At 39.9% G+C, this 72,089-nt stretch overlaps 1 protein-coding gene across 1 annotated transcript; it reads left to right on the top strand.

Moving 5' to 3' along the window:
- The first annotated feature begins 33,010 nt into the window (after positions 1-33,010).
- MYLK4 (myosin light chain kinase family member 4) lies at positions 33,011-62,121 on the top strand. Its single transcript, XM_008637098.2, has 14 exons — positions 33,011-33,655; positions 44,472-44,538; positions 44,991-45,459; positions 46,293-46,312; positions 49,066-49,171; positions 50,019-50,112; positions 51,134-51,243; positions 52,367-52,508; positions 54,778-54,848; positions 55,585-55,713; positions 56,235-56,387; positions 56,733-56,805; positions 58,365-58,440; positions 60,715-62,121. The coding sequence occupies exons 1-13, from the start codon at positions 33,011-33,013 to the stop codon at positions 58,410-58,412; spliced, it is 2,127 nt and encodes a 708-aa protein (XP_008635320.1). The 3' UTR covers positions 58,413-58,440; positions 60,715-62,121.
- The last annotated feature ends 9,968 nt before the right edge of the window (positions 62,122-72,089 follow it).

The following is a 72,089-nucleotide window of genomic DNA, read 5'->3' as shown; positions in this document are numbered from 1 at the left end:
AATAGCAAATTTCCTTGTATTCTGGGTTTTTCTATGCGAGAATCTAGAGGAAAAAGTATTTTTATTGACACATCATTTAGATAAGAACTGAGAAAATCCACTTGCAGTAGGAGACTAAGAGATTAATTCTACATACCAGTTTTTGAAAAGACTTGAAGAATTTGTGCTGTGGCTGTTTATTTGCTGCTTGTGCTGATATGGTAGAGCAGTTTTTCAAGTATTCTGAGTATTTTTGTGTTCAGATGATACCCTGGAGCATTGGTGTAAAGGAAATTTCATGGTGTTTCCGTTTGTATTATCAACTCAAGAAACTGAATTTTTAATACTCCTTCATCTGTTGAGTCACTTCTGTTCAAAATTATTCCAGTCTTCAGTAAGGTACTACAATTTTTACTTTGTAGACATAGAAAGAGAACTTCATATTGAAACAAACAGATCATATTTCATATAAGTAGGACATGTTTATTTTGGAGAGTTTCATTTAGTGTTACAGTGAAAGTGAAAATTAAAAAAACACCCCCACAATTGGGTGGTTGGAGTTTGGGAGATGTTATTGGCTCTTTTAAGAGAGTATACTTCCAGTGTGAAAATAACAAGTTGCACAAGTGATACAGCAAAAACTTCTGTTTCTTCCATGTAGCTCTTCCTGTGGGCCTAATGGTCAGCAAAAGGACTGAGAGCTGCTTTGCCTGTGTTAATGTATCTGAGCTTGATGCTGAATTGCAGATAGTCACTAAAGGTGCTGGGATTTTTCACCACTTTGCGCTTCAGAGTCTCTTGACTCATGGTCTTGATGTTTGCTTCTTTAGTCTGATGGTTGGAACTGGCCCTTTCTTAAGAGCGCTGTAAGAAAGGGTAGGGAGTTTTTGGTGGTGCAGTAGAGGAGAAAGGAATACATTTAGAAAATGAACAGCTGGTGGCTAATTGCAAGCTGGAGAAATAGCTCTGTATTCCCATTTTAGCTCATCAGTCTCCTGGGAGCAAGCCTTCAAAGGTGAAAGACAATCTAACTGAACTCTGGTAATATACCTCACTAGAGTGAGGCTTCCAGATACATAAACATTGGTTATATTTCTCCTAAGCTTTTAAAACTTGACTTTCACACAGCATTTTGGTTTGTTTTTTTATTTTTTTTTCAGGAATTTCTCAGTGGGATAAAAAATTGGGCCCTAACTGTCTGTTAATATTGATAAAAGGAAAACTAAGACCTTCCCTTAAAAGTTCTTAGCTTGGTCTCCTGGCCTGATGAGCAGTTTTATTTTATTGATCAGGAAAGGAAGGAAAGAAGAGGGTGTTGGCAGGAAATATAGTAAACCTTGCCCAGGTGTATGCACTTATGTGTGTACTTTCTGTTGATGAAGGTGAAAGCAATGACAAAACATCCACTCACTTAAATGGAAATGTGTTGGAGCTCAAGAGACCATCTAGGGGAGAGTGGTCAAAGTCTGTATTTGCTGGAGGAAATAGTTCTGTCTGAAACGAGCTGATTATAATTAAAGAAGAAAATGATCCACTTCCTCAAAACAACTATTTTTCTAGACTTCGTTTTTTGATATATATAAAAGCAAACATATTTTTCATCTTTTGGTACCGTATATTTTTATAAAAAACACCCAATCCCAAACACAATGTTGTAGCAGTAGTAGTAATAACAGTAATAATCATCATCATCGTCACCATAATTTCATAGCTATTAGAAGGCTACTATGGAAAGCAAACTCCTCAATCGTTGACCATCAATTATGAGTGATTGGTGCTGTCGAGAAGTTGTGCCGTCGGTGCCCTCTAGATGGCACCCTTTGCCACTCCAGCTCTCAATTGACCGTTTCCCTCTTGGACAGGATGGCGAAACAACTCATGACAAAACTTCTCCTTACACGTTTTGCGTGTGCTTTGTTCAGATTGCTCTCTCGTCCCCCAGTTGTACTGTTGGCAGCACGTGTCTTTGTATCTTGGCTGAGATATATCTTTAATGAACATGAAGTTTTGCTTCAGGTTATACATTAGCAAGTAAGAGACTTTTTGTTTTGACGTTTGAGAACCAAATTAAAGGAAGACTAAAAATCCAGACCTGTCCTTGACCCATTGCACTTAATAGACACACGAAGGTGTCTGAACGTGCCGGTCCAAGGGAGGGGGTGGCACAGGTTAGGAACAAGCAGGTATGAGAAGGTGAAATAATTGCTTTTAACAAGAGCACCAGCTTGTGCAAATGTAAATTGATTGTGAAACTGCCACACAATTGGCCCAGCTGCATCAGGTCCCAATGAGCTCCAGTTTAACACCTGGACTGCTTTTGATGGCCCAGTGAATGCTGCTCACTGTTGGTCATCACATCTTCTGGCTCTTACCTCTGGCTCTTTCCTGGTTAGTATTTGGTGTCAGAATGCAATTCAAATTGTTTGATCTTGAATTGCTATCTGCAAAAAGTGGTCATGAAATTATTACCCAGTGTGGGTGGGTTAACTGGGTAAAGAGGAGCCTGGGAGCTTCTATAGTTCTGAACATCACTACTATAAAACAATCAAGTTGCACATGTGAATTGTGGAGCCGAGGTTTAAACACAAGTCACTAATCCCAAAGAAGATAATTTTACAGCATTTTCTATGAAAAACTATCCTTTTTCTGATATTCTGAAAACAGTTTAAGGACTAATTTATAAATATTTAGTTCATCTAGAACTATTGGATACCCTCAGTATTTGGTGTTCAGTTAAGCTAGGGCTGGGGGTGGCTAATTGTCCTCTAATTCCCTGTTTCCAGTCAGAAGATGAGTATTGTCTCCTTTGAGCCTTTTTTCACCTCCTTCACCACCACCACCCTTTCTCTAGCAGTTACTTTCCTTGCAGGTTCTGTGCTGGAAATGACTGTGGTGGTAACAATACTTTAACAAGTTCCTTTTTCCGGGGGAGGCCAGAGTCATGGCAATATTTTGTACAGAGAAAATATGATCACTGATTAACTTCAAATAAATTTCCTCTGCTCCCTAAAACAGTTCAAGATCTTGAGCTATATATTTTGACAGAAACCTGTTTCTGGTTTTCCAGTTTTAGTCAAGAATGGCTTTTTAACAAAACCCTGGAAGGGACTCAGTACATTTATAGTAAAACTTCTTAACTAATGAAGAAGAGATCAAAACCATCATAGCTTTCTTCAGCCTTGAAATTGAAGCACCGTGTCTAAAGCTTGCCTTGGTATGGTCAGGAAATTGGAAGTGGACTTCAGCCAAGTTTGGGCCCATTTTGTTTTACTAAGCGCCTTTTCAGCTTGCTTGGAATGCTGTCATGGGATACTGCGCTGCCAACTTCAGCCTGGCACAGCTTACAGAATATCCTTTTTGTGGTGCCCTCTTCACGTCCCAAGTTCATGGCACTCTCTTGTCATGTGCCAATGTGTGTGATTCCGTGATTCCAGGTAGCTTCGTTTTACCTAATGCTCCTGGCTCCCATGCTTGTGAGAATATTTGTCTGTCGTTCTTAGTAAGAAAGAAGGGAATATCAATGTTTCCCGGCTGAAAAAACCTATCACTAAACTGACCCTTCCCAACATAACAGCTACATACAAACTCAAAGGTGGCTTGAGAGTGCTCTGGAGTCACAGAAGTCAGAAGCAGACTGAGGAAAGGACAACAGTCATTAAAATTTTTTAATCTCATGACTTTCTTTTCCAAGCGATATCATGATTTTTGTAGGCTGATTTGCGAATTTTAAGCACTTGAGATTTCTGGTACTCATGTTCTTTGCTTATTCACCTCTGATCAGGTAAATACCCAAGCAGAGAAGAAATGGTGCTGTTTCTTCTTACTGCTTCATCTTCTACAATGACTCTTAGTGCGCTGTAATTAATGGCACCTGTTGCATTGAAGATGTATAATCCTTACATATAGGAATTCCTTCCATAGGTATAGACCTGAGACCTTATGTAATGGTTCTTCACAATCCTTACATATATCCTTATGTGTTAGACAATAAACCCCACCAAGCTATGTTCCTCAGATTTTTATTTTGTGATCTCTAGAAATAAATCTCCCTGGGCTTACAATGGAGCTGGCAGCAGGATTTTTTTTTTTTTTTTTGTTAAAGTTACTTACCATTTCCAGTTTTAATACCTTGTTTTTAGTTGTTTAGAAATTTCCCAGGTTTTGTCTGCTCAAGCAAATATTTTCCATGCAGAATTTGCATCACATTGAATTGCTTGGGAAAATTCAACTAAAGCATTCTATCTGCTTCTGGGAATTTTAGGGGAAAGAAGACACTTTTATGATAATACTGAGTGTTTCATATCCATTTGGTTGAAATAATCGGGCACCTTCTATCCTTTGAATCAAGGAATTGATGGCTGGCAGGTGAGCAGATGCTGGATATGACAAGGGGAGGCAGCTAGGACTTCCTTTCTGCATGGTGTGGGTTTGGATATAGGAGCAATGTAGATAGACTGCAAGCACAGGAACAGAAGGGACTGAAGACAGTAAAACTACAGCATTTCAAACTGACCTTTCTATACATATGCACCATGACACACTTTAGGTTATTGCCTTGAATTTTTTTTTCCATTTCTTGCCTAATAAAAGGGAAAACAAAGATTATCAGTGGCCTGAAATGCTAACTGCAAAGGGATTATGCTAACAGTTTGCTTTCATTGGAGAAGTTCTGGAATGTCAGAGTAATTGCCTTCAAGTGCATGCCATACACATCCCGTGTAGATCCCTCCACCTGTTTCATGCTTGTCAGTGATCCATCACTTCTTTTCCTTATAGGTTCAGGGAATGCATTGAAGTGTGAGATGGGATCCTGCTGTGTGTCCAAGCCTTGTCTAGCTAGGTGGTACTTGCAGAGCTGGGGAGGGTTTTGAGGGTGCTTGTCAAATTGCATCTGCTACAGCAGGAGAGCTAAGTTAATCAGATGATTAAAATTAAAGGAATGGATGTAATCCTGCAAAGAAATGCTTCCTGGATTGTAGATAATTTCTGCCTTTTGGCTTCATATCTCTGGCAAACCTTGTGGACTGTGTTAAGCTGTGGAAGAAAGAAAGGGATCCCTGCATCTGGAAATGCACAGGTAGTAGATATACTTTTAATAAATGAGATATATTTCACTGCTCAGTATCAGTATTGTTTAACTGGATGAATGCTGCTTGTGTTTGGATGTAGCCAGTTAAACCTATTTGTTTTTTCCTGGAGCAGCATTTATTTCTCTCTTTCACACTGGCAGTATCTAGGTCTACCTGGCAGTAAATCCTAGGCAGATGATGTGCTTTTCCGGAAGGTGCATCACTTCAGTTGGAAGGCTTTGTCTTGCCATTAAAACATCCTCTAGTGACCTCTGCTGGGTGCAGTACAAGGGAGTGCTCAAGGTTACCGTCCGTGGGCATGGTGGTAACAAGGTTGTCAGCCCTTGCTGTGGGACTCAGAGATCCCTAGTAAGCCCCTGATTTTCCTGCTGTTGTCAAGTGAATGTAGAGTTATCTCCCCAAAGAATTAGCATCACTAGTTATTACATCATGTTGCAAAGATAGTATACCTGTTTGCTGTGATTTCCTAGAAAGTAATGCAGGGATCACCCATCGTGTAGTAGCTCAAGAGCTTTTAGAAGAATTCCTAACAGGAAACATTATTTAAACAAAAGAAATAGATGAGTTTAGAAAGACAAAAAGGAAGACACTTTTTTTTGAAGTATCTCCAAGGATGTAGATTGCCAAAATGCTTAGGATTTTATTTAGTTTGCTACAAATGACATTTTTCTTTCTTTCTGGGAAGAGATCCGCCTACAGAATCTCAAAAGTGTTTTCATGTCAAAGGTTTAAGGTCTGAAAAGTCTGCAACCTCACACTTGTATATTCTTCCAGTATTATCAGCCAAAAAGAGTCATGACCTATTGTGTGAATTTATAGAAGAATTTTTTGTGCATAGTGTAAGGACCTCACAGTATAGTGATAAGGAGAATAATTGAAATATTGCTACACATATCAGCACTCAAGATGAATAAGATTCACGAAGAAATCACCTGGCAAATAAAAAAAAGGTCAAATCTGTTGTTGGTAGTTGGCATTTTGTCTGAAACTGTTCCTGCACTTGCACATGAACTTGAAAAAAGATCCACTCTTTTCTTTATGCCTAGCTCATTAAGATTTTGCATTTTCTCTTGAGTGAATTGTAATTTGAAATGAAAAAGAAATTAATTTCATTCCACTGCCCTTCCTGTTAATTTCCTTCCATTTGTATTGCATTTCTACTGTTCTGCCATGGTCAATTTATTTTTCAGTTTTTTAAGACTTAAGGCCAACATAATACGTGATATTTGGTAGCAAGAGAATTATATCCATTGTACTGTGAAGAAAACACATTTTAAAATACCCTGTACTAAGACTACCAGAGATTGTTTTCTAGTTCTTATCAGAACTAAAGTATTTTTTCCTGAATTTAGCATGTCAGTGACTGTCAGAGCTCTTTGCCAGTTTTGTTGCACATCATCATGAGCCCATTTTTGAAATTCAGAGTGGTAATATCTGTCAGACCTTTTTTTTCCTTTTTGTTTTTTTTTATTTCTCTGCATATGCTACACTTGTTCTTTTGAGTTAAAAGGTCCTTCATGAAGTGCAAGTTTCCCAGGCTCTCTCCTAAGTCCTCACAGATAGAAAGGTGGCACGGACTCACAAGTATTCCAAGGGCAGGGCAAGTGTCCTTTCCAGGAACTGTCAGTAGGGCTGTGCTCATGCAGTAGTACTCCTGGGTAATTGGAATCCTTAGCTTTGGGAGGAAATGAGTCAACAGCTGCCTGAAACCAAGATTATTGTGTCATCTCAGGACCCCATGGCATGTCCATTCCAGACTCATCCTTCCCTCTCCCTTTCTAGAGACGCATTGTTGTCACCCGCAAGGAAACAGTTCCTAGAGCTCCCTTGTCCCTCTGCATGCTGATATGTGTCCCATGGCTCTCAGACTTGTGGAGGTTTGGACTGCTGTGATGAGAAAGGCTGGTGATCTTCACCAGCATTCATATTTGAGAATGGTTCTTCCTTGAACTCCCAAAGTGAGCAAAACTGGGGATCGCATCAAAAGAGCTCTGTGGGTCTTGCTCATTTTTCTGTGGTTCTGGTGAAAATATGAGTTTGGCTTCCTAAGAGAGTTTAAGGGAACAGTGCTACCCTTTGATCATGATGCTCCTTCCCCAAAGAAGTGCTAATTGAGGAAGAAGATTTAGAGCTATAAAACGTAACTAGCAGTAAATCCATTTTGTTTCTGTGTGTGATACTACAGCAGAACACTACTGCCAGCAGGAGGTAACTGTACTGTTGGTAAGCCTGTGTCTGTTCAGCGGGTTGTAAAGGGCCTTTGGTAATAATTATATGTGTTATTATGAGCAAACAGTGTCCCTAACACTGGGATTGTGTAAGGCTTAGTACAGGTCGGATCCACTCCACAGAATTCGTTGTCTAAACAGCTGGGTGAGGGAGAAGTGAAATGAAAAACAGGTACGGAGATGGATGAAGATGATGCTAAGGTTATGCTCTCAGTCATCTGTGACATCTGTGCAGAGACATCTGCAATATGCAAATGAAATTGCTGACTCTCTGTCTAGTGTTCTCTTTACATGGCTGTATGCTGAGATCTGAGGGGAGGCATACCTCTGAACCCTCCGCCTGCTGGATCCCAGTCATTTCACGAGTGCTGATTACTTCGCAAAGCTCTTGCACACCATTTGGTCCAGGATCTAAAATTTAAAAAATCTGTAACATCTTCCAGATATCTTCTTTATTTTTCTGGGGTTCATTTACATACAATTCACTTTTTCCTCACCCTGTTAATTTTCCTTGGTTTTTATTTAGATCCTATGAATACCATGGTTAGAGGCTTATTGTAACCTTTGGAATATATTACTGTTAAAACATCAGAAAATTAGATCAGTTTCAATACAGCAAAGGCATATATATTTATCTCTCTGTAAAAGATGTTGCATTTTGTCTATCTTCCCTTAAAAACATCTTTTTGACCTTAGGTGCACGGCTTAGCAAAGAATTCTTTTGGCCATGATCATTCAGAAGTGTCTTGTTACAGACTACCTACCCAACCAATTTGTAAAATACACAGAGGTCCAGGGAGAGACATTCAGACTGTCCCTGTGACCTTTCTCTTCTGGCACCCTTGTGCGATGTCTTGTGGACACATTTAGCAGAAGTCACGGTGCAGTAAAAGTGACTTTCCAGCACTGAGTGTGGCATGAGAATTCCAAACAAGGGCACTTGCATGGGAGAGGTCACATTTCTGTTACCTTGAACTGAAACCTCACATGTAAGGAGCATTTTGAGAGGTTCAGTATCTTCATTTTTTCCCTTATGTGGACAACCTGATGTAATTCCTGGTGTTTGGTCCAGCTGTGTTTGCTGAAAATTTTTTTTTTTTACTCTCCCGAGTTAAAGAAATTGCTTGATTGCTTATATTGAAAACATAAGTTTGACATGGATTGTATCATAGGTAAGGGAGGATTTTTTTAAGTACTGTGTAGGCAGGTGCATTAAAGTGCTTATTTGACATTTACAAATGAAATTCTTGAGAGAAATTAAAATGGGGCTCTATAAATGACCTTGTGCTAAAGAAAATGCACATGGTGTGGTTATAGTACACAGAAATTAATTTGTTATTGACAATAAAAAAGAAGAGAGTATTTTTCCATAGTTCCCTGTCTTCAAGGCTAACTAAGCAGACATGCTGGTACATGAGATCTCCCTAACACCATGCCTGGACTAAGTGATAGAGCAGGTATGTGGGCAGATAGGTTTAATTTCAGTTATGACCCTACCTAGTTACGAGTCTGTCTAGTTTACCTCATATCTTAAATAGTGAGTGTAGTTGAAGATGATAGAGAAAATCTCAGTCTTTAAACAACTATTTTGCAGGGAGACAACAAGGTGTGGGATGATTTTCTCTTGACCTTTGATGGTGCCATAGCGCTTATTATCATCACAACATTTTAAAGGACATATTCACTAAGGGAATTATTGCTTTTATCAAATCAAACATGTTCTGCTGCCTTTCTGAAACTTGTGGTAGACCCATGTTTGGTAATTCTAAATCTGGAGCAATTACCTAAAGCCTCTTGGTCTTGCATGTTTTAGACCATAATAGAGGCATCCTACATTCTCCTATTTATACCTACCCTATGTATTTCTTCCAACTCGTATCTTCGCAGGGTTTTATAATGGTTTCATAAGAAACCTATTCTATAAGAATAGAAATGTACAGTATGGAAATGTAACTTGATGATGAGAGCGTCTAAAGAGTTTTGGGGGTCTAAACATAACTTCATATAGTATTACTAAAATGGAAGAATGAACAAAATTCAGAAGATTAGGACAAATGAATAGGACAAATTTACTAAAATGATAAATTTATGTTTCTATTTTAGTCACTTTTAATCCTTTAAGCTGTCCTTTTTTCAAGACAATATTCTAGCCCCTAAAATGCATCTTTCCAGCACTACATCCAAGACCTGTAACTTTAATTTCCCTTGTGTGTGCACTTCATTTTTAATTATAGAACAGTTCAGTGCCTGTTAAAATAGAGAAACATGGAAAGGCAGGAATTTTTCCAAAACCTTAAATTGGGCAGGTTTTTGAAAGCATTTTCTTTTCCGTGGGCTGATTCCACATGCAACTACTGCCTCTCCTGTCATTGTTAGTTACTTGGCTTGTTAAACACAGTATTTACACCACTTTTCTTACTTAAGGAGAATGCCTTGTGCACTTAATGCTGCATAAAAATTGCACTACAATTTTTTGGTCAGCTACTCCAGAGAATAGGCATGAAAATCTTTAGCTTGGTGTTCTAGCTGCCAATGACTGCCAACAGATTGATTCAAAATGTTTGAGGGCCAGCATGGGACTTGTAAAGAAAGCTTGTGCGATGCACTCTTCCTGGCTCACACTGTGCTTTACAAGGTCCCCCTGCTTCATTAGCAGTAATTTCATGGATGGTTAGATATTTCAGGAGCCAGCTCAGAACGACAATTTGCTCCTTATATCCCCAGACAATTCAAAGTTTTGAAGTATCAGAGATTATATATGGACACTGTGAGTGACAGTTGTCACATCAGAGACACAACAGTCTAAGTAGACAGGCTGTTATGAAACTGAATGGAGAAGCAGGGGCTTAGAAGGATGGAAATAAGCATCCAAGGTGACCCAACAGATCTGTTACAGAAACAGGGCTGGGAGTCAGACTTTCTAACTTCCAGACTGGGGCCTGAGTCATGCTGCTACTGCAGCAGGACCCCCTTGCAGTGAAAGAAATGTCTTGGTTATCACACCTGTTTCTTATATCTGGGACTGTATTCTCTGAGGCACACTGTATGAAAGCCTTCGTGTTATCAGCTGGCATTTGCCAAGTATGTGGGATATACTTTCCCCCCCCAGGAATTCTTCAGTCATCTCCATTTCAGCATCATGTGACTGCAGTAGAGAATACTGGCTGCTTAGCTATCTTTGGGTTCCAAAAATCATTGGAATGCATAATTGAAAGAATATGGGATGGCAATAATGATTTAAGCTCCATTTCCATGTCTGCCAATCCTCCTATAGTTTCCAGGATCATCCTGCATGTGGGATCACACTCTTAATGTATGCAGTGTCTGGAATTATGAATTTTCCAAAATGTTCAGCAGACACCATAGAAAAAATTAGACTCTTAAAAATAACCTCCCCCTGGCATAATCTTTCAATAACATTTGACTTTAGAAACTGCATTTTGTCTTTGAAATTATCATAATTTATAAAGACCCATCAATGCAAGGGAAGTCAAGAAGAAGAGTAGTGCAAGTCTGTAGTGTTACAAACAACTTTTATCAGCATGAATTTTGAGTGAGAATTAATTTGTCAAGGGAAACACTGAAGTTTATGCCAAATAAATGTTTTCTGGAATAAAAACCCAAATGAAAAACTACTGCTTTGGAGCATCTGTTTATCCATTGTTCAATATCTGTCCTGGTTAATTTTTTCTCTCAGCTTGTAAAAGCATGCTTTGTTTGGTCTTTGTGGTACTCCATGTAGCTCAAAAGGTTCATTCAGTATTAGAAAGAACTAACTGAAACTAAAGCATAGCTTTCTGAGCTATGTAAGACATTTCATGTCCTGCTCTCTGTTTGTTAACTATGATTGCAAACAAGCAAGTATGGTTTGTTCCAGGGGAAAGATGGGATTTTCTACCTTCCAGTAAGTCCAAATGACATGCTAAAGGATATGGCCAGAGATATCTCACCATGTGGGTGGTCTCAGGTTACACATTATTTACAGTGAGTCTCTTCACATACTTCAAGTTAAGCATGTGCTGAAATGCTTTGTTAAATCAGGGTTGTTGGGTTTCATGCATTCATTTACATTGAGGTTGTCTGAGCATACATCCAGTGGAAAGACAATAGCATTTTCAAGGAGCTCATATTCTATGTGTAAATGTAAACGAGAGGAGAGTGACACTACAAAGCAATAACATTACTGTTCAGTGAATTTGTTTTTGTAGTTAGCCTTTGCTTGACAGGGGCAATGCTTTAATCGCATCAGAGGATTTTTTTCAAGCTTCATTCTGCAGGGTTTGGTCTTTGTTAGGATTTTGCTGTACCATGGATTGTGTGATAAGCCTTCAGGTACTGACTCCTTGGAATAGGTTAAAGTGCATAAGAATAAAGAGAAAACGAAAAGATAAATCAGAGGAGTGAAGAAAAGCTGGTCCCTTTTTAATTTCTTCCAATTTTTCAGACACTTAGATTATTTGTCTTTTACAGAAGTTCTCAATTTAGATCAAACCAGGCCAAACTCCTTTGGTGTTATTGTGGTTGACACAAGCCTAGAATTGGTGTGCTGTGTTTCATTGAGCTGAAAATACAGAAACCTGCATTGGGATGGTTCCCCTTCCATCTCAAAAATCATAACTTAGTGTGTAAAATGGTGTATTTCAGATAAAACTTGCCCAGCTGTCACTGATGCGTTGTCAGAATTGCGGTCAAGTGGGAGTTTCAGATATGTACGCGAAATGTAAATTCTTTGTTTATGAAGCTGCTTGTTTTTTTAAATTCATTGGGAATTAGCCGAGATCATTTATCTTTATTCTGTTCCAGTGCTTTCATACTTGTTTCCCCTGAAAGTGGCCCACCACCTCTGTTTTGTGAGCATTGGCTCTTCCTTCTGATATTCATATCAGTAGGACTCCTACAGTACGGGAGACAGAAACTCCGACTAACCTCCCTCCACTGTCTGAGCATCAGTTTGAAATCAGCAGTGTATACAGTATGTATGCACTGCTATCTGATTGAATGTGGTGGGCTAGAAAATGTTTGGAAGATTTTTCCCAGTAATGGTTATCTGAATGCAATGAAATGAGGGAAGAAAATTGCATTCAGATGAACTGTGATCTATGGATTATATAGGCTATAAACCTTCAAACCTAGAGGCTTTTGTTTTTATTAGGAACTGTTGCCAAACATTTGTCTTTTTTAGAGATCCTAATCCTAATGCAGGTAATCCCACTCTTGCTTTCTAAAAAAAAACCCCCAGGATTATGAGCAGTTGCAATGATAGGTCCCCATCACCACTGTGTCCCCATCACCATAGCTGTTGTTAGCTTGCCGGTGTTCAGGGAGAGTGTCTGCAAGACCAGTAAGAGAGGCAAGCTGACATGCAAAACGAGGCTCTTGTGTATAGGCAGGCACATGTCTCAACTCTCAGCAGTCTGCCAGTTGCTCTGCTTGGAATGAGTTGGAACAAGTCTAAGTTTGTCTCCAGCAGAGACAAGTCCTCACCAATTAGCTACGGGTGTTTTTCAAATTATCTACAATTTGAATTTTAGTTCTGGCTCATCTCAGATCCTGCATCCTGGAAAACTTGCCTGCAGTGTTTTTTTTCTTTTCTTTTGGGAGGCTGATAAAGAGCAGCTACAGTTTACAGTGACCTCCAGTGGTGAAAACCCTCTTTTGGAAGAAGGACAGAGCTAATAACCAATTTTATCTGAAAGTCATTCTTCAGAGGGCTTAGGTGATGCAGCTTCACTTCTATAAAGAATAACACATAACACATTCCAATTTATCATGTTTTGTTCTGTGTTTCTGTTGCTGCTTTTTAAAAAATAACCTTGGATTTTTCTTCTTTCTCCTCTTTCTCCTCTTTCTCCTCTCAGAATCTTCTTACTTTTTGGACTGACAATAGTTGACAATAGTCCTACTGGAGCCATATTGTATATGAGCTGTATGAAGCTTTGCTTGGTTAGGTGTCTCCTGGTATAATGGCATGAGATCAATTCTGCTCTTCTTTCCCTCAGAAATCTTGATTTTTTAATAGTCTGCTCAATGATCATAATTTCTTTTAAGCTTCTTCTACATCTTTCTTTCTGTTTTTCCCATATATTTACATATGTTGTTCATTGAGGACTTTTTGCATTTTGCTTAAGCTGGTTTCTTTTGTGGTCTGTGTTGAGAGTTGATTCTGCAAGGGTTTAGCCATTTAGCTAGCCTAGACCCCACAAATAGTATGAAAGAATAGATTTTTGGAATTGATGCTGGAATGTGCCATTGGGGGTGAAGGGAAAATATTTCCATATTCTTCAAGGCAGACTATACCTTTATGCTTTAGAGTCCCTCACAGCAATTTTAATAGAGGAATATTTGTCCTTGCCTACACTGACTTGTGTGCTATGGGCAGCACAGAGTAACTCTTTACTTCCATTTCTCAGCATTACTGACCTTTCCCGGTAGAAAATAGACAGCTCTCTTCAGGAAGGAAAATGGAGCCGGATTCTACAAAGAGAAGTCAAGATGTCAGGTCATTTGTGGTTTTATAAGGGTGGGGAGGAAATTTTTGTGGGTTAATATGACACAGGAATCACTTGCCTTTCCCAGATGATTTATTTCTATTCTTTTGTACTTCATATACCAAGTAACTGTGCTCTGTGGTAGACATGCAAGGGATCAGAAATCAGCAGACTTAAGACAGCTGCTGTGAATGTGAATTCACATGTGCATTACTTGAGTGGACATATTCCGAGTTGCCAATGTGGTTATACTGGGAGTTGCCTTTTCCTGGGAATATCTAGATAAACAGAATAAAATCCAAACAGGAATGAAGATCAGGTTTCAGAATTTGCACAAAATCTTGTTTGCTGATTTTCTGAACTAAGTTTGGCTGATTATAATGGATCTTTAATTCTCATTGACTTTCTTTGGACCTCTGAGATGGTATTTGAGAGGTTGTTGGAGTGCCTTGTCCTCCTTGGGATAGGCTAGAATTTGGAAAACAAACGAAACAATTAAATAACACATCACTGAAAGATAAAACACAAAATATTCTACTACAGATTGTGCTTGGGCCGTCTCTTCTCTAAGTCCTTCTCCAAAAAATCAGTTGGGTGCTGTTGTATTTCCTTTACAGAGGTTTTCTGTACCTTTGCCACAACCCCAGTGACTGACAATGAAAGATCCTGCTGTCATTGTAAAAGAGTGTGTTGACCATATTCCTGCATTCCTTAATCTGGGCTGCAAGGGGGTAACAATCCTTGTAAATGGGAATATTCAAATCCTATAGGAAGGGAAGTTGGGTGCCATGCTGGCAAGGTGCCAGCTAGCTTCCTGGGAATCTCCTTGTGAACCCTGTAAATGCCTAGAATTTGAATGCATGTTTCTCATGGCTGTGGAGTAAACGTGTATAAAAATAGTCCATTCATCTGATTATCCAGGCTGGCAAAAAAGCAAGGCTCAGATTGGAGTTGAGATGAAGAACTGGTGATAGACATAACCATGGATGGTTCTGCTGTGGCAGGCATGTGCTGGTTTCACCGGTAATCTCTGGGCAGTGGAACACAGACATCAGGTTTCATGCCTTTCTGAGACACCATGGACTTCTGAAGAGATGCTGATGGTGTCAGAGCAGCTTGAACAGTTAGAAGACTGTAGTTGTCAGCAGAACAGCAGGTGTTGTAGTGACAAAGGTTCAGACCTATGACGTGAAATGTAGGGGTGCAATGGCTGTAGCTGTCTCTGCTCTTCTGGCTTATAAATAATTTACATCAAAGCTAACTGGGAACTGAAGTACCTGCAGATGATGATGAATCCTGTGGGCTTATGAGACTTTCTAATTGTGCTGTTCAGTGATATGAATGTTAACTCTAATGAGTCCACCTCTCCCCAATTGTTTCTGCTCCTTAAATGGCTCCAGTCATATTTCTTTATCCCTGCTAATAATAGATAGGATTTACAGATGGCTCATATGCCAAGGACTTAATACCGAGCACTATCAAAATGTGTCATAGCTTCAAACTATAGTTTTGGATATTCTCCATGAACCTACTTGTGCCAGTACTTTCCACAAGTGCTTCCTGAGGACAGTGGTGTTTCTTTTTTGATTCAGCAGTGGTACACATCTTGACAATTAATTGCTTTCTGAGTGATTCTTGAGAATTGCAAGATAATCTTTAGGAAGTAATGCAAGCTAATTGGAATACATGATTATAAGGTGCCCATCCTATCCTAAAATCTACAGATCTGTGGCTTTGTGTATTAGATTAAGAAAAAAGGTAAAGCTGCTTGCATCCACCAACCTTATTTCCCAGCTCAAGATGAAGCAGGGCAAAAACAAGATTCGTGCTTCCAGATGATCATTGTCTAGATAAGGAGTGAATGATATCACTGTAAACAGAGCTTCTGATGCCTTCCTTGGAAACCTGTATGTATCCCACCTTGGATGAAGGAAAGCTGGGATGCAAGCCACTGGAGCTCTTTGCAATTTAAAGGCATTTGTAGGGTTTCTTGTTCCAAATGACAATTATATTTACCTATAGTTTGGAGAGGCAAGGTGGGGAGAGAGGAATGAGGGAATAGATGGATTTCTTTTTTTATTTTTTTTCATTCTGTCTTTCTTCTTTGTATGTTGTTGCCTCAGATTCTTCTCTTAAGTATTTGAAAAGACAAACTAAATTTTAAAACAATTGTATTCAAATAATCTGTCCTGAGCTTCAGCAGACTAACTTACAGTGCCATGAGAGGGAATGCAGCACTAATGAAGCATCCGAAACTTTTACTTTGCTATAAGGTTTAACTCTGTCTCTGCAATTTCTAATGAGTCCTGAAACCCTGAGAAGAAATTGCATTGTTTATTCATATTAAAGCCTATTCACATTAATATCTCAATCTCTATTTGGGACATATAAATTATTGTACCTCACAGTGGAGTAGGGTATTCAAAGTTCATGTAAATTGTTTGTTGTGTGTAATGCTCCCTCAGTGCCCTTGCCTGGTGAAATTTTTCCTTGATTTGGATTAGTCCATTCAAGTGGGTGAACATGTGTTTGAGCACTGAAATGGTGTGGATTTAGAGCCTACCAGGTTCTCCCTACTTAACCTTCACTTATTCAGTATTACCACATGGATTAAGTCAATGATTCTTTGAATGTTTCTTCATTCTTTGAGAGCCTAAGGGCTGCTCTGCGTGGAGTTAGTGTGAGGCAGGGAGCATGCTGCCGCTGGGTGTTCTGTCAGGTCCAAACACCCAGGTTACAAGATTCAACAGATTTGCACAGCATGCTTCTCAACAGGGATATGAGCACAGTGATAATGTGTTTGAGAGGTGCAGATGGCTGACTGGTCCTTGATATTCAAGTTAAAATCACGTTTTGAGATTTCAAAGAATCACGTCTCTTTGGCTGTTACTCATGACTTTGTGTTCATAGCAATAAGCAATCATATGAGCACTTCTTCAGAATAGTGGAAAGGTTAAAATAGATTGCTTACTTTAACTATCATTACTCAAGAGAGGCATAATTGTTCTTTCTCTTAGTGTGATGCATATCCACTCCACTCCAGCTCTGATTATGTCCATGACAGTTAAAGTTGCTCCTGTGGAGAGCTTTCAGAATAACAGTCTTTGCATTTTCGTGGCCTGATGCTTCCTTCCAATCACAAAGCTTCTCTGAATGATAGTTCTGTATTATTATCCCTGTTTGAAAAAAAGGAGAAACTGAATCAGAAAGGTATTACACAACTTCCTCAGGGGACGCACAGCTGACTGACTTTAGCTCCCTGTTATTTTCCCTTGATGTCAAAAATCTGAACTGAAACAAGATACAAATGAGAGAAAATATTTCAATTTTTTTTTTTTTTACTATTAAAAAAATATCCTAGGATTTTTTCTTCCTATTTTTCTTCTTCATGTTCTACTACAGTTTCAACTAAGTTTTAAAGCACTGGGCATTCTGATAATATGTTCAAGAGGAGTAGAGGGCACTGGCAGGTCCTTGAGATACAAATTGAACATTTTCAAGAAATTATGACACTTTAGCTCCGTTCAGGAGCCATTTAAGTTTGGGATGTTCCCTTGCCATTACATGCATTCAGGATGTATTCCTTAAGAAAACATACAAGTACTTACATATTGAGCAGCAAGCCAAAGGCATGACTAGCAGTGTCTGGAAAGATTAACTGCACACACAGAATTGCAGCTGCTGCCTGCCCAGAGACACACCTGCATGAACAAATCAGTGTTTGGCAAAGAAGCACTGGGTTCCCCCAGGAAGACAAACATTTAGCCTCCTTTGCCTTTGCTGTGTTAGTCCTCGACGCCCAGTGGTGAATCTGTGGAGACACAGCCTCCTCACTGAGCTCTGGGGTGGGATCCTCTCCCTGCTCTGCCACACGTGACCCTTCATTCCTGGCAGTTACAATCCCGATCCCTGACACTTGATTCTGGACGGTGGCAATGCAGACATCTGAGCCTTCATGCTTGATCTCTGACACTGGATCTCTATTAGGAAAATTACTGCTACCTGATCTGCCTGATTACAGCTACTTGATATATGGTGATGTTCCCCATTGTGGCATGTTTACCACTGAAAGTAAACTTGAAACAGCTAGTACAGCAGAACCAAAGAATTGAAGAATTTTGCTGTGCTCTGCAGATACTGTGAATGAAACTTGATGTTAAGAAACGCCATCTTTTAAGGAAAATAGCAGGAAGTAGAGATGCAGGGTTAAAAGGAGAAAAGAAAGAGGAAATATTGAAAAAATCAGTGCAGATCCCAGCACTTCTACCTGTTGTCAGAGCTTCCTGCTCTGACATTCCCGCTCTTAACTCTGTATGCTGTGTTCAACACAGACTGGCATCTAAAACCAAAATTAGCTTCCTTCAGCTTCATGTAAAATTGTCTTTTTATGTCAAGTTTGGTTGATTCTATTTCACAGTAAATACATTCCAGTTCAGTCAGTGGGTTTACAGAAGATAGAAAATGCCTTTGACTAAACAAGCTGGTTGAAATTAGTTTGCAAAGAAATTTATAATCTGGTTCATTTCAGAAAGTTTTGAATTTCATTGTAATAATTCCATGCCCTTGAAGAGAGGGCTCCAATAGAAAAAGTGCACTGCAATGAAAAATAGACATGCTTTGTTCAGGGTTGCAAGTATTGCTCTGCCTTCTTCCCTAGTTAATTTTACTTGGAAGAGCACATAATGTGTTGGTCAGTCTTCTGTTTTCATGAGCCATAATTTTCCAACACATTCCAGTGTTTTGTTTCAAAAGTCTTTGGTTAGCTCCAGTGACAATTATTTTTAATTCTCATGTTGGATCATATGAATTGGTCAGGGAATAGAGGCTTGCACTCTGGGTAATCACAGTTCATTTTCCATAGTGTCAGATGAAAAATTTAGGTAAAAAAAAAATTGCAGCAGTCATGAAATTGAATCCCAGAGGCAGTAAGGTGAGTGAGGTCGTGGCAAGGCTTCCAAATGTTTCCAGGTGCAAGCACTATGTTCTGGTGGCAGAAAGAAAGGCTTACAAGCAATAAAGCAGGGGTTTTCATGTGAATATTTTTGAATTAGAGGTTGGCCAGCATCCCAGCTGCAGGTGACTAGTAGCAGTATCTAAAATTGGGGAACATAAGATGAGATTCTTACCCAGGGAGACCTTCTGAGCTTCAATCAGACAGAAGCCCATGGCCAGAAGATCTTTGCTATTGCTTCTAATGCAACTGTCCTTCATAATTTTGTCCAATGCCTTTTTATCTGCCCTTACTCCACCACCTCATCAATATTCTGTGGCAGTAAGCTCCTCCTAAGTAATTAGGGTGAGAATCTGATTTGAAACTGATGTGCAGTACTTGTTTTGAGTGTCTGTATCCTCTTGCACTGGGAGAGATGGCAGTCAGTCATTCCCTATTAATCTTGTCACAATGATCATGATTTTCTAGAGCCAAGACACTATTCACAGGTGTATGTGTGACCCTTCAGTGAGTATTAAGGCATAAGGATTAGTTAGAAACCAGGTATTTCTTTAAAAAAAAGGTGGGGGGGGGGGGGAGAGAGCAAGTGAGAGAGGAATGAACTGTTTTATGAAACCATTAAACCAGCTAAGCAGACTAATAAGAAACTGAACAACAGAGCCTAATTGCAAAGTGAGATTGCTCTGTGAAATTGCCCCGCCTTTCCAAAGACTGTGGATTTTTTTCTAGCTTGTGGAAATTGCCTTTCCAAAGAGTGAAAATCAGATATTTTGAGAAAAACAGTCCCTTTTGCAGTGCTCATCTGTGTTGTGTAGGCAGAGTGATGAAATACTTTGTGATTTCTGATCAGTTCTCCTATATTTCATACCCTTAGGACAAAATTTAATCCATGATTCCTGCCGATGCCATTTTTCCTAGCAACGTTTATGAGAGTTACTTGATAGAAGTCGTGATGAAAATACCATCTGCCACATCTCACAAAATCAAAGCCCACTGTTTGATGTTCTGAGATGAGAATAGGCTGTTTCATTGTGCTCTCTCATTAGAGCCTAACATGACAGAGCAGTAGAAAGAAGGTTACAAGGCTGGCTCTTGCCCAGGATAGGGACAGACATAACTTAAACAATGCTGAAAGCTATGATTCAAGTTTCTGTGATGACAGACTGTTTTCTAAGCTTTGTTGTAGTGAGGGCAAAAAGTGAGATTAGTCATCTCTGCCCCTAGTCCTTGAAACAGTAACAGGTTTCCTCCTTTAGTCAGGTAGGAGAGCAATACCCCCTCAGATATTTCTTTCCATTTGTGCTCCATCATAACCTGGGGATGAACTGTCCTGTAGACATTGCTCACTTTTTCTCTCCCTTGACTATAGAGAATGCCTACCTTAGGCTAAACATCTTTTAGATGACTAGAGTTATCTTATGGGGTCTAGAGGTTCTGTAACTTCATTTCCTTTTGTTTATATTCAGCTTTAACAGGCGTAATAGCTGGCTGTCGTGCTAAGAAGAAGAGGAAAGCCAGACAGGGATATCATTAGGGCTTTATCTATCTTTGCTTTCCTTTCAAACAGGAGAGAGAAAGAGGGTGTTACTTGTATCTGTGATCCCAAAAATATTACAGGGTTTAAAAGGTAAAAAGGCCTATAACATAGGCTTTCATCAGTTGCATGAAGTGAGAAGGGACCATTTTTATCTTTCAGCCTGCCCTTCCATGGTGTAGAGGCCATGGAAATCGGCCAGGAGTTTCTGTTTTTGGGTTTCTGTATGGAACCCAAAAACTTGTGATCAAATTAGAGTGTGTAACGTTAATGGAGTTCTGCAAATAGAAGCAGGGAACAGATGAGGATAGGTCAGGGGAAGAGAGAAAAGTGACTTTGAGGTAAGAGGAGAGTTTGTTTCATAACATGACTGCTCTTCTCGTGTTTCCCTGTCCCAGAAGCAGTCACTAGACACTCAGGAATCCAGATCTGATCTTTCATTAATATAAATACAACAAACCTATTCTAAGCAATGCTATGGTTCCTTTTTTCAATACAAAAATTACGTAACAATTTAGCCTGAAAACACTTCAGTAAATGCAAAAGGTCTGGCTCTTAGGAAATGTTAGTTTTCTTCTATTGCATAGGTATAATGTTTCTTACTCCTGCTGTATTTTCAAGTCAGAGTTTCCTATTTATGAGGTTTATAAAATAATTTACTCCTGCATAACACAGGATGTTTGCTGTGATCAGCTGTGCAATGCAGCAAGACCCCTAACATTTCTGGTTGCTGTTTCTTTGCATTTTAACCATTTAAAGTTAGAGAGCCTATAGCCCCTCTTATGCAGAAGTTGTGAAGTTACAGGTGCAAGTTGTGGGGAAGTTACAGGTGCAAGAAAGCCATGGTGTCTAGACATCATCATCCCCCTTTCTGTTCTCAGATAGGATAAGAAATCCAGATAGTGATTGGGCCAACTACATGGAGCAAGTGGGAAAAATAAGGGTACAAACTCTTCACCTGTCTTTCTTTTTGCTGGACAAGTTTCTAGGAGAGCACTGTTCCAACCATCTGCTTCACTAAGGAGCTAGGCCTGCTTACCAGTGCACGTGGCTTGTGTCCTGCATAAATTGTTCAGAATGCTCTTTTCTTCAGCTTCTGAAGGGTTCCCACTCCTATCACACAGCAGCACAGTTGTTTTCACCTGAACACCCCAGAAGGCTTTAGAGTTCTGAAGTTCATACAAGTAAGTATGAGCAGCAGGCAAAGCTTCTCCCCAAAGGCTTTTCAAAAAGCAGTCAGAAATGCTTCTGGATGCAGCTAATGACGTCAGATGGTGAAACACTCTGAAACATGACTACTGTCAGCAGAGGTTACCTTGCACCTGTTCTGGCCACCAGTGTGGATGGGCCCTCCTATATGGTTCATACTTCAGTTCCTGTGTCTGTAGCTTAAAGTTATCCTCATAAAATGAATACTGAATCCCACAGCAAGAACCAAGCAAAGGCTTAGAGCCTTCACTTTGGTGGCCTGCAGGTGTGCACTGTAACAGAGTTTTAATTTGGAGCAGGTGACAACAGGAAAGCACAATGTCTGCATTTTGGCAAAGAAGTGATACAACTGCTGAGCTTCAGTAGACAGACTGAGTCCATTGGTTTGGTTCTTCTGTACTCACTGAGAGAAAAAATCTGGCCTTTGGCACTTGTGATCTAACTTAAGCCGTTCTTTTAACACAAGGCTTTCATTTTGGACTCTAGTTTAATAATCCTGACTACTGAGTTCTTTAAAGTCCTTAAAGACTCCATTGGACTTTCTAGAAGAAAAAAGAAAGAGAAAACTCTGTTAGTTGCATGAAATCAGAGATTTAAGAGGTAGGACTGCAAGTGTGTAAGTGATACAATATGGTAGGAAGGTGAGGCTTCTCAGCAGGCAACATGGAACTACTGAAATATTTTTTTCCTAAAAAGAAAAACAGTATTTCCTCTGTATTTACAGGCTGAAACACATTAATATTCAGGAATATTAATGAATTAGTAATACTAGCCTCTGTTTTATTTAGCCAACTTTTGTAACACTGGTGTACTTTATTATTTATTCAAACTGCAGACTTACCCAGTGTTACATGTTGATAAAATTTGTGTGAAAAGAAACTTCTGTCTGGGAAAAGCTACAGCTGGCCAAAGGAAGTGCTCTTTTTGCTTAGCTAGTTGGCCCAAAGGCCAAGCACTTTAAATCTTACATGATTTTACTTAGCCTGCGCATTAAGATAGAGAAATAGTGTTTCAGTTGTGTTCACTGTGATCCAACTCTGTGTCCTTTGTGTCATTGTGCTCACCAGATACCCAAACTGACCTTTGAAAGCAGTTTTCCTGTAGCATCACCACAAAATAAAACCTTAGCTCTTCTTTCCTGGATGACACAGCTGTTATTTTATTCCTGGCCTGCCTTAAGGAGCAGTGCTTCCCAAGAAAAGCACTTGAAGTCGGAAAATGGCAAATGTGCAGCCTCAGGGTTTCTCCCCCAGTTCTTATGGACTGTCTTAACATCTGGATGCATACTACTTTTTTTGGGACCTTCCTGGATGGTAAACAGAAGCCTGTTTACAACAGCTTGACTTTCAGAACTTTTGTTTCTTCTTATTTAGTGTATCCTTCCCCATGATACTCACTGCGCTACATTTAAAAAGGTTCTTTACATACTCTACAACTCCTGAAGGGTGTCGTAGAGAGAAGTGAAAGCATGGGAGGAAAAGATATCAGTGTTCAGGGATGCATTTGCCAGGGCCACTGTGGGTTCTTGAAAGTGAAAGAAGCCTCTGCAAAGTAAATCCTGCTCAAACTCCCTGTGTCTGCCAGGAAAGTCCTCCTCCGTTAGCAAAGGCAAATACTTGACAGCAACAGTCCTCTCCCCAGATTTTGTGTAAATGGTCGTAAGAATATATTTAGTACACACAAAACATCTTTTAAATTTTGTTTTATCTTGGAAATAATTTAATTTGGAAGTTCCCACGACAATGAGACCAAGACTGATGCTCATCTTCGGAAGTTTTCAAGCTGAACAAAACCTGGCAAATTAAAACAAAAAAGCTTTATTCTAGAAGATATTTGGTCAATCTCAGCTAATTTTGTGTATCAGTGTCCTACCAGCTACAATAGAACCTTTTAGAAGTCACCAGGTAATTCAAAATTGAAGAAGTGACATGCTGAGTCTCTGTAACAGCTGTTGATATTCTTAATTTGCTGAATGTCTTTGGTTGGGCACTGAATGTGGCTAATCTTTGCAGCCAGGTGGCTGGGCATCTGGAATGATCATTTAGTTGAAATATATGGGGTTTAGAGGAGACAAAAATAGGTGATGATTGTGATGGCTTTCAAAGTTCGGCTATAAGGCTGGGAACTTGCCATGTTTCATTTTGGAATGAACACTTTAGGGGCGAAAAAAGCCAAAAAAGAAGACATGTAGCTAAAAGACATTTCTGTTGCTGAAAATATACACTAGTGCAAAATGCTATTAATGTGCACCTTGGGCAGAACAGGAAGACAAGGAAAAAGATTTCTGTGACCTTTATTTACCTCATGTCTATTCATTCTGTCATGAAATTGAGCAGAATGGGCAATTTGTATTGGTATAAAACAAATAGATCAAAGGGGAGAAATACTTTAATACTTAGCTTCCTGGATTTTAGGGCTTTTTAATACAGCCCAGAAGTTAAATTTTAGGTAACACCCTTCCTTTGAATTCTTCATCCCTAAAGCATAAAGTAATGCTATGGAAACTTGCCAAGCTCAGGTTACAATCTGTAAAATATCGACATTCACCAGAATTAGCTAACCCTACAGATCAAATGAGCTCAAATTGCCCCTTTCCTGAAAACACTGGTTGCCACTCTATGCATCTCATGGTGCTTCTTTTTTCTTTTACACCATCCTGGATTCTGACATCCATGCTTAATATGAATGTGCCATTTATTTCACTTCTTCTGGTGCTAGGTTTTCAAGAGATGAGTCAAGGCATTTTCTGCATGCAGCTTTTTGTGCTGATTTACTTAGTTAAAGTCTGTTTAATTCCAACTCTGGTTGCAGTCATAGTAGTAAAAAAATGTTTGCTTCAGCAGAGTCTGCCTGAATAAATAACTGGTGCCCTGGCTGGCTTACAGAATGAGTGAATTCCTGTTTTTTGGTGCAGTAAGTGTATGATACAGAATTGGGCTAATAGTACTTGTAGGTAGTGTTTACTGTTATTCTAAAGGAGCAAACAAACAAAAATCCACAAAATTTCCTTCCCACTTCTGCACTGCCACAGCTGGTCTCACAGTAGAAGGCAGCAGGGAACAAACACCACAAGTGAAAATGAATCAGTAGTCATTCATCAGAAGAGCACTCTTTGTGACACTGGGATCTTCACTAGCCTGGTGTTGTTATCTTTGGAGTGTTCTTATAGCAGAGAATATGGGTTAAGTCTGAGGGAATCAGAAGATAATTGCATTGTAAGGGTTAGTTTGTAAAGCCAGCTGATCACAGAGTGACAGCCCAAGGCACACAGGGGTCTTGACTGCTCTGCCTGTTGAGTGGGCAGTCACCACAGAGGATGTCCACTGTTTCTGACCAAGGCTCAGATATTGTAGATAGCAGGTAAGTTTTGCAGCTTGAAGAAAGCTGAGCTATCAGTGTGTTTCTTCTGAAGAGGATAATATATGCTTTGTAGAACTTCTACCTCCCAACAGGACAGGCGGCTCTGGGGTTCTTCTCTGCAGCTCTTTTAAAGATCTTTTAATCAGCACAGTTTCCCTTTCTCACTGAAATTGCATTTACTGTATTTTTAGTATGTTCTGATGGAGGGAAAGGTGTTACTTACATCCAATTTTCCATATAACCACTTCTGATGACTGTCCCTTTCAAGTCTTTTCAGCCTATCCATCCTGAATTAACTTTTTTGTAAGAAAAGGCCTTTTGTGGTTTATAAATTTTAATACAGGATGCTAGCTGCCAGAAAGTTTTGGATTGCAACCAAAGATTTTAACCAGTCTACCCAGCAGATGAAATGAGGTACAGCTCCTGCTGCACCTGGAGACAGTACTTCTTTCATTGCTCTGCTTCAGAGTTATGACACCTCTGCTTTAGCCTCAGAAAGTCAGGAATTTTCCTTTAAACAGGCTTCCTGGAAATAGAGTTTTAGGCTATTAATGGGTAATTTATCACACAGTATTTTTCAGGCTTAAGAAACTCTGGGTTTTGAGGTTTGTTTTGTTTTTAGTATAGTTAATTGTGGACAGCTAAGCAAAGGTGAGACTCTTGATGTGATATCTTGACAGCAGGAGATGATAGTGGAGACCAACCCTCAGTGAAAGAACGCTCTGCACTTTGATGGTGAAATGCTTTGAACTTCGGCTTTTAAGCATACAGATGCTGATTTTGGTGACTTTTTAAATGTACTGTGCAGTTCTTATTCATCCAAAGAAACCTGTTAACAATGGGATGTAATGTGTGAGTTAGCTGTTGGATAAATGTTGGATAAATGCTGCATGCTGCACCATGCAACCTGCAGTTGCACTACTTTTCCTGTGCAAATGCTTTTCCACATGAAAGAGATCTGCAGAGTTCCAGAGTACAACAGATTTCACCCCAAAATATGGATTTTGCCTTGTTATCATTTTCATCTTCAAAGATATTTTCTACAGAAGGATATACAGATCAGTTAACATTTATTTTCCTGCAAAAGGTGGTCACATAAACCCTTACAGAGAGGCTCAAAATTGAGGGTGCTAGTATATCTAAAAGACCAGTACCAGACATCTGCAGATTGATCACTGAACTATAATAGGATCTCTCTGTAGTTTGTTTCAGGGACTTGCTCTCATCATTTATCACTAGGATATTCCAGGGTACTTAGTTACCAGAGTCATTACAGTAAAGGAAGTCAGAATTCATAATTAATTAACAGGTCGTAGAGTAGTTGTGTGCAGAGAGCCCTGTGGAGCAGTAAATTCCCTAGTCCTACCTCATGAAGTTCGGTGCCAGACTTTTCTTGCTGTATGCTCCTGCACTGTATGAAGCTGTTTCCTTTTCTGACCCTAAGCAGAGTTCTAGACAAGTGTTTTGGGCAGACCCCAGAGCAGCCATAAAGGTATATCACTTATGATACAGTATGTCACTTAATCTTAGGCACACAGTTATTTCAGCCCCCACAGTGAAGGAGTCCAACATGACTGCTGATTGTAGAAATACATCATTTTGGATAAATTTCCTCATCTATCTTGATGGATCTTTTTTGATTGGGAAGGGTGGGAGGAATGAGGGCAGGGGGAAGAGAATGGTTTTTCTGTTCTACCATCACGGACATCTGTGAACTTTCAGTAAACAGCATGACTTTCTGAGTCTGGTTCATAGCTTTCATGTTTGCTTTCTAATCTGTTTCAGAGCTGAGCAGCTGTAAGCTTAAACTGTTTCTCAGGGAGCTGTTTTTGCCTACTAGAGAAAGAGCAGATGTGCTTTAGCTCTCACGTGCACTACTGTGTATGTTCTCTGCTTTGTGACTAGCACATAGAAATCTTTGAGTACTTTGGATAGTGACTTTCCTGTTCCCCAAAGTCTCAAGTTGTTCCTTCTTTGAGACTTATTGAGATATGGATCTTACTGAGACTTCTACAGAAATATTCTGTGAATGATATAAGGGTCTTCTTCAAAACACCTTATTTGCAACTGATTAAAGGAGACAGACTTGTTTTCTAGGGATGTCTACAGTTTATGACCACTATCACAATAGGGAAGAATACAAAGATGTGATTTATCTCTAAAACACAGTTGGTGATTCAAATATAAAAGATACTATTGGAACTCCTCTGCGATGTGCTCTGACCAGTCCAGCCACAAAATACACATTTCTGTGGAAAATCTGAGAATAAAATTAGTATTTCTCTTGATCAGAGTTTCAGAAAAAGGAGTGGTTTGTTTGTTGGGTTTGTTGTCTTGTCGGTTTTTTGGGTTTTTTTGTTTTAATTTGTAGAACATAGAGCATTAAAATAGTTAATTTGAACTAGAACTTCATAAAAATAGGTTAACAAATATTCCCTGATCTTTCTTAATTTATGAATGAGTTTTCATTAAGTGAATGCAGATCAACCATAAGATAAAGGCTGAAGACAAAACAGTTGTCAGAATGGCAGGAGATAATTAATTTTAAGGAAGGAAGAAGAATATGGAAGTTCCAGATATATAGGGCAGGGATATATAAGGCATGAACTAGACATTGAGAAGAATAAAAATAAATGAGAAGTCAGCAGAAAAGTAAGATAATTGTAGAAAATCTTACAAAGGTCTTATTTTAACTCATTGAAATAAAAAACAATGGGTAGTAATTTTATGTGGGCTCCTGAAAAGCTGACTCATGCTATATGTTTATGCAGTTTTTATTTTCACTGTCCTGAGGTTTTATTTTAAAGATTTAAACAAATTTTTAATTGAAAAGAAGATCCATTGTTCTAAGGAAAGACAAATCTAACATTGTTTTCTAGGAGATACAGCGTAACATGTTAGCTTGTACAATTTTCACAAATGAATTTATTAAAAATCCACAAACACAGACTATCTGCAATTTCTTTTCATCTAGGAAGGCAACTTCTCCAGAAAAATATTCAAGAAAAAAAATCCCCCCATTTTTCTTAATACTGATCACTTCTAGGAAATGGTAATATGTTTTTGTGTGCAAAGTAACTACATATTTGAGAGAATACTGAGAGGGAGACATAATAATAAACTTCAAATACATTAAATGTATTTTCAGAGGAGAAGAGAACAAGTTATTCTAGTCATCATGGATGGCACAGGAAGAAATCAGCTTCAGTTGCATGCACCAAGGAAAATTTAGATAGTGGTTTAGGAAAACTCAGGAAGTCAGAGCTAATTGTTCACATACCTGCAGCCTGCTCTCCTTAATATATTCCCTATTTAAACCCAATTCTTGCCAGGACCTAGGTACAGAAATGTCAGGAGAACATATGCTGCTTACACATATGAGTGAGGAATGGCTGGAATGTGGAGCGTGCATCACACACATGCTGCAAACTCATGCATGGCAGGTGTCCCCATGTTATTTCTGAGGGGAAAACACCTCCTCCATAGCAGTAAAATATTAAACTGGACATGGGAGTTTTGGAGATACCTTATCTAGCACAACTCAAGATTGATGAATGTGTACCATGTTCTCCAGATAAAGTTCAGTGGTTGCAGTCTTCCACAAAATATGGCATATCCTGATACATGGCTTACAGCCCAAAAACGTTGGAATAAGACTCTACAACTCAAACATTTCCACTTGTGTTCTTGTTTATAATGTTTGATGCCAGCAGACATAAATTTATGAGGTGCACTGTCTGGACCTTTAATTGTTAGGAAAAATGAAGAACTGAACAGAACTAAATTGAAAAGAGTCAGTCTAAAAAAGCAGGGAGGGAGAGGGTAACTCCTGGTAGCATGGGTCCAGTAGAACAAGATAAGGTAAGGCAGGGTAGTTAACAGCTCAGCTGTATGATCAGAGGACCAAGAATTGGTGAAAACTTAGTGAACAACTTTTTTAAGCAGAAGGCAGGCTTTCTTTGGACTGGTAAGTTGTCACGTGAAATTAAAAGAACCACAAATATTACATATTCTTACTGATTAGAAACTGTTTGGATGTTTTGGGCTATGACATTTTTTTTCCATTTTTTTTCTCTAATGCCTATGAAACTGAGATACAAACACTGTGGAACTGAGGTCCTCCTGCCTTTTACTGGCTTTGGGGCAGAATGTGCTAAAAGCTTGGTCTGGGCATCTCTGAACTGGAGGATCACTTTCAGAAGCAGACAGCTTATAGAGCTAGGGAGCAAATAGGTATGCTGGGATAATTTCCTAATGCTAGCCAGCTTTCCATATTTGTGTGTGCAGAGAAAATAACACTGGCTGCAATTTGAGCTCAAGAGAGAAATCAGAAAGAAAAATTTACTTCTCCAGTCTGTCCAATCTTCACCTATAGCCCATTTAACTATGTCTATGTAAGGTACAGAGTTTTGTAACATCTCTTACAGGCTCACTGTACCATGTCTGCAGATACGTTAAAAATGTGAAAGCCACAGTAGGAGCAACTGTGTATCCATTGGTACTTAATTGCTATTTCTTCCTAATTTTCAATGCCACTATACTTGGAAAATAATATACACTGCTTTAAGGCCTTTTCCAACTGACCTTGAAATAATTGAGAACTACAGGTTAATTTTCTATTATGTAAAAACCACTCAAAAGAATTCATCATCAACACGGCAGCAGCTGTATATAAGAAATTAGGCTGTATGGCAGATTATCAAATACCATACATTTTCTCAGTTGATTAGCAGGTGTTGGTTACACCTGTGTGCAAAAGTTCCCAAGGTTCAATGTCAGCCTTTGAGCTCACATGGTCTCTGCCATGGTGCAGCGGCCTAGTGTTAATATTCTGAATTGTAGTATTATGCAATGTTGGGAACATGGGGAATCATGTAATCTTTAAAACTAGTGGAATTGCTTTCTTTCCAAAGTATTTCAGTCAGCTGTGTTTCTCTTTTTTCAATTCATGGAAAGTAACCATTGCTGCAGCTTACACCCTTAGTTTCCAACAGACTTTTAAGTAATTTTGGTGCTGTGCAAATCCAATGATCAGTCATCATTAAAGTTTGTGAGATGAAAATAAGAATGCTGTTATATGGGCTTATTTTGTGCATTTATGATAGGTGCAGGTGCTAAGAGATTATTTTCGTTTCTAGGAAAGCTGCATTCATCTATTTGGTTATTATAAATGGCTCAAATTATTTACATATAGTACTATTGAATTTCATAGCGTAGCAGTAATAATTCACAGCACTAAGAAGGAAATGTTCAAATACTTTAAATTACACTGTTTTTTACAGATCACTTTCCCTTAAGTAATTAATTCTCACTGAACTCCTGAAAAGTATCTGGATATGTAAGATTGGTTCAATTTTACAGTCCAAGAGACAGGGATCACAGATTCCCTGCTGTGAAGAAGTTACTGGCAAGAGCTTTCTGAGCCTAGAAAACAAGCTGATGTTCATTTTCTTTCATTTATTCCTATTTTCAAGCCCCTACACAGCAGTTCTCTCAGTTCAGCTTCAGACAGAACCACAAACATACTGATGAACTTTTAATGAAGCATTTCTATAGTTTGCTTTCTACCCTTTCGGTGTCTGGCATTTTTGTATGTCATGGTAAAATATTAAATCAGTAGGACTTTACAGATGATACTTGATAATAGGATCTTACCTCAGAGAGCTTAAAATTTTTATTAGTGTTTATAGTACTGGTTTGAGGTACTTCACATAGCATTTCCCAGGGCAACTCTTAGCAGAGATTTAAATGTTTAACATATGTGGCTGTGCACAGTAATATAACACATGTTTTTACCACTGCTGTCTGTATGTCCTTTTTTTTTCTTTTAATACTTTCTTGCTTCAACAAAATGTTCCTTTTGGAGAGGATCCTTGTGCGTAACAGTCTTTGCCTCTGAAATTCCCCCGATCAGGAGTCCTAGCTGGATGGGTGGCAAGATCTAATAAATCTCTAACCTATTTTTTTTGTGTGCAGGGAGGACAGGGGACAGGGGAAAGCTGACTGTGAACGCCTGCAGGGATGTTTCATCCAAGATAAATGGCTTTTCAAACCTGGCCAGTTTACAGACATGCAAATGCCTCTTCTGGAAGTTTGTGTCCAACAGGGGCTTCTGCAGATATGAAACTGCCAGGAGAGTTTAGTTCATGTTTCTAGCAGAGATGAACAGAAGAAGAAAAATGTCTTCAAATATACCTACTCTGCTTGAACTGATGTGATGTTCTTTGCTTTGTTATTACTTCCTCTTTTTTAACTGCTGTCCTGTATATTATTCTTTTCATGAAATAGAGATCTTTAGACTGTTTGGGGTTCTTTTTAATCTTGTTTCCTATTTTAAAAAATATTTAACCTTCTCAGTCTTCTCAGTGAATGTGCTGTGCACAGTAACACATGATGGCCAGCTCTTGGTAATGTCTGTTATTTAAAACATTCAATCCATGTTTTAGGGTCATGCATGAACACAGTTCACTTTCACTTGCAGTAACATACTGATCCCAGGTGGTGACAAATGTACTTATGAACCTGCAGTAACTGGAGAATAAACTCCTGAATTGGCTTATCCTTATCAACACTGACTACATGTTGAGTCACAAATGATTGCAGAAGAATGCCTTCGGAAGCTTTTGAAAACTTCAGCTGTGATTGACTCTAAAAGACACATTTGGCACCTAAAATTGAAGAGAAGACCATGCAATTTTGAAAGACTATTTAGTGTGTTAGGTATTCAGAACTCACTATGTCCCTTACCTAATTATCCCTCATGCTCCCTGTTTAAAGGATGGAGAAACTGGGGTTGTCAAAAGAAATAGTTCACAGGGATCACAAAAGAAGCTCTTGATCCTTTGAGCAGAGCAACAGTCTGGCTGTTTTTCAACCATCTGGCCAACTTTATGTGTTTATTTCTATCAAAGATGTGGCAGCAGTGCAGACTGGCCTATGTGTGGTCAATCTATGGCAGACATTTGTCCAAGGTAGCTGTTTCTTTGTGTTTCAGAGGCAGTCTGTCTCCATCAAGCTGATCCATACTGATTTGCTTCTTGCTCCTGTGGAGTATAGCTGACTTGAGATGAGAAATGCTGGTTTTATTCTTTCTTTCAAATTCTGTTTTTATTTTTCTAACCAACATGAAAGGTGTTCAACAATTCAGACCTACCCTTAGGGGAATCCTCTTCCTAGTAATGGAATTTCTTTTTTGTCCAGTGCTGTCTTTCTGAAAGAAACGGAAGTCTTTTTGCAAAAGCAAAACTTAAATAAACTGTTTGAGTTAGGAATACTAATTACTGGTCACGAGACATTTACTGTCAGGGAAACAAAGAAGAGCTGAGTATCAAATGTTCTATTTTGGTATTTGTATGACCAGATCACAGTAAAACACAAGTCTCTTAATTTGTAGCAAATTAGAACAGTCTTGATAAATACAGAACTAAATTAAGATGTTAGCTATGGAGTTAACTACTTGTGCATAAACAGCTAACTATGTGATAGCTGAGACATAAGATAGATAAAAAGGCTCTGATTTTTTTTTTCCCCAAATATTTGCATTCCAGCATCTCCTTCTTGTTTTACTTTCTTTAATGTATTTGTTTTTTACCACTCTATTGACTTCCTGCCTGGCATAACAGGCTTTTCAAGGAATAGAAGTTTTCATCTGAAAAATTTACCTTAAAACATAGCAATTTCAAGCATCCACACTTAAATTCCCTATAAGGACCCTTATTCTCTTCAGAGCAGGAGTCACATTACATGCTAGGCTTTTGAAAAGCAGCAACACCACTGCCAAATTCTCTCTACCCTTAATGACTTCTCATGTATCGCGTAGCATTTTGCTATCAAATGCCATTGGAGTGCAAATAGTTCAGACCTTGCTAGGCTGATATCACTGAACCGAGTGCATTTAGGATATGCATCTCCATATTCACTTAATTTAGAAACAGATAGATAAATATTTGTAAAGAAAAGAATGGATGAAAGGCATTTTTCTCCTAAATAATTTGAGTGTCTCTTTTCTCTGTTTTAGTCAAATATATGAGAGTAGTTTTTAAATTAGTTGAGCTGGAGTTGCCAAACTTGGCTGTATATCTGAGCAGCCTGGATGGAAAGCCTTTGCAACTGATATTGTCCTCAAGCAGCTGATCATCAGAGCATTTCCTTCCCATACCCAAACCAGCAAAATGACCACATCCAGCAGGCAGAGCTCTTCTACGTCTATGGTCAACAATTTGGCCAAAATATTCGATCCAAACACTTTGCAAAACCAAGGGCCAGGTAATGGAATGGAACCTCCTCAAATTCTTCGTGTTGCGAGAAGTAATGTCAGCACATCTGAAAGTTTCAACATCATGGATGTGAAGTTTGCCTCCCTTGAAGAGAAAATTGATAAACTGTTGACTCTGCAAGACAATGTCCTTAAGAAGCTTAACAGTGTTTCCCAAGAAATCTGTTGCATTGAAAAAGACATTGAGATGGTAAAGGCGGAAGCATCTGAACCTGGATTAAGGATGGAAAGAAACAAAAAATTGAAAAATAACGAAATGAAGGGACTTTGCCTTAAAATGAGAAAATCTCTTTCTGATATAAACAGGAAAGCAGAGCAGCAGGTTAAAAGGCTAGATGGACTTGAACAAAGTGTTTCTGGACTACAGAAACTTGTAGGACCTCTGGTAGAGAAGGTGAAAACATTAGTAATTCATAATTCAAGTGTAAAACATCATGTTAAAAAACATAAAGTTTGCAAGGCAGGAGCTGGACATCCCTTTAGGATGCACATTTTCTCAGAGACAACAGCTGGTGACCTGCTCAAGAAGAAAAATGAAAAGGTGAGCCCAGGTTTGTGTTTCATCTTGGCAGGAATCATTGCAAGCTACGGATGTGTTCTGCTATATGCTCAGCTTTTTAGTTTTGTTGACATTTAAGAAAGAACAACCAATGTGCTCTAGAAGTGAAAAGTATAAGGACAAGCTGAGCAAGTTTCAGTGGAAAAGATATAGAAAAATCTACTTGTTATACAGACCTTCATTTTTTCCTAATTATTCCTTTGCAGCTGTAAAACGCAACAACAAAGAACATAACAAAGATTGACAGGCTTCAGGAGTCTTGGGTCCTGGCCATGAATTTTACAATGATCTTTTCTGGATTTATAATTATCTGGGGGAATCAAGTTGCAGCAGCCATATTATGAGCACCAGGGTCTAGAGATTAGTGGAACTGGTAAAAAGCCTCCTTGGGTCAGGGCATGTACATATGTTTGTCCTTTATTTCAAAGAACATCTTAAGTGTGCTGTTCTGATCTGCTATTTCTCTGCATTGGTGAGGACTAGGGGACTTCTAAACTGGGATCTGAGGTAGGGTTACCGTAACTGGAGCTGTGGCTTGTGTAAACTTCCCTGGGTAAAAAAATGCCTGTGTTACCATAATGAGAGTTCCATCATGTTCTTTAAAGTTCAGATTAAAAGCCACCAAAAATCTCTTGAAAGACTCTATTGACTCTAATAAGTTCTTGTAAGGTAGCTTGAGTATTTATTTTTTGGTAAAGAAAATTAAGGCATTTCTTCTGACAAAGTATGCTGGTATTTAATTAACCCACAGTGAACCAAAAAGGTTGCCTTTCATATTTTGTTTTGTTTTGCTTAATTTTTTTTCTCCCAAAAATTCACATGCAGGCTTTACTCTTTGGTTCATTTAAAGAATAGTTTTTGAGTTTGTTTTTCTAAAGTTTTTGAGCAGGAAAAACATCATGTGAAGGTATTAATGGAAACAGCGTTCCTTGAAAAAAAGAAGCGCTGCACCCAATATTATTCAAAATAGCCTGGTCAGCAAACCGTGTGCTTTTCAGCTTGGTTACCCTAAGGCAACCCCACTTCTTTGATAGACAAGAAGCATTTGAGCCTGCAAAGGAAACTATAAAAATATCAGTCAGTGCTGAGTAGCAACAGAGGAACATCTTGTAAAGCTCTATCAGCTGAACTGACTGATCTTTCACTATGTAAGGATATAAACTGTGCATCCTTGTTTCCAGAGCATCATTAATTGAAGAGAAAAATAGCTTCCTTGCCAAAGAAGACTGACAACAAAAATCGTCATCACTGGCCCTTCTTGAACATCAGGCTGGGCTGGTTTAAAAAAAAGGAGTTTCAACAAGAGAGAAGTTTTCTTGTTTTATACAATTACTTGGATAAGAAAAGATTATTTATTTTGAGCATCTGAGTTTAGGCCTTCTTTTACTTTTCAAAACATCAATGAAAACTTCTGTTGTAAAAGCCCCATTGGAATGAGACCCACAGGTCATCTCTGTAATGCTGCCATCTCTGCAGTTTTTGGTAGAGATCTACTTATCTTGGTGAAAGTATATATTCATCTAAACTATTTATAAATGTAAACTGAATCAGGCCTGCCACATTAATGAACTGGCAGCTCCTAGAGACCAGAGTAGGTGCAAGGCTCTCTGCAATAGAAACACTGGTTTGGAGAAAGGAGAGGACCTTGGAGGCTTTGCTGGTAAGTTTGTGGTAACCAACGGGTGTAGCAGAACAGGAGGAGCTTGTGCTCCTGGTGGGTCAGAGAGGAGCCAGGATGGTAGAGATGCAGGTGCCCCATGGAGAGTTCAGTGCTATGAAAGACCTGGAAGTAGAGGCAAGGGGCCTTTAACGTGATGAAAACAGGTAGCCTACAGACAAGGACCCAGTAAAGAGGGGAGTAAGTGGAGTCTCTGTCTTTTTCCAGCAGCAGCTACATTTGTAATCCCCTCAATGATTCATTTTTATTTAGGCAGACTCTTGGAGATGTTGAGTGGACTTGGTAGGAACTTGTCTAGCATGTGGGCTTAGGAAAGGCAGCATGAGCATGTCTGGAATCACGCTGATGATATTATTATGTTTATATTTTGTTTGTTTTATGAGATAGCATACATATGTTAGCTTGTCGTTACCTCCTCTCTGTGTGTTTGATTTATTAGAAAAGGAGCATCATAAAATTACCAGGCTATCCTGTGAACAACAGCTGGCTTTGGTAAACACTTAGTCATCTTAGGTTTAAGTAAAAACAGACTTGAAGTCAGCCCTGCATTAGGAGTAACAGAACATGGAATGATATCCTTCAGCAGAGACTGCTGAGCTTGGCTGTCAGCTTAGTAGGAGACAGTGTGGACCAGCATTTAGGGCAAGCAGACTCTCCTCTGGGTGAGATGGTAAGAATAGGATCTCTGAGCAAGTTAGTGAAAATACTGATCCAGGAGGCACTGTGAAGTTGGTTGCTCATGCCTCCATATTTGAACTGGATCTCCATATTTTTCTATATATTTTCTACAGTTGTGATTAAAGTAAAAGGAAAAGCAAAGGAATAGAAAAATAGGGGATCTCACCCTTGAAGAGTTTTACACCTGAAATACAGCACTAATACCTGATGTAGCAATGAACAAATTTACCCAAATGTGCAAATACCAATCCTTGCTTCTCTTAACAGAATCCTCGTTCCTGTCTCTAGTCCCACCTGATGACAATTTTGAACAGTGCTGACCCCATAGAAGTGCAAGCTGCCAGGCAGTAAGAACAACACCTCTTGTATCCTAGGTGGACTTTGTGTGGCAACACTGAGCAACCCTTCAATCCCTTTAGACATGCACAGTCCTATTCTGTTTCTGTACAGCCACGAACAAGGCAATCTATTCACTACAGTTAGTTCAGAAGGACAGTAGCCACTTCTATGCACTGCTGGAGATGGTCAGATGTTTTGGATGATGTTCCTATTTGTCATCCACCCTGCTCCAGCTATGAGTAAATGCTATCTCTTAGTTCTAACAGCTGAGCTGCCTGAAAAATGTTTGTCTGTCCCCAGCCTGGTTCTGCAAAATAATCCAATCATAACTTATGAATGAATTACTAGTAGGTGGTGCAGTGGGTGGCCATAGGTACAACAGGATAAGGCAGTGAATAGTGCTTACCTACTGCTTACCTGTCTTTCCATCCTTCCTTCTCTAGAGAGGTGCTGTTCTTTGCTTAATGTAGTACTGTTTTTTAATTTTTCCTAACTGTCTCTTTTTACAGAACCATATTACGTAGAGAGCTGTGAAAGAGGCAGAACAGAGAGGGAAGATGGGGAATGAGAGAGCAGTAAGCAGCTGGGGTGTGTAATCTCTCTCCTGGCATCAGCAGCAGCTGGAACAGTTTCCTAATCACAGACTCCACAGGCATATTTTGTGCTCTTGCAAAATATAGGGATTGCTCTCTTATGAAGCAAATTTCTGCTTTCCTGCCTTTTACTGCCATCCTGAAATACCTCCACTGCCTCATACAGGAGTTTAGTTTCTTTCTGGTTTGGGTTGAAGCTGTTATATGGTATAGCTTGGAGACACTTCATGCTTTGTCGATGCTGCCAAATGCTTCCCAGTCGTTTTCCACTGAGTGCAGCATGACCTTATCACCACATGGCTGAGAGGAGTAGCGTGTACTACTCGTCGTTTAAGTTATTTTGTCACTATTGCCACTCAGGAAAATCAGCAGTTCTACAGTAAGTGTCTTTAAAAGCCTTGAGGTTTTCCTCAAATTCACCTTTTTAAGTAGTCTGATAATCCTGTTGCAAAATGTTCCTGTCTATAACTCGTTTTCCATCCTACTTCTTTCACTTATAAAGAAAGAGGGTAAAATAATACTTCACTTGTTTCCTCCAAATTAAAGAGTTTAGAGATTCTGTACTATTAACCTGCAAATACTCATCTGGAGAGCCAGAAAGTCCATTTTGTTGCCATCGTAAAGTAGTGTTGAACTTCCTGCAGTTGCCTGCAAGTGTCTGTAGCTTTGGTTTCCTGATATTTCTACAGGCTTTGCTTGAGGAATAACAACCATTAGCAGTTTGGGGCTGTTTCCCACACTAAAGACATGCCAGCGGTGGGAGCTGTGTTTTCTGCTTGAACCCTGTGTACCTCCTGTGCAGGTATCACACTGCAATTGCAGGTCACTGGCTGCTTTAGTAGGAGCCCACAATGAAACTGCTGTTTGCCACATGTGTTTTAAGATCCATTCAGCCTCAGTCTATAACTGTTCTGATTCCTTCATTTTGCCTACAAATGCTAACAGGTCCCTTATGTATTGTTTAAATTCTCTCCAAATTGGCCATGTTCCGTGTATTTTTATTCTTTCAGCCAAATAAGTAGGAATTGGGTTGTTTTTTTTTTTTCTTTTTAAAATCTATTTGCAAGAGTTTCTGCTGTGGTCAGTGGTTTCAATAGTAGAGATTTCTGCAGAATTTCAGCAGATGGGTTGCGTGTTGCTTGGGCAATGCAGCTGGTCAGCACTCTCAGTTGCCATTATACTTGAGAATGCTCTTCTTTCCCTCAGGACTGATGCCTTTACTTAAATATCTTGGTAGAAGAATTTCAGCTTTTGAGTGAGCTGTAGTATATCAGAGTTAAAATTCTCTGTCTAAAACTGGTAAGTTTTCTCAGGACAATGTTTCCATCTTGTTTTGCCCTGTTCTCTCCCTTAGTGACAGCCATAGGAGTTGTTTCGTGCCTTTTCAATTCATAATGCTGTTTAACGTTGTTTTCATCTACACTCAGAACTTGCTGTCTGCTGTACGATGTTCCCTGCGTAGGATCCCTTCCTGAACACTGTTGGGGTTTGTCTGTCTCTGCAAGTCTGAAAATGTGTGAAATCAAAGTAGACACAGCTAATTCCTAAATACCTACATGCCACATTGGACGGGTTTCGGGCTTGACATGAATGCCTATGTGTTAGAGTGACCATTGTAGGAATCCATTACAATTCCTTTGCAAAACTAGGGAGACGTTATGATGAAGATAAAGAGATAACTGCTAAGTGCAGGAAAGCAAAGCAAGGCAGCTCATCAGAGAGCAGTCCTGTAAAAGCAGAAGGTTACTCAAAGAGGTGAGACAGCGGTAGGAGGGATTTGCTCAGGGAGGAAGTCTTTGTCCACTGCAGCCATCTAAAATTCACCTTTTGTCATCAGATATCCTTGACATTTAGGCAGTTTTCTGGTAATGGCTCCTCTCAGCCCCTATCAGAAAGTGTAGGGGTACCATGGTTGACCATATCCTCTGGTAGCAGAGTGCTATTGCAACTAAATGTGGCGTCTCCACCACACTGAGTTTTAGTAACAAGGGTGGCTGCTTTGAAACACAACTAATTTGGTGCCATCCTGGCAGCACCCTGGCTTTTGCATACACATGCAGTAGTGAGAAGGAGCAGTGATGGGTGGCTGGGCAGCAGCCCCAAGAGAGCCTGGAATGAGCCCCACCACATTTCATTCGCTGGGTTCTGCATGGTGAGGTGCCACAGGACCACAGTCTTTCTATAAAGGGAAAAATTTAAAAAAACCCAAACAGGTCTTTCCCCTCAAACCAAACTCCCTTCTTCTTAAATTAATTGTTAGGAAACCTGCATTTCTGGAGTCCAATTCAAAGTGAGTCATCAAAGCTGTAGGAGATGATTTCTTAAGTTTATAACCCTTTGGATGGAAATCTCACAACTGTGTGATCTTGGAGAAAAGTTTAGGAAGGGCAGTTCATAGAGTGTGAAGATATTTTCCATCCATACCATTGCCTGCTTAGCTCAGCTGAGTTAGTTAAGTTGAGAAATACTCTCTTAATAGTGAGGCTACTTAACTGATACTGTAGTAAAAAAATTGCCTGAGTAGTTTGACAAGTGGGTGGTTTGTCCCCACAGTTATAAAGATCTGCTGGTGATTTGGCTTTCAAGATGGAATTTTTTCCTCCTTTCTCACACTGTGACAGTACTGGAACCCACTTAGGAGGATGACCCATTTAATAGCAGTGGCACAGGTGCATATGAGGCACATGTGCACCCTGTCAGTCATCACACATGTAAGGACATTGAGCAGTATAGAGAAGGGATAGATGTGAGGCTGTCCAATGTGTTGGTAAGAAAAGCAGCTGAAATCTTCAGTACTTGTGCTTGCCTGACACTGCTCCTGATTTGAGAAACTCAAAAATGATAGTAACTGGTTGATTTGATTTCCCAGATGCAGTGAAAGGATGTGTCAAAGCCAGATAATGATGAGTACTCTGGTCTTAGTGGGTGTCTCAGTAGCCTCAGATTTGTTGGTGATTATTACAGGCCTCTGTGTATTCCAGAGACATTAAAAGGGAACCAATCAATTGGAGTTAAAAGATCTACCTCCAGAGCTCTTCTTGTGCCTGAAAATGACTCTGTTAAATGACAGCAACTAGACCTCAAGACAAAAGTAAGATGTTTAGAACCAACCTGTCACTGTTAGTGGAACCCGTTGCATCTTCACTAAGGCTATGGTCTCTGTCCTCAGCCTGGTTGCATGAAAGCCTTTTCTACTCTTCTGTGTAAGATTCGTGGTTTTGAGAAGAATGGCCTGGCAGGAGGAAGCATCCATTTGAAACAGGACAGCCACTTCTTCTCCATCACAGGGGGTGGGAAGTCAGCAAACTTTCGTGGGGAATGGACAACACTTTGGCTTCACTGATTTTCTGCTTCTTCCCTAGGATGATATTGCTCTGAGGGATTTTTCACATACAGAGGTTGTTACCTCATTACCTACGTATTTTCAAAGCAGCAGGTCACATAGAACTTCTCTTGTATTTTGTATTGGGGGAATCACAATTCTCATGGTTCAGAGCTTATTTTTTGTGTGTGGTTAGAAAATATTTGTAGATTGAGTTTTTATTTTACAGAGGAATGATTTCTTTATCTAGTTCAAGGAGCTCTATCAAAATCATGCAAGAGTCAGAATCTTTGCCAGCAGTTGTTATAGTGTACCAAAAAAAATAATGACATGGAAGCAGATGCACCACCTACCAATAAAAGCAGCACTCCCATGTGTATGGTTTTTAGCACTTACAAGTTTGTATCAAAAATGCTCTCACTGAATATTTGACACTGCTGTGGGGGGTGGGGGAAGAAAAGGGTATGTATTGAAGAGGAATATGAAAGGGCAGGAGGAGATGGATTCCAGCTTTGGTGGATGGCACAGGAGACATCACCATGCATGTGGTTGCCCTGAGGGCTCTGTCATACGTTCTGCACTCTCCTGGGAACCAGTGAGGAGATACTGGGAGCATCCTCAGTACAGTGCTCAGGTGGCAAAGCCCATGGCTGGGTTCTGGCTGTTAGGGAAACTCATTAATTGCAAATCTCAAGTAACTTAATAATTTTGATAAATGAATGGTGGTCAGATCTTACACAAAACCATCTTACACAAATCTTACACAAATCTTGACATAATAGAGCTCTGCAAACTATCAAGAACATGAGAAAGTGACACAGAGTTAAAATGTGGTTTAGGCATATGCAAAGGTTTGTGTCTTGGTATTGGCAAATGGAAGCTGAGGTTATTGTCTTGGTATCAAGTGAAATGTGATGGGGTGATAAAGGACCTCTAACTGAATGGTTGGGGCTGCTTCATGAGGCCATTCATTACAGAAATTTTTGCAGTAGGAAAAAAAGAATCAAAGAGTTTTATTAGGTGAATAAAAAAATCTGGAAGTTAACTAAAAAAACATTCCAAGGGTAGGACTGCTTCAGTATAAAGAAGGAATTTAACCATGTACAGATCATTAAAATGGAGTCAGATGTCTATAAAAGACATTAATTTCTTGCTCCATTTGAAATTTCTATTAGAATATATTATATTTATATATATTAATGCTTTTTGCTTAATTTCTGCAGGTTTCTAAAGTCAATTTAAATAATTTCCAATTTTTTCTTTTTCCATTGGTCTATACTGAAGTTTCAGCCTCTGGACTATCTCACATTATTTTGTATCATCACCTGGGCTTTTAATCTGTCTCTCTTGCTTAGGGTCTGGCAGAATTCTGTGAAAGAATATGTTTAAGTCTAGAAAATGTTTTTTTTGAAGACACAGTTCAAAATTGTGTAGATACAGACACCTTTTTCTTGTGGTATACTTTACAGGGTTACAACACAAACTTTTATATTTAACCTTTGTGAAATGAAAATGTAAAATTCATTGAAAGCTTTTGGCTTGTATGACTAGGAAAAAGTACTATTTGCCATTTCCCTTATTTTTTTAATATTCAAATCATTACAGAAAGGGGAAAAAATGTTTTCTACTAAGAAATATTGATTACAGTCATTTTAGAAAATACAGACTGTAGAAAGTCATGTAACCTGTTTTGGAGGAATAATACATAAATAAATAACACATTGTTAGGGATTAAGTTAAAAAGAGCCTTAAGAAAGCTCTAACAGACTGAGGGAAGAGGAGTGGTGTGAAGAGTAGTTAGGTGGGATAGAGGTCTTTAACAAACCACCACACCTTTCAGATGAGATTTTCAAAGAGTGTCACAGCTTTTGGGAGTTGTGGGCTCTCAGAGCAGCTGCTCAGCTGCCTGGGGCTGGACATCACGCATGCCCCTGACAAACTACAAGGAGGTCTTTGTACCGCCTGTGGCTGGGATGGGAAGGATAATTTGATTTCTGTCAGCTCTAGAGAACCTGGAGAACCCCCACCCTTTAGAGGGGAGAAATAATGTGCAAAAGTTCTTGCTTTTATTGCCTGGTCAAGATTTGACAAATTGAAGTCACATGTTGCTACAAACAGCAAAATGTGGAGAAAACTGGGTTATTCATATATAAACTACTCATGTATTTACAAGTACTTCAATATCTAGTCCTTATATTTGTATTTCTTACTCTAGTGTACTCTTGACCCTATATTTATTGCAAATTGATTCTGAAGGAGATCAGTAAATAATTCATTTGTATTCTTTTTTTTTTTTTTCATTTAAATTAGTATGAACTCCTCATCTGCTGGCATCTGCTGGTAAAATGTCAGAGATCAGAAATGGTGCTTGAATAAACACGGTAGTAATTTATGTAATGCCCTGGCAGTCTCAGGTATTCAGCACTGTGCAGTGTTCCTTCCACTAGACGGATTTTCAAAAGCTGGCTTCTGTATTTCACACCTGCAAAACTACAGCAATATTTAGTTGGAAGTGCTGTGTGTCTGCAATTAATTCTGAATGCAAAAGTGAAACCTGGCCTCATGCATCAAAGAGCTTGGAGGCCATTTCCCTGGTTATTTGCTCAGCTGACTGTGTTTGATCAGAGCTGATGTCCTCAGCGGTACAGAGAGGCTGACATACTTACAGGAATCCAAGTGCATTACTAATTGCCAACACAGGGCAGAATAAATAAGTCTGTGGCTTTTCCCTATTTTATTTATTTTTTTTATTGCTTTTTAGAGCACTGGTTGATTCCCTGTGTTCCATCTGGCAACATTACATTTATATTTAAGTTCTGTGGGAACAAGGCTCCGATTTATATTTCGAGGGTATTTACCTGGTTGTATTGTGGCCTTTTTCATTTTGTGGCCTGCAGTTTCCTGGGACAAACTGCATCCCAAATAATTGTCAGTCTCAGGTCTTATGCTTTTGTTACAGTTTCTTTGTCCCTTGCAGATCAAGATTTTGTGAACAAGTCCTGTTGAAATCGCTCCATGCAGTTACATTCAGTTTGTCTCCACTCTTTTGGCTTCTCATGGAATTTCCTTTCCCTTGAACTCTGCTTATAGTGGATACACATTGCTTTGATTTCATGCCTAATTTCTATATAGCCTGATGAAATTAAAATAAAAAAATAAAGCATAAAAAAATGCAGAGGGCTTACCAGAACAAATGTTTAGTAATAGGACTGGTTGGTGGCCAGAGCTGTGGGACTGATCACATGGTTAAGACACTCAAAAGTAAGTGCCTGAACCTGTATATTTTGTTGGGATGTGTACAATACTGCTTTAGCTGGTAGTCCGTCCGGAAAGTACTTGGAGGTATCTGCACTTTTCACACTGTGTGGATCTAATAATAATTATAATGACAGTGCCAGTTCCATAGCACTGTGAGAGGAAGAAGGCAGGTGATAAAAGGAGCACCAAGCAACAGCAAGTACCAGGTTGTGCTGTGGTCACCTACTAAACCAGTCTAGGAGTGGCCCGTGAAAAAACATATCGAGCACACAGCGTAGAAACAGGAGTTAATATCCACAAAGGGAACAGTAATTGCAGAGGTGAGGACCTGGATTGGTATGAAGCACCTCTAGATGTCACTGCAACATTGTAAAATGTAGGTAAGAGAAGGGTACAAAGCTGAAGTTACGGGCTTATACACTCCAAATCCTGGTTACTGTCTCAGCCCTTAATAAATTGTTGCATCATTTAAAAAGTCATTACCAACGGTTGATTAAACAGCAAGAAAATTTTTGATATGTGTCAGTAAGATCATTACTGAACATTTTACTAGAATATTAAATATTCTGAGATCTGGTTTAACCTAGTTTTTTAACAGCAAAAGCTAGTACAGGGCAGCAGCTGATTCCTGGATTCTTCTTTGATTTGGTCTCTGAGGTTCAGTTCTGATCCTTTCTAGGCTGTTTTTATGCCAACACTGATGCTGATTACAACCAAGATAATTTCTCTTGCTTTGCACTGGTATCAATTCAATCGGCTTGTAGTGATTAAAATAAGGACCATCATTTATAGAAATGTGTGAGTTAGAACACAGAGAATTTGACCAAAAAAAAAAAAAAAACAACAGGCTGTGATGGCTGTGATTTCATGAGGACGAACATAACATGTGCACTATATAAATTGACTAATATGTCAATTGCCTTCCCACAGGTCATCAAAGAAAGGTCACATTTGAATGAAACAGAAACAAAAGAAAAGAAACCACCAGATTCAACAGGTTAGACTATTTTTTTTCTCTGATCAACCTCTAGTTCCTAAGAAATAGAACAGAAATAGCCATGACTTTCCTGAGCAGCTCCAGTGAAGTTGCTTGGATTACATGTGTGTTCATCAGCATAAGTGAGCACAGGGTATCCAACTGTTCGGCAAGATGCTTTGCATGAGGAGTTTATTGACCTTGACTTGGCTGACATTAACTTTGCATGAGAAAAACATTTTCTAGTGCTGTGTCTCAAAGAAAGCATTTGTGACCCATGAAATCCCAGTTTTAAATAAGTAGTCTGCTCTTGCTTAGGTGACACTTGTATGGACCTTGAAAGTGGGAGTGGAAAGCAAATGCCTAGTTCAAAATTCAACAGGAGTTATGCTAAGTGTGCAGCCCTACTCTAATACTGTTACTGACTATCAGGAAACCACTGACAGATTCCTTTGCATCCTCTTTACTTATAGATGGGCGCATCCAGCAGAGTGAGTCCTGTTCTCGGGAAGAGGAAGTTGATAAGCTCAACAAGGAAAATGCCAAGAGGGAAAGTTCCATTCTGCTTGAAGTGGATCCTCCCAAATTTGATACTGAAGAGTCAGAGCAGAAAGGAGAAAGTTTGTCTTTAGGAAGCCATTATGAATATAGGAGACGCTCTTTTCAGGAATCCTTCACTCCAGAAAAGCAGCAGGAAGAAGATGCTGTTGATGATACTTGTCAAAAACTAACTGTGCAGGAGACAGAGAGTGAGTCCCCAGCAGATGAGAAGAAGAAGGAAAAAGTGCCTGAAGATGCATTTGAGGAACAGCAAGAGGAGAAAGAGAATAAAGGGGAAGGAAATGCTGATAAGAGTAAAAAAGGTGCTGAGGAACCACCAGCTCCTTCCCAAAAGGAAAATGTGGCAGAACAAAGTCATGATGATGAGGTATCAGAGGGAAGGTAAGATCTGAAATTCAAACTACACATTCTGAAGAGACCCTTGCTTCAAAAAAATGTGTAATTCAAGTTTCAAGTCCAAGTGGCTGATTTGTATAAGTATTGGTGAAAATTTAGCCCAATACAAAAGTGAAAAATATGTTTATGCCTCTGATCTAAGTGAAATGATACTCTTAAAAAAGACTGGCAAACAATCTACCACAAACGGTATTAGCAGTGTGTTATGGTTGTTTGCTTGGGAAATATATCAGGAACACGGGAATTATGTTAGGCTATTCTTTATCTCTGAGGAGAATTCTCCCATAGTTTTGTTTATATACTGCAACATCATATAACATCAGCAAAATAGATTAGGCCATCTGCCAACTGGGAATTAACTTACTGCAAAATGTAGTAACTTAAAGGACAACATAAAAATGTGATAATTTGCCCAGGCAATTGACCTGATAAATTTGTTTACTGCAATTCTTTCTTTCCTGGATTTAATAGATAGCCTTTCAGGGATAAACAGGTTTAAGCTCTCAGGAACCTGTATGTACAAAGTGGAATTCCAATGCTTTCCCCTTGCTTTAAAGGTGAGATTGATAGCCTAATGTCAAGTTTAGAAGAACTCAGGTGAGGTTTTCAGTAACTGAGAAACATTTTGCTGTCGTGATTAATTTAAGAGCCATTTTTATTTCTCAAGGTGAATATTAAACTAGTTAATTTTACACCGTGAAACAAAATAGCTTAATGTTATTTGAATTCAATAGCTGTGTAGGCATTTTTCACCTATGTTTCTAGAGTTGCTCTGCTTTAAGTGTACTCTGCACTAATACCATGTTTTGTCCTTGCAGGTGTAAAAGCTGCGAAAAAGGTACAGGAAATTCTAGTTCAATCCCTGGGCAGACCTGCCAATTTGAGCATAGTGATAGCAGTGAGCATCAAGTGCATGATGAAGGCCTAGTCAAAGATGACAACAAAAAGAGCAGAGTAGTTGCAGGAAGCACTGATGGCATATGTAAAACTATAAAAAGCAAGGAACTAGCCTAAAGGCAAAGCATTTGATTTCATGGGTATTGCAGTGATGAGCAGAGAGCAGTATCTGTAGAAGTGAATGATTTTGTGATTGTAATTAGTAGCGGAAAAAGGTGTGCATGGTTCCTCTGATGGGAAACAGTTGTTCATGGACCACATCCTAAACTGATGAGAAGTAACATGATTCTGCTTGCTTCCATCTTAGAGGCTTCTGTTCTGTCAGAAATTATTCACAATTAATCTGCTTCTGCCACAATTACTCCACTAATACTACCCTCTCTCCCTTTTCTTTTAACAAAAGAGCTAAAACCCCTAAGTACAGAGTGGAGGGAGAAATTATATCAGGTGCAGCAAACTCGGTCGACCTGTGGAAGTGTTGAGAATGTGTGTTAACAGAGAATCTGCAATGCTGTGGACATAGCCTGAAAAACCAGCTTGCTCATATTTGTACCATTGTAATCTGAAGTGAGAACAACTGCAGTCTACAAAGCAAAGAAATACAGACTTTTGTGTGGAAGCCTGAGTGATGCTGTTGAGCAGTCAGATAAACGGTGCTCAGGCACCGAACTCTGAAGCAGTGTTCACCACGGTGAGGCAGAGATTTCTAATATTAGACCTCCAGTTTGAGAATTTCGGTGCCTATTCCTGTATGTGAAATTATGGCATGTGAGGAGGTGAAAGACTTGAAGCTATATGTGTGTGCATGTGCGTACACAGGACTCAGGATGAACTTATCTGCTTTGGGAATGGGGTGAGAGTGTGGGAGGGAAATGTTTATGGTAGGTTTGTGCTAGGTTTTTGTAGCAGAAAACAGGAGATAGCCCAAAAGCTTTAAAATCCGTAAACTGCTGTGAGCCCTGGTAGATAGTTAGGGATGATGTTAAGGTTAGAGTGTCTCTGTTGGAGCATCTTCGATCTGTAATAGAAAGTTGTTCTTGAATAGGGAGAAATCCCCTCTGGTTTGTAGGAAAAGAAAAATAGAGGGTCTGTCATGGGGAACATCTTGAAGGCAAAAACTTAAGCATAGTTTTGAAAAGCAGTCAGGCGTCTTTAAAAGAATATTTCCTTGCCCAAAGTTTGGTAATGTTTTGAGCTGAGCTTTCGAAAAGACCTTTTCTTCTGTCACTTACATGCTGGTGCTGATGGAATTTGTGTTGTTAGAGTCAAATTTTGCCTTAGGTTAGAGGTTTTCTTGGCATTTTGTGGGTCTCGGTAACGTGCAAAGACCCATACTTACAGACTTGCAATTCAAACTTTGCAGAATCCCAAGTAGGTGGCAAACTTCCAGAAGCCCCAGCTTTTCACAATTCCTTGACCATGAACTAACTTCCTGACCATGTAAGTTATTAACACTGTCAAAAAAAAATCTAGGTACACAGCTTGTGTCCTGGAAAAATGGACATTCCTGTGAATAAGGACAATCTACAGCTACATTAATGACCAAAGTGTTCCTGCCAGCTACATGCTGTCATGGGGTTTCTTGTTTGTGTTTTTGATCATTTTCACTGGAGTAATGAATGGTTTTAAAATTGCTCAACAAGCCTCACACAAAAAGGAGCTGGCATTCCAAACCAGAGAGCTCATGTTGAAACACTGGGGCTGTAGCCCTCCCAAACGGTTGAAGAAGTATTTGTCACCTTGGTCAGCCAAAGGTCACTCTCAGGAATATCAATCAAATGAAAAACAATGTGGGTATGAAATTGAAGTCACAACAGCCTGCAAAAAGTTCAAATTAGGCATGGAGGGCTGGTCTCCAGCAGGGATTTTGACACCAGGATGGCAGAAAGGTCCATCATGTGGAGGTCCAGAAACCTCCAGAAACCAGAGACCTGCCAAAGCTCCATAGCTGCTGCAGTGTGATGTTGGGAACCATCACTTTTCTGTGCCCGTCTTTACCTTTTATCTGCCATCATTTTTTAAGGACAGAAATTCTTCAGAGCAGCATATGAGTTACCGTGTGTCCTGAACCATATTGGAAACCCCAAGTGCTGTCCGCCAGGGTGAAACTCCCTCATGTGCACAAGCTCTAAATGTGATCTTTAAAGGTGATGACCACACTGTGGAGAAGGACAAGTTTTGTCAATCAGTTAAGAGGGGATTCCTCACTGTGAACACCAAAAGCTGGGAAATAGCCTCTCTTAGCTGAGCCTGCAGGAGAGTTGTTTCTCTCCCTACCCCACTGGAGAGTTACAGTACATACTCGCCTATTAACTGTCCCCGAGGAGGAAAAAGTAATAAAAAAATCAGGGATTAGGCTGAATTGCAGAGGCCCCTTGTGAGTATGAAGCTACAGTGGTATAGTCCAGTGGTCTTCACTTTGTCTCTCCCTACTGTTGTACAGAAGATGATAGCTTAGCAAAGGAGTCCTTGTCTTGGTAGTGTAGCTCCCTAACAATAACCTCTTTTTCTGAGCCAGAGCTTCTGAAATAAAACCCTTCTTCAATAACAGAGAAAGACCTAGCTATAAAGCTTACAGTAAGTGTATTCAGTTCTTAAATGAACTTATCTGGGAAAAAGAGGAACTAAAATATGAGATAAACAAGCACTGCATGTGACCACTCATATGCTCTCTGTGTATTTTGTCTTTTTTAGATGATATTCCTACTCCATCAGCACCATTTGATCACCGGATTGTCTCAGCCAAAAGGGTGGGGATCAGCAATTATTATAATGTCAACGAGGATGAAATTCTGGGAGGGTAAGTCAGGTGAAGTAAATCGACTTGGAAAGCAAGGCGCAAATTTACAGCCAAGCACCCTGGGAGGTCAATGGAGGCCACATGCCCCTCTAGAGCTGAAGTCATGAAAGTCTAAGCTGTTACAGTGCTTTATAGAGGGATGAAAAGAGGAGGCTGATTTTACAGTGTGAGTGAATTTTGGCTTACTGTTTGGCACCAGCAGACTTGGCCTGTGTTTGGCATTGTTCTAGGTCAGCCAGATGCCCTCAGGCTTTATGACAGGGCTCCTAGGATGCTGTAATACTTTACCTCAAATTACAGCCAGCAGTATGTAGAGACATGTTGCAGTCTTCTTCCATTCAGTGAGGAAGAACATGCATGTTTTCAGATGGATTAGCAGGCTGATCTGACAGGCCATGCAGTTACTTATCTCTCATGCTGACATTATTTAGGAGAGTGGGATATTGTAATTTTTCATGGCAGCGTACTCTTGGGTAAGGCTTTGTTTCATCATGAAATCACAACGCTCCCATGGGGGAGAACGATGTGATGGAGAGGGGGAGATGGTGCACATAAGTGAGGCATTATCCTTACAGTACATCCTTGACTTCCCTGGGATTAGTCATTGCATATTATGAGGTGAGTATAGTGAATCACACAAGTGGAGTAGTACCCGATAGAACAGTGTGTGATGTTGGTGTGCCTAAATGACTAGTAGCAAGTACAATCTACAAGATAAAATAGCAACACAGAGCAATTGAAATGAAAGCCAGTAGGGAGAGGATAATTTATGGTTGTTTATAGTGTAGTTTACTTTCAGAGTTGACACCTGTACCGCTGGATGATTTTTTTCCCTCCTTTTTTCTAGAGGGCGATTTGGACAAGTGCACAAATGTGAAGAGAAAGCAACAGGTCTCAAGTTGGCAGCCAAAATTATAAAAGCACAAGGTCCAAAACAGAAGGTTGGTAGAGCATGATATTAGTCTTTTGTTCTCCAAGTGGTCACACAGTGTTCTTCAGCTACACAACAGATCATGACCAAGTGTCTCACACACTCATAGGACCTGCTGGATTACCATTAATCCTAGTTCTATTTCCCTTCTCCTCCAAAACTTTTAGTAGCCCATCAAAGTACTATTTTTGGGGTGTTTTCTGTTTCTTTTAAATATTTTTTTTTTTCTTTCTGCTTCTAGTTCTATTAGTGTTTTCTTTAATGGTAAAAACATTTGTCAGGCCTGTGACATAGTGTATTCCCTCCCAAGCACACTGTAGCCTTTGCTGCAATGACTTGATTTCAGTGTGGGGGATGCTGATAACAGACATGATCTGGGCTCCTGACATCAGCATAAATGCAGATGAGAAGAATTAGTCTGGGCTGTTTTGCAAACCTCTTGGCCATCTGGGACTGGCTTTCACAGGAAAGACATGCATAACCTCTTTGTGTGACATCAGTGTCATTAAGGGCATTCAAGAGTAGGATTTGTCTCAGATAACTGGGGTTGCTAAGATATAGCTGTGGCCAAGCTGACCACCAAGAATCCCTTTAGAGTGAATGGAGAGAGACTGACACCTTCAGAGAATGATTCAGCATGTCTAAAATAGTTGGGCTGAATGGAGGCACTAGTCTCTCTCCTCTGACTGCAAAGTTAGGTTCTGAGGACTGTCCTGGGCTTAGCTTGATTTTGTACACCTACTGCTGTTCGAACAATCTTCCTCTGTTTCTCTTTTCCCTTTACATCCCTGGGAGCTTACCACTTCTTCATGTGGGCTCGTCTCTTCCTTTTCCAGCAAATACCTTATTACTGAAACACCTCACTCAAGCTCTGAGTTCAGTGTATTAGTTCCTATAGCCTTGACCTCTACCACTGCAGGAGCCCTGAGTTTGGTTGCCACAAGTGAAAACACGAAATAATGTAGATTTGCTTCAAACGTAGCTTTCTTAGGAAAAAAGGCATCTCAAGCAATACTCATTGCTCTTTACAGGATGAAGTAAAAAATGAAATCAATGTCATGAACCAGCTGAATCATGTGAACCTCATCCAGTTATATGATGCCTTTGAATCTAAAAATGATATTGTACTCGTCATGGAATAGTAAGTGTGTTCTTTTCTTTTCCTTTCTGTGCTTACTACTTTTGTTAGAATTGTCAGCTTCCTTCTTACTTTCTCCTGAAATTAGAAATGGAACTTCTTATGGGTAGAAAACACATATGAAATATGTTCTTATGAACAAGAGAAAAAAAGGGGAATTTAAGAGAAAAGTTTTCCCATGCAGGCATTAATGCATTTTTTCAATTAGTGTGCCACATTCCTCGTGCTGTAAAACAACTGCTCCAGTTGAAGATGGAGCTGTGTTACATATCTTATCTTTCATTTAATACTTTAATTTATCTTAGTGTAAGCTAAGAAACAAACCTCCCAGAATATCTCTTGTGAGGCAAACAAGAAGGCATCTTACACCAAAGAGAAGCCAGATGTGGGTGTTGTGCCTAATCCTTTTGCTGGGTGCCTGAAAGGATAAACCTGCTTTGTATGCTGGATTATCAGGCTAGTTAGGCACAAAATACCTGCCTCAAGGTCAAGTTAAGCAGATGCTGTCTTAGGGAAGCCAACAAGGCCAAAACCGAAACACTGAAAGTCATGGCAGAAGTTTCAAAACTGGGTGAGTTTGACTGTTCTGGACCTTCTCAGATAATCCTCTGAATTTGGTCTACATGATTAACATATCATAAAAAAAAAGTATCTGTGTATCTATGAACAGATAAACTGGAGGCATACTGAAATGTGAAGAGAAATTAAGTAATTTTTGTTGACTTTAGGTAGTTTGAGATTGACATTTTGGATCCTGTCCCTCTTAAACTCAGAGGGAAGAGACCACAGATTTAAATTCAGATTCTCCCTCATGTTGTCTTGATTTTCCATGGAACTTCATTAATTTCAGTGGTACAAAATGATGACTCAAGACAGCATAAAATTCAAATTTCAAGACTTTCATGGTTTTCAGTGGCTGGAAGACAGGACTCTCAGGCCTTGAAGAGGTTCAGGACAGTATGCATCAGAACCCAGTCTTTAGAAAGTTCAGATCTGAGTACAAGCTCATCTTACTGAACTTGACTGTGAATGATAAAAATAGTCAATAGCATAATTTCAGCATTAGTCTTACTGTGTGGGACTGGATTTGAACTTGGTCACTGCTTTGTTGTCTTTTTCTCCTCAGTGTGGAAGGAGGAGAGTTATTTGACCGAATTATTGATGAAAACTACAATTTGACAGAGATGGATACTATCTCATTCATAAAACAGATCTGCAATGGAATTCAGTACATGCACCAAATGTACATTCTTCATTTGGATCTCAAGGTAGAGTTTTGAGATGTATGTTTTGTGCAATGACAGATGTGGAAATTCCTATTCTTAATGGTAGGCCATAAAGCTTAGCAGATTCCTGTGGCAGAAACAACAAAGAGCCTTATTCTGCTTTCCTTATTTCAATGCATATTTACTTTAACCACATTGAGATCAGTTAAATTACTACAGGACTAAGTAAATTAGATGAAAATTGTGGTCATATGTCATCAAGCTTCATAGTGCTTAAATTTTCCACAGACTGATTTTACAGAAAGCCAGCTGCTGAGTACAAATACATCGCTATTTTTAATTACAATATTTAGATCTCAAGATACTGTGCAAATATTATTTAATTCAGCTGCACGAGGTACGTGTTTTACACATCAGCCATGGGGTGGCAATTATCCCTGTTTTTTACTATGCAGAAAGGCATGAGTGAGTGGAACTAAATTCAAGGGTCATTCAGGATCAGTATAAGGCCTACACAACTTTCTGAGATCTACACTAAACTGCTGCTGTCATGAAAAGGCATCAGTAGACAGCCAGATTAAGGGAAAGTACATTAAAAAGTACTTTCTAAAATGAAAGGAATAAAAATAGTCAGTGGCTAATGTAACCAATACAGTGTGTCTATGTTGGATTAGACAATAACTGCTAGTGTAGCTGAAAGCCCAGAGAAAGGTGACAGATTCTCTACCACGTACTTACACATGTACAAGTACTCTACCATGTACTTGCACATTCTTACTCTGGTCAACTGCAAATGGTCAACAGCCACCCCTTGGAAAACATTTGTTATTGTTTTTCATTAAACTGTACACTTGGGCTGGCTCTTTTTCCCTTAGCCCAAATTTTTATTAAATAATGGACTTGTTTCTTACCTCTATTTAGTGCAGGAATAAAATGGGATGATGTCTTTAGTTTTATGACTGGCTAGAAAGCTTCCTATTGATCCCTGAGCTTTACAATACAGTAAAAAGAAACAAGAAGTGCAGAAGATGGTTTTCTCTTTGGTGAGATTTTTATAACAGCTGCTGTTTTTGGCTTGTAATAACTGAGTTAATATAGTACATCTTTAATGTTGTTAGCATATATATTACTGCAGTGGTTAAGGAAATGAGCAGATGCTTGTTGGGACCTGCTTCAGTAGCCGATCAATGACCAGACTTACTTTTCTCTTTCTCTATAAACATCCAGTTACCTAGAAACTTGTCAAACAGAAGTTCACACAGTTCTTTGGGACACATTAATTATGATCTTGAGATGGCACAGTTTTAGTATGAGGTCAAACTGCTGACAAAAAGATACATATACAATCCAAGAAATTAATCCCAGAGATCTCTTTTCATGTGCTTGCCAGCTATGGCTTCTCCCTTCTGTTTTGCTTGTTCATAGATTGCTGTCAGTAACAAATGAGTTTGGGAAAGAAAGCTTGAAATTGAAAGAAAATCGTCTTGACCGTAATCATCCAGGACCTCAGAAACTATGAACATATGGTGTTTAAAAGTCCTACATGTAAAATGAATTAGTAATGGTGACAAAGGTTAACTAATGTTTTAAGTGTTGAGGGCTGTTTTGTTTCAAAGAGGACTCACTGAGCAATAAGACAGAGCAGCTAGAAAAGTGCTGGCAGTGAGTATGGGACTGTGTTTTAGGTATTTACATTTCAAAGACAATTGGCCACATCCTTCTCTCAGTTCCTTCTATAAGAATTTGGAGTAATTCTTGGAAGTTAATGGATTCCTGCCAGGAAAGTGAAGAGTAGCATTTGGCCCTATGAAAATCCAGAGACATTTAACCTGTGAATCCTATCTTTTGCTAAAATACCTGAAAAAAACATAAACATTTGAGAACTCAGAAATGTAAAGCTGTAAGATAAATTTCAAAGCCTAAAATATTTAATTTTTTTTTTTTAAATCAGTGTGAGCTTATCAAGGTCTGTAAAATCACAGACAGCATCCTGAAACCCCTCTTTGGAAGTCTACATTCCCTGTCCCCTTCCCCCTAACGAGTTCTTTATCTGAACTGCTGCCTTATGTCAAATTGAAAAGCTGTGGAGAAGAAAAAGCAGTTGGAAGGCACAAAATGCTCAGCTCCAATTGCTGTGTGACAGCAAGGGGGGTACCCATGCAGAGAGATCTGAACAAGGAGGAAAGCAGAAGGTGCTTATGAGATATTTTCACTGTTATTAGTGGTTTTCTCCCTACAGTTTACTAAAAGCCCAGTTTTTCATACTTGTTTCTCATTCAAGTGTTTTTCTTCCTTTTGTTTCTCTTGGCAGCCTGAGAATATCCTGTGTGTGAACCGAGAGGCAAATCAAATAAAAATTATTGATTTTGGATTGGCAAGAAGGTATGTGCATGTATTCTCACTAATCATAAATGAATTAGGAAACAATGAAAAAAGTATTGCATCCCTACGATGATGTATTTGATACATAATGGTCTTCTACTGTTCTTAGGACAAATTTGTTTCTTTTAACCAGGGATATATTTTAATATGGAATGTTTGGAGCTGAGTGAAAAAGATTTGTCCTGAAACCTTCTTTTCAGGTAGAAGGTTGAAAGAGGGCTGATTCTCACTAAGCATACATAAAAGTATCTTGGAACAGCTAAAATGGACAAAACCAGTGGTACATCTTGTCTAGTCTCTTGTCTCCAGTATTAAGAGACTCTTCAAAAGAGAGTGTAATATACTATCGAGGGCTCTTACAATATATTCCATGCCATATCACTTTCTAGTTTAATTAGGTGCTATAATCTCAGTGAAGGATTTACTGGTTAAAAATTTCATGCCTAAGATATGGATGTCCCAAAAGGATGGTAAGAGCTGCTCTGAGAAGTCCTTGAAATATGAATTTCTTCCTTTTTATGGCAGCTGCATTTTGTCCTTGTATGATATACAGCTTGCAAACACTTTTAATTCTCTATATGGGCATATTTATTTTTAGTTTGTACCTCTATCTGTCCTTGTTTTCCTACTGAATTTTCTGTATGCTTCTGGAATTCCTCTAAGTGCTAGATAATTAACGATGCAACTTTAATAAGAACTTTAATTTATGTCTTTTGTTAATGTTTCCACTTCCTAGATATAAACCCAGGGAAAAACTTCGAGTTAACTTTGGGACTCCAGAATTTCTTGCTCCTGAAATTGTGAATTATGAGTTTGTCTCTTTTCCTACAGACATGTGGAGTTTAGGAGTCATTGCTTATATGCTGTAAGTAGGATTCAGTATCTGCTTTGTAAGCTGTTTCCAGGTTAAACTGTGTCAGTCATCCAAGTTTGCTGTTATATTGGAAAAGGGAAAAAATATGTACCCAAAATAGGAAATGTAGACTTCTTTCCAAGTTCCATATTGAGAAATCTCTCCTCTTTTCCAATTGCCATGAACTTTTCATCTTTGTTTTTTTTGCATATCTCTCAGGAGTGTTTGAGCATCACACTTCCAGAATAATGTAAACTGCTTGGTAAATTCCCAGTGGGTAGAGCAAGAGTGGTCAGGGGTCTAGAAAATATGACCTACCATGAAAGACAGTAATGTTTGGTGTGTTAGAAAAGATGGGTGATTATTTAAAAATGTATGTGGTTGAAAAAATGGGAATGGTCTGGAGACCTTGTTAGACAGCAGTGTTTTTTAAGATAGGCCAGAGTAACAGAACAATCTTAGCTGGCACATTGGAGACCATGTACACAAGGAGGGAAAGACAGGAGGACTGAACATATTCCTTTTCACTTCAGCCTCACTGGATTGTCTCCTTTTTTGGGTGATGATGACAATGAGACCCTCAACAATATCCTGGCCTGTAACTGGGATTTTGAAGATGAGGAATTTCGAGATGTTTCTGATGAGGCCAAAGATTTCATATCAAAGCTTCTCATCAAGGAAAAATGGTAAATAATCCTGTATCTTTGAAATGTGTGTGCCATGCCATCATGACACAGTTGTATCACTTGTGCTGCTCCATTGCAGAACTAATATGACTTATCTAAGTTTTTTATGTCCACATACAGTATTATAATGACACTTCATTGATGATGTTCATTGTATCCGTCAAATGCTCTGAAATGAACTGAATACGTTTTTGCTGTGAAATAAGACTTAATTCATCTGCCATCTGTCATACTGTTCTGAAATGACAACGTTGCATGATGGCAGAACACATGACCTATAGCAGACAATTGCTGAATTGTAAGATTCTGGGAAAAACTCTTAATGGCGTTCTGGTTTTCCTCTAGCTGGAGATTAAGTGCAACTGCTGCCTTAAAACACCCATGGTTAACAGACCACAAGCTCCACTACAGACTCCAGGTCCCTACATTTAAATATCCTTGTGCCTCCGCTGCTGCCCTCTTGTGTTGCCACACCACTTTGCTTTGACATTTTTCTTAATTTGAGTCTTTGTTGCTGATTCATTCCTTGCCATTGTGAGCCTCATGTGTCCCATTGCTTTTTTTAGCTGTTAAAATTTGCATGCTCACACTTGCTCATCAGTTCTTGCATGTCTGAGAGGAAATATAAGATCCTGCAATGCTGTGTGTTGCTGAGTGGATCAATTTCTCAGCAAAATAAAAGTATTTGCAAAATGAGCACTGCATCACCATATGAAAAGGGTTTTCCAGCTGGGGATGATTCTTGCTCCTGCTTTGAAAACTCTTTCAGGCTTTGCTGAAGTCCCCCATGAGTGCTGTTAGATTTCATCCTACCTCTTCCGAAGAGATACCTTTCCCAACAGAGCTATGAACTTCACCTAGTGCATACTTTTGCACTTAAGCACCTTCTTGCCCTTCAATGGTAACCAGCTCAGTGGCCAACACAAAAGGAGAGGTTGTTTGCTCAAGCAAACAACTCAGTTGGGCTGAGCTAGAGGAGCAACAAGATTTTAAATCACTTTGGTTATTCCTGTGTCAGTAATTTTTGGAGATTCATGCTGTTAGTGACACCGCTGTTGGCTGTTTCTGAGTCCAGTCTGTGAGTCAGTGGTTCACAAGGGGATAATTTTAAACAGGTTTCAGAATTTTTTTACAGCATTTGAAGTGCAATATTCACTTCTTCCTTTGCAGGCAAAGCACTTCTGTGTTAAATAAAATGACTGCTGCATTGCCTAGGATGTATATGTCATGGTGCATCTTGATATACGGCCAGCATTAAGAATTAATAGACCATCTTATTAATTAACAAAATAATGTTATTAAAATAAGAACAAAGATTATTATGATAATCAAGCAGAGGCAGCTCTGCTGATGAGGTGGTGGGATGGTCTGAATAGTGTCATGACAGCTCTGTCCTTGCAAGATATTCCTGTTATAGAGTAGGGATAACCAGAATTACTATAAAATAGAATATAAAAATCAAATAAATTATTCTAATTTTCACTTAAATTTACTTTTAGTTGTAATCTCCCCGAACAGCAACTCCCATGAGATTATTAGAAGATTTGTAAGTGTGTGTGCACAGTAAAAATAGGAGAGTTTATCATGGTTAATGTATCTTCAGAGGTTTTCATAGGATACCATTTGACTCCTTTAGTTGGGCTCCAGTTTCAGAAGCTCTGATTTCTTCAATCTGGGGAACAGACTGGCTTTTCCAAATGCTGCAAGAACACAAACTGCTGTCCTTCTTCCTACCACCAGCTTTTTCTCAGGAAAGCCTACCCTAATGCAAAGCTTATAGCTCATGTTTTCCTTTGCATCTTCTCCCCCAGTATTTGCAAAGTAGCTTCACTAAACATGCTGATGTTGCAGTGTTCTTCTGCCATTATCTTAAGTAGAGGTAAGGTATGATTGATCTTCAGTTACTGCTTCAATAATGGTATCTTGTTTGTTTGTTTCTTTCTTTCTTTCTTTTGTTTTCTTTTCTTTTTTCCTTAGAAAAAGGCTAAAGGTGACTGTGTGTCTCAAGCACCCCTGGCTCAATAACCTCTCTGAAAGAGCTGCCAAACAGAAGGTTTGTTTCAGGTCCCAAATGTTCCTTCAGATGTAAAAGCTGTAGGCCCTGTGGAAGGGATCAGTGGGCAGCTGAAAACCTTGTATAGTCCAAAGGGCACGGTCCAAATTGTATTTACCACCACCATCCCTGCTGCTGTCTGGAAAGCATTCAAAATGTAAACTGGCTCTATTACTTATACCAAGTAACAGCAATGTGCAAAATAATTAATGGGTATGGAGCTATATGTGCTGCAAACCCTTGCCATTTTAGAGGGAATGGTTATGCTCCCACTGGCTCTCATGGGGCAAGATTTCACCCAATAATTTTTCAGTGTTGAAAGCTTTCGGGTTTTCATGCTGTGGTTAGAAGTAAAGTTTAAAAAGGGTAGAAATATGAAAAGTAATAACTTTTTAGCAGAGGCACGGGCCAGACCCTCGGGGCAGCTTGACTAACTGCAGTGAAATCAAAGCAAGGTGTCCCCTAAAAGAAGCTGCTCCATGTGTCCGAGGGCCCAGTTCTGACAGGGCACTTACCTTCCCTTTTAGCAACCCAAACTATTTTGACAGAGCATCTCTCTGTCCTATTTCCCTGGCTCCTTGTCTTTGCCCTTTCATTAACAGTTCATTAGTGGTTCTCATGCTGGCTTGGTTGCCTCCCCTGGGGATCAGGGAGACTCAAGTCTGTTCTCTTTTTTCTGTCTCTGGTCCCTGACTCACTCAGCCACTTCGAAATTGCGCTACTTCAGGCAGTGAAATGTCTCCATAAACCAGTACTCCAATTCCCACAGCCACTTTCACCAACTACCACAGAAGTTGGTGGCTCTGTTCAAGGACCAGGGGAACTACTCAAAGGTTCTGGAGGCCATCTCTGGGCAAAACTCAGTGGAGGGTCAAGATGTGAATTAGGCTGAGAACACACACATACACTGTAAAACCACTTCCTTTTAGTAGTGCGTCATGAGTAACAACAGGATGCCAAAATAAAAGTAGTCCACCTTTCACCACTACCAAGTTTTTAATGGTGCCATCATCCATCATCTGCTTGGTAGGGCAAGTGATGGAAGGACTGGCATTTTTTTGCAATGAGTTTTTTCCAGGAAGATGTGAAAAAGAGAGTATTTTGAAAGGTTGGAATTTTTGTTCTGACTAAGTAAGATTAGAGCAGATTTTATACAGTGTAGTGCAGTAACACAGAAGGTAATGATCTTTATATGAGCTATTTCGGGGATGTGAAGATGCCTTTCCATGATACAGTGGAAGCCAGTAAGGACTAAGGCACCATTATTACATTCTACTTGCTCTCTGAAGCTGTGTAACTTCCTGATACGGTAATATCTGATCATCAACTTCTGGAGTGGAAATCCACTGGGAATTTATACCTCTTGCTGATCCTCAGTACTCACCCTCACTTCACTGGTGCTGAGACAGATTCCATGAAGCTTTGATCCACTCACCTGTGTGCTTCTACACAGTAGTTTTCTAAACAGCTTTTCCAGCCCTTTTGCAAGACTGGTGTTTGTATTTCCCATTTCAAGCCACTAAATTGTGGCAACAAACAAGGCAACAAAATGGTGAAAATTCTCCCTCTCTAATGCAGGAAGCATGGTATTACACAATTTTCTATTACAACCAAAGTCAACTTTAAGATAAATTGAGTGTCCAACAGCAGTCAAAATTATTTTTAAATAAACTTTTAATAGCTTTGTAACATAGTAACCTACCCATGATCTAACTTGCAGGAAAATCTGGTTTTGGCTTTTGCAGTGTTATTTCCTCTGTGTGTGTTTTTCTTTTTGGAGTTTATTTGAATTTACTTAATGAGTGGATCTAAAGTCATGGCTGTGCTTTATTTTTAAAGAATCCCTTTAGCTGTTTTTTTTCAGGCAAGTAGTATGGTTACCACATTTAACCCAAAATAATGCACTCAAGTGCCAGTTGATTTAGATCTGGCATTATAAATGCTGTCAGTGGTAACACAAATAGAGAGGTTTGCAGCATGCCTTTGCATACTGTGATCTGTATGACAAGAGAGGCAAAAAAGGCAGAGTAGCTGCATTTCAAGAGAGACCTCCAGGATCAATTCTCCACTTAACAAAGAAGCATTGTTTTTTCATATTGTATAAAATATTTCAGAGAAAGGGTGTCTGTGAGAATCCTTTGTAAGCAGGGAGCTTCAGTGCTGCTTTCTTTTCTTCATGCACAAAGAAACCACCATGTGGTCATCCTAGAACACTTAACCAAATGAAAAATATACTGCTGAATTAACTGGATTCTTTTTTTGTTTATTTTGCAGAAAAGCTGCTGTGTGGTTACTGCTGCTAAGAGATTTGAAAATATCAGCAGTCTCGGTGCTTTACCCCCCTGCCATGACTGAGACTTCTACTAAATGGACCAACAACACCTTAGTTGCAGGACAAGTCCCAGCACTGTGGAGCTGCTTCTTCTCTATTCAGCTGTTGAAAGAAGGAAAGTATTCCTCCAGGTTGTAGGAGCATATTTCTTCTGGAGCAGCATGTTCTCCATGCCTGCGAGTGCTACATTAGCTTGGTTTCATAATGAACTTTTCTCTACCTAGTCTTATATCCTCATTTACTTATCAAAGGCTCTTTAAGTTATCGTGTAAGATTAACTGTTTCTCATCTGAGCCCAGAAGGCAATCGGTTACTATGTTGTATCTTTGGCCAAGGTTCATTTGACACTGGAGTCAAATAACTTAAAAAGAAAAAAAAAAAAAGCAACAAATTTAAAGCTGCCTTATGTAGAAGATTTGAAGTTTGTTTTTCCTGTCACACTAAAATGAGTTAAGGATTAGCTCAACCAGAGTTAAAGCCATGTTAATGTAACACCAGTGAAAGGGAGAAATGAGGCTTTCCTTGCATGTAGGTGAATTTGCTGCAACTGTGATATGGTACATTTCAGGAATTTTTAGCCTGATGAATTACTGCTTGCTGTAAATACACTTGGGTTAATTAAACAAGAAAGAGAACAAGGCGCTATTCACTTGTACCCATGCAGACCCTGTTCTTCAAAACGCAAGTATAATTCAAAGTTATTTTAACTGAGGGTGATTTTATATCAGCTAATCTGTTTAATGCTAATTTAATTGATTAGGACCACTGCAAAGAGGTGAGTCAGTGCTTTGCTCATTATAACCTCTGTCTACTGGCTCAAAAAAAAATCCTCTGTATTTCTAAATTTTCTTATCTTGCTCCCAAGCCTCTCTGATTCTTAATTGGGTAGAAAAACGGAAGTCAGAACAGCTGAATTCTTTACTTGAGATTGTTTGAGTATGGCTTATCATTAAGTGAATCTGAGCCTAAATTGCCAAGGCTCTGAAGTTAAAATAAGAGACTTATTCCCTGCTGTATATGGCTTTCTTACTGCTTGGTTTCAGAACTACATTAATGCAAATTGTAATGAGTATTTTATTTAATCATGCTGTTGGGGTGCCTTTACACTGTCTTTGCTTTATCCAGTTATGATCAAACCACATATTAACATTGCTATCTCTATATATTTATCTATGCATTGCATAAGTTTATATATTTAAGTTCTGTCTTTTTAAAAAAGGGATCAACATAAAGACAAAACAGTATTATTCATCACCACGCAATGAATTGCTTCTCACACCTTTGTCCTTTCTGGATAGCATTCATTTTGAAATAAAAAGGGGCCCATTAATGGGACATCATGGCCATCACACTCTCTACAGCCAGTTTGATACGATGTTTTAAAATCATTGTAGTACCTCTCTTAAGACTGCTCCTGCAAATGAACCGGGCTTCTTACAGCTGTGACATCACGGTAGTACTGATGTGTTGCACCAGAGGTTGCAAATACTGCAATCACACACTGACACACCATGTAACTTTTATACAATATAGAGCACTGCCACCTTCAAGTCCTCATCTGTAGTCTTAAGTAAACTTTGACAAGCAGAAACGGAAGTTTCTTTGGGAAAAGATTGAGCAGTCTCAAAGCAAGAAAAGGAGCATATGACTTTAGATAGAAGCTGGGCTGCTTGTTTTTAGTCACCATTTATTTTTGCCTGTACAAAAAAAAATAGAAAAGCTACCTTTCTGTTAGGGCTGGAGATGCCACTCCTCTTCTGACTGTCTTCAAGATACTGTAGCTTTCTGTACAGTAAACAACTCAGTGCTCAGACTAAAATGCAGCGAACCACTTTGGAATGACAGGATCTCATTATGCACTTTAGTGCCACTATTGTAGAATTGGATCAGAGTTTTGTTTTTCCTGTGGTAGATTTTACATGGATAGGAATAAATTATATGTAATTTTGACTCTTATTACCTATACTAGAATAATAGTGTGACTACAATCTTTTCTGCTTTGTTGCTCAACTTGAATTAAGAGGATTTATTATTTGTTGATATATACATCTGAGTAGTAATTAAGAGCTTAGTGCCATTAAGATCAGCCCAGTGTTAGAGTGCATTGCACTGAGTCAGCCACAAATCCTCCAGGAGCTGTAGGAAAACATGGCCTCTGTTGAGCACATCCCCCAAGTTCATCTGTACAGTGCTCTGTCAGAAATAGGAGCACATGGGAGGATAGAAGAGCTGAATGTATTTCCCCCACCTCGAGAATTTAGACATGAGTAGAGGAGGGGACCCCTCAGCAGCCTCTGGCTTGTGCAACGGGGCAGTGTGCTAACACAATCAAGGCATGTAACTTCCATTCTTAATAACATGGATAATGGTGATCACACTCTAGATTCTTGTCTGTAAATTGTCCCACTGTTTCATTCTTGGAACAGCTCCTGCAGTGGGGGTGAAGTTGAGGGAGGGACAGCCAGAGGAGGTTGGACTGAGCAAGTCTCTGCAGTGACTGAAGGTGCCATTTGGTGCCCAGGGTTAAACCCAAGTGTGGACCTGCAGGTGTGCAGTGGAGGAGGAAAGAATCCCAAGCACATTTCTGCTTTTTGCTCCACAGACGCTGGATTTACAGCACGGAGTCAAAAGGGAGGTACATTACCTAGGGCCTTATTGTTACCAAGGGTAAAAAATTAGACTGCCGTGTAATTATTACTGCTGTGTATAGCAATGTGCCTGAGAAAAATGTCTCCAGAGATGTTCATTTTTGTCTTGTATCCACCTCAACATGAGGAAGAGCTTCTTTACATTAAGATGATGGCAGAGCACTGGAACAGGCTGCCCGGGGAGATCATGGAGTCTCCCTCTCTGGAGACATTCCAAACCCCTCTCAATGTGTTCCTGTGTCACCTGCTTTAGGTGACCATGCCTTGGCAGGGGGATTGGACTGGATGATCTCCAGAAGTCCCTTTAAACCCTAATGATTCTGTAATTCTGTGATCTTTTATGGCTGTTGTAATTTTAGTTAAATAATAGCTTGAGACAGATTCTTTTTAGTGGCTTCCTAATTGTGTCTTGTTGCACTTTGAGCAGCATGCTGTTTTGTGTGTGTTCTCACATATGCAAGTTTGGTTTGGGTTCTGTTTTACTTTGCCCTACCTCTGGAAACGTTCTAGGTGGAGTTGGACAGGGCTTTAAGCAACCTGATCTAGTGGTAGACATCATTTCTCACTAAGGGAAGGTTTGACTAGATGACCTTTAAAGGTCGCTTCCAGCTCAAACTATTCTATGATTCTATGATTTTATGATTTAAATGTGTTCTGTAATGACTAATAGCTAAAGCCTGCTGTGTTAAATTATTGTTCTGACACATCATCATTTATTTTCTACTAGGTCATAATAATACTAAAGCTACTAGGCTCTAATAAGTCACCTACGTCTGTGTGAGCATGCTTATAATTTTTGCTACCTATTGGTTTATGTGATTGCATTTGCAAGCTGTGAATTGCTGTGCAGGTTTGGGTGTGAAAGGCACTGTTCTAGCTGTTGTTATTCCATCTAACTGTATACTCATGGACAGACGGGGATGACTGGAGGTGCCTCAAGAATGGTATAGAAACATCAGTTGTGGTGGGAGGGATAAAGTGCCCAGACACAGTCTTTGTTTTGTGCACACCATTGCATTCTTCCTGACATGTAAAAATTAAAGGCCATATCCTGGGAACATGACAAGTGTCACTTGGCACTCATAAGAATTAGGATGCTGTTATTACCACTCCTATAGATGCAGTAGGTATACTGGATGCCAGATATACTAGAGTAGTCTAAAATTGACATCAGGATTAGAGGCAAATATACTTGGCACAAGATGGGACACTAGTGCTTTTTCAACTGTCTTTGTATGTTTTACATCCTGAAAATTATGAAATGGGTAAAAACCTCTTCTGCAGAAAGATCTCCATACTATCATGTCCATGTTTGTGAACACCTGCAGTGAGTTGCTCCTCTGGGTACCCTCACGACATAAGCAATTGGCAACTTGGATAATCCACTCTGGAGATTACAAGAGCAGCTGCTTTTTAATTTAGTTTTCATATTCCCTTTAATATTAGAAGCTGAATAAAGTTAAAGCCAAGCTAAATTATTGATTCCAACCAGGAATAACAGGATAGCTCACAGAAATAAATAAGGGAAGTGCTAGGTCCACCTTCTGTGATGTGATTAGTACAAGAGCCCAGTTTAACCACCCCACCTTCCCGCCAAAAATATCTACTTTGCACCAGTGATGATCAGTAGAAATAAAAAGAATCTTAATATTTTTAACAGTGAAGGAATCTCAATCAAGAAATAGTTTTTCTTCAGTGGTTGAATTGCTGCAGTAAGAGTCAAGTTATTTTAGCATTTTCAGTTGAATGCTGGCACTATAAATCACTGGCAGCCTCTTTCAGCAAAATGGCCCCCACCAGGAGCTCTGTGAAAAGAAGGTGTTTGTCAGCTCTTCTCCACTGATGGAGACCTGGAATCATTGGATTCTGTTCCCCTGGACCCAGTGAGCAGGGCAATTCTTAACTCGTGGACTTTCAAAACATGGTAACGGATGCAGTTTTTGCACCCAGAGTAGTGATGAATGAATGAATGAGCACCGATGCTCCAAACTCCTTCCAGGAGGATGATGCATCATCATGTACTACTTTTATCATCACTGATACATACTTGTTGTTGTGTCTCCTGTGAATAAAACTAAACACTGCGTGAATCTGTTTAGGAATGCTGGACTGTTTCACCTTCCATGAAGGCTTGGTAGCTGAACAACTAGCTACCTGTTTCAAACTTAGATGAGGACTGGTAGAGACAGTGCTTTGTAAATATGTTGCTTAGCTGTGTCCGTAGAGTTAGCGATCACATTTTGGTGTGGCAGAACTAATGTTTGTGTATCCCATGGCAACTTCCCTTGAAATTAGATGACAGGCATGTGGCAACTAAGCCATGAAGCATGTGGATTTTCATGTACCTGATCACTTTGGTTTGCATATCTGGTTTTGTAGATTAACTCATGTATCTCTGGTATGTGTTCTTTTGTGAAAATCATGAAGAAATCCTGTAAAAAGATGAATGAGGAATAAATGCTGATTTTGTTTACTCCAGGGTTTTTGTTTGCTGTATTTAATGTGCCTGTTGTCTATATTAGTGATAGAAAGAAGCGTGGCCTTTTTCCCAACTACTGTCTCTAGATAAATGAAGAGAAAAGTAATTTCAATTTAAACAAATGTACCTACATCAAAGGTTGACTCAGGCTCACAGTTTGTACTCACTCCTCGTAATAAAACATTGGCTGTCTCTGCAAGTAACTGGGACTTGAGGTGCAGTCTTGCTGGAAGTCCTTAAGACCAGGTTACTAAGGAAGAAATTAGAAATTACTGAAATTTCTGGTGTTTGGTCACTCAAGGGACCTGGTGTACTTTTCTCCCTAAATTGTCACACTTGCACCACTGGCCTATTCAGTATTGCTGTCTGGGGAATGCACTTTAACCTTACGCCATCTAGGAGTTCATCGACTACCAAAACAGTCTGGAATCAGAAATATTGTTTCCCACAGAGTTAAATCAAATTTCAAGCGGGTAGCTAGTGAAAAAACAAAGAACAAGAGTAAAAATTGAGAAAAAGGTTACAGGGTAAGAAATCAGGAAACAACCTCTGACTGGTACTGGCCTATATTCAGTCAGTAGCACTTCTTCTGGCTGGTTTATCCACAGCTCTGGTTGCAGCACTTGAGACATGCACTGTACTTGAGAAACAACTTCGGCTTCTTACACTGGAAGGCTCCCATTTAATACCAGCCTATAGTTGACAAGCCTGAGGCCTGCAGGTGTAAGATCTAAGTGTACAAGATGACACCCTCCTGATGAAGCCGTAAGTTAAATCAACCAAAGGGTTGGATTCATTCTCCAGAGAGCTCAGTGCTCCTGGCCGACATGGAACAAAGCCATCGCAATCCGCCTGGCAGAGCTTGGGGGCTGAAGGAACCAACAAGAGAACAACTTTACAGTAGCCAAGCACAGGACATGAAAGTGCTGCCCCTTTACACCTGCCCAGGGCAGCCCCAAGACCACCAGCCATTTCAACAGGAGCCCAGGTTAGCTGGTTAGCCCAGGCAAAACCTGTGCTCCAGCATCTGTCCACTCGGGGCCCTGGGGAGTTCAGTAGGTGCCTGAAAGTCTTTTGGGGTGACAGCCCAGAGCGAGTTCCTATGCATGACCAGGCCTTACACATTTGCTCTTCATTTGCCTTTCTTGAAACCAGTTGCTGTGTTTTAGTTTTCAGTGGCTTTGACCCTGGTGTAGGAGTTTTTGTGCAGAAAATATTAACATCTGTGCTTTAAAACTGATGAGGAATACTTTGCTGTAGTACCTTGGTCCTCTCAACAGCTCCTGCTAAATGCATGCCACTGGCAAAATAAAATAAATGGGGCTAAAATGACGCTCAGCTCCCTCTATGTGTCTGTAAAGCAACTCCACACTTTTAAAATGTGTTCCCTAAGTTCATGTGGTTAAAAATATGTTGACTACAGGAAAAAAATCCAACAAGGGACATTCATAATTCTTCATTAATTAATAGTCAACCCTTTTTCTCCCCCAATTATTTCAAACACCTGCTCACAGTAAATTTCCTTTGCAGTTTTTTAGTGCTACTTTAATATTACCCAGAACTTGGAAACATACACTAGGCTTCTCTTATTTTTAATTATTTTCAAATTAATTTTAATTTTCTGAATATTTTCAGTGCTGCCCATTCATTCAATAAAACTGAATTTTAATTTTAATTTTTTTTTTTCCTTAAAGGCCTCCTTAACTTTCCAGAGAAACTTTATGGGCTCTTTTAATGAAAGCTTTTGGAAAAGGGACTGGATATTTCAAAATTCCTCTCTTGAAGCCTCCTCATCCAAAAAAAGGGGGTGGGGGGAAATCACTTTGTCGGGTGACTCACATCTCTTGAATGCAGTAAGAATTGATCCAGGAGCTGAGCCATCTTGTATTTGGAGTGCAGGCTCTTCCGGGTGCCACAGCAGGGCCACCACCCCCAGCAGTGCCTCTCCTGTGCTGGGTGGGCTCTGTCCACCCTCAGGCTTCCAGCTTGTGCCCATCTTCACTGGGTGCACAGTGAACATCTTCACTGCTACCTCAGATGTGAGGCTGTCTCCGGTGCTCAACATGCTGCTGCCTCTTGGGGACACAGAGCTGTGACTGTGGCAGAGATGAGGAAGGGAAGGTGAAAGACATTCTTTTCCAGAGCTGTCCACTCATCACCAGCTAATCTAAATGCACATTCTCCCTTTGCTTTAGGCACCCAGTCACTGTTTCGTGAGCTCTGATCTTTGTCTGTCTCCATAACTTATGTAGGTGTGATATCTGACCACTGTAAACAGATCAGGGCAAACAACTTCCAGGATGACCTCTGTTCTCCAATAACATGAGTACTTTCACAGAGGGGGTACCAAGACACCCCTGCTCTGAGCCTTGAATGTGTTCACCCCATTTCACTCTGTGTGGTCTCAGGGGTCAGGAACAATTTAGAGACAGGTGGCAGGGTCTTGCCTTGTAAAAATATGGTGGCCTCGTGTCAACTGAGCAATCTTACTGCATTACCATGTCACCTGCTACTTGAACCCCTCTGCTTTGTCAGGCAGTTCATAATGGGCTTCTAATCCCTCACTGACAAAGCTCATGTCATGGGTAACAGTGGGGAAGCCAAACCACCATACTGCTGAAAGGAGATATTTAACTGGCACTGACATTTGCTAAGTTTCTTCATTTTGCGTTTAGCTTTATTTTTTGCTGTGGTTCACTTGTGCAGAAAATATCCATTTCAAGGAGCTCTCATCTACTCTGCTCTTAATCCCTGCAGATGCCCATGTTCCATGGACTGGAAGAAGCTTTCTAATTGTAGGAGTTTGTTGATTTTTTTGATCTTTACCCTAGTGAAAGTGCTGTCTCAGAGCTATTCAGATGGCCTGAAATGTTTGACTTAGTCCCTCAGGCATTCGTAGTCAGAGCAAAAGCAATAGCGACTGCTGCCATAACAGCAAGGTGTGTCCTGACCGCGGACACCCTCCTGAGCTGGGGCCAAAGCTGTCAGTCAGTCAGTCAGTCAGTCAGTACCACCAGGAGGGAGCTGATGCCAGTGGGAAGGCGATGCCCCCACAGTGGGGAACATTTCGAGGGATGGTGTGTGGGTCTGGTGCCTGTTCCCTTTGCAGCCCTGCCCAGGGCCGGAGGCGCACGGCGGTGGCTGCGCGGGGCTGGTGACACCGCGCTGCAAAGGGCCGGCGCGGCCACCAGAGGCCAGCATTGCTGTTCGGGAGCTGGGACAGCGGCCCCTTCCTCGCCTGTGGAGGGGATGCTTTGGGAAGGCACGTTACACCCAGAGCTGCCAGCGCCGGCTGCGTTATGTAGTGCAGTGGCACTCCTAAATCCCACTTAGGGACCACCGTGCCAACCAATGCATGTGGAGGCGGGTGACCTTTAAAATATTTCTGACTAATAAACCACTATTTTTTTTCAGGAAAAAACTGCACTAAATACAGCTTTGAACCACTCCCCATCCCTAGCCTGTCCTTAGCACGCCAAGCAGAAGGATGCAGGGAAGTGCTTGAGGAATGATATCAGAAAAAGGTTGGAGAGTTTGCTCAGTGTGGGGAGATGTGCAGTGCAGCTGGGAGTGCTCCTTCCTTACTGCCATTTTACATCATTCTCCCTTTGGCAGTAGCACTGCTTTAGGTTGCCTGCAGAATACAAACAGAAAATAGATGTAGTTTATGATTTGCATGTAAATCAGCTGACAGGAGTAGAAAAAACATGGAGAAACTTGCCCACTCTTGCTGTAAATAGAAATCTCCATACGATATGGTTTGTGTGTTGAGAAAGAGATCCTGTGAGAAGCTGAACACATCAAGTGAGACCATGGGTACTTCTCTGCTGGTTTGAATGGGATGTGAGAGCATTAGGCAACTACTAGGTTGAGTTCTTTCTGTACTAAAACACTAATTTTTTCTTCGCCCTATGCGAAGTCCTGTTGCTGTGCTAACAGAGCAAGAATGCAGGTCTCAGGTTCCATAGTATTATCAATTCTTTATTCATATGGAAGCTGAATGATTATTCATTAATAGAACCAGAAATTACAAGGTCAGAGATCTTTGTGATGGCTTCATCTGATCTTCGGTACATTGTATGACATAAGACCTTCCACAATCATTTTCTTCTTGCACTATGGCACATTAAAAAATAAAAACAACTTACTTCTTGTCTGATTTTGTTCACCTTCTAGCCATTGGTTCTTGCCTTACATTTGCCAAACTGAACAAATCCCTGCTAGCAAATGCTTCTTCATCTGCATACTTCTAGACTGACTGTCCAAGCCCCCCTCCCCCTTCTCTTTACAAAACATAGGGTTGCCTTTTCCTGTGTTTCACCACAGGAAAAATAAGAACCACCACAGAACATTAAAAATGTCCTCACAAGTCTCTTTTTTATGTATATGCTGGTTTTCCAAAACCATTTTTATTCTGCAGGCACTGTAATACAACACAGTCAACCAGGAAATGTCACCTGAGTGTCAGCTATAACAGGAGCTTGAAGTCCTTGCTATTAATTCCTCACTTGTCTCTTCCCACACTCTTGATCACTGTTAGCCTCACTGGTTGTTAGGCCACTAAATTTTGGCTATGACCTGCAGGTTACCAGTGCCTGGCTTTCCCTGCTAGCCAGGACAGCCCACAAGCAGGCCCTGTGTTCCTTTGGTATCTGGTTAACTACATTGCTACACAGAGAGCAGTGTCACTGGACTCCAGAAATAATGTAATTTTGCACTGGGTGGCGTCACCTTCTCTCTACATACCAGTTGAAAAGCCTGTGTGACAAGTGTCTCAGGTCAGTTTTCACCTCAGCCACCAACAAGCTGGGGTTACATATTCTTTCAATCAAAGTTTAAATTTAAAAAAAAAATTAGGGTTAACAGAGAAGACTTGTTATGGAAACATGACATAAATCAGGCAAGGCCCTCTTTGTGAGGGCCGGGGGAAGGTAGCTGTCCACAGACAGTATGGGAACAAGGTAGAAATAATTCAGCCTTAAAAAAAGTCAGGAATCTGACTTACTGGAAGCACATGATGCTGGTGGGGAAAGAACCCCATCAGTATCATATTTGCCGTGAGGATTTAGCAGAATTTTTTAAAATAAGGTCATAAAAGAATTGAGACCAAATTCATCTGCTGTCATTTATTCTGCCAAGCCACAGCTAAGAGAGAATCCCTTGCCTGTACAGTTTACAATCCAAGTAGACAAACAAGTCAAAGGCAGCAAGGAGAGCAGTGGTGCAAAGTTGTTGACCTGAGTCCAGTGACCTCTTGCAGGTCTGGTCACACATCTCGTCTCCAGTCCTGTCTCAATAAGCTACATTCCCAGCTGCTGGCCACCACCCATCCATACTGTCACAAACACCCTGAAGCAGGTGTGTTGCTTCACCGCTACTGTGAGCATTCCACAGCCTTTTCCAGGTAAAACCTGAGCTTGGGCAGTAGATCGTTGCTAACCCAGCTCACGCTGACAGAGACCAGCTGATAAATGCCCAAAGGGCAGCTCTGACAGCAGCTCTGGCAGAGGGAAGATAGTGAGCAGCCAGGGCTGGGTGAAGCTCCTCATACCCACAGCCAGCTCCTCTGCAGCTGGTGGCTCAGTCAGCACGTTCTGTGGAAGGATGATGGCTCCAGTCTCTGGAGCTTATCCCAGCTGCAGCTCATGCTGCTTGCATAGATCTGTGGCATGCACAGGGAATGAGGCCAGCTCCCTTGAAAAAGGTGAATGTGAGCCTCAGCAACCCAGTGGTTCAGTGATGAATCTGGTTGAAGATTAATGGATAAAGGACAGAAAAAGGATGAAGAAAGTTACAAACTAGATGCAGAAGGTGGAGGACACAGGAGGACACTTACACTCTGCTTCCTGCCACAGTGATCACCACTGAAGTTACAGCAGCATTGCTGGTGATTTTTGTCAACAGGGTCAGGGTCTTTGGCTGCACTGGTCTGCAGGGAAGGATCTCACCCAGGGACAGTGAAAGATCATCCATTGGTCTCATTCTCCTGTGAACCCCAACCCAGTGTTCACGTCTTCCCATTTAAATACTATCCTATTTCTTCCCATTTAAATACTATACTATTTAAACATCTCCAAAGTGTACAGTGTGTGCTCACACCAGCTCTCTTGTACATGGTGAGAGGTCATGAGAGTCTGACTAGCAAAGCTGTGAGGGATGGGCTATCGCCAAAGGCAACAGAGGTGAGATG

The sequence above is a fragment of the Corvus brachyrhynchos genome, unplaced genomic scaffold, assembly GCF_000691975.1.
Source record: "Corvus brachyrhynchos isolate BGI_N302 unplaced genomic scaffold, ASM69197v1 scaffold237, whole genome shotgun sequence".
Classification (NCBI taxonomy): domain Eukaryota; kingdom Metazoa; phylum Chordata; class Aves; order Passeriformes; family Corvidae; genus Corvus; species Corvus brachyrhynchos.
The sequence above is the reverse complement of the archived record's forward strand: the minus strand, read 5'-3'. Positions and strand labels throughout refer to the sequence as shown.

What these genes read in the sequence shown, in the direction of transcription:
- MYLK4 (XM_008637098.2), top strand. Translation starts at nt 33,011, where the DNA reads ATGACCACATCCAGCAGGCAGAGCTCTTCTACGTCTATGGTCAACAAT. An exon ending in CACAAGGTCCAAAACAGAAG is followed by an intron (nt 50,113 to 51,133) that starts GTTGGTAGAGCA and finishes TGCTCTTTACAG; the next exon opens with GATGAAGTAAAAAATGAAAT. An exon ending in GGAGTCATTGCTTATATGCT is followed by an intron (nt 55,714 to 56,234) that starts GTAAGTAGGATT and finishes TTTTCACTTCAG; the next exon opens with CCTCACTGGATTGTCTCCTT.